Below are 59,029 nucleotides of genomic sequence, written 5' to 3' on the forward strand. Positions count from 1 at the left end.
CAGCATGGGGTAAGTAACTTTCCTTGGGCAGCAGGGGCCACGGAAAGCGCCAAAAGGACGTGAAATTTGCATCTGGCAAGAAGAAAGCCGCTCTCCGTAGACCTCCTTTCCTGGGGTCCAGGGCTGCACCCCGCGCCACCCGTCGGTGACGCCAACGATGTGAGCCTTGGGAGGGGATGAAGTAAGGGCACGCTGGACATCCAGGTGCCGGTCTCTGAGAGCCTCCTAGAGGGGAGAGTTTAGGAGGAGCCCGGGTTGGCTCTGGAGAAGGGAGCGTGTCCAGGCTGGGATCGTGCCAGCAGCAGAGGCAACTAAGTGAAGCCAGCAGGGCCTGAGGCAGAGCCTGGCAATAAAGGGAGGAGGTGAGGGAAAGCCAGTTAAGCTCGAGTAGAGCGAGAGGGAAGAAGTAAAGGCATTGAAGAGGGAGCTGGGAGAGAGAGGGAACCAGCTGGGGGCGGAGACGCTTGAATCCAGTACAAGTGGGGTGTTCCTGGACTGGCAGACATGTACCATCAGAAATGTACTGGGGGAGGAGCGTCGCAGCTTCCAGCACAGTTTCCCCGTCCGTCCATAAAACAGGGATCAGGTGTTCTTCCCAAAGCGCCGCTGGCTGACACCTCCCTTCTGCCTCGACTGTAAAGTCTGGGTCCTGCAGCCCCTGCCGGCGGATCTGCAGGAGCTGGTGGCCCGGAGCCACCTAGGTGGGGGGAGGGAAGTGGCCGGGGCCTGGCCTGTCTCCCAGCTGTGACCCCCATCTGGGGCTTCTGGAAATCTGACCTGAACACTCCCACTCCCACACTCACGCCTACACATTCGTCACCAGGTAAAGGCGCGGATAGGGCACGGGGGAGCAGGGACACACACAAGCACACCACATATTAAAGAGCCCCCAGGGCCATGTAAGGGAGGCGGGGTGTCCTGGGCTGGGAAAGCGGGGAGGCTGGCCACGCCGTCTCCCCTCGATCCTCCTGGGGAACCCGTGCCCCGGCTCCGTCGCTCTGATAATGTGAACGAACCGGAGAGGAGAGAGGAGCGCGCGCGAGCGCGGACAGCGGAGAGGCGCGGAGGGAGAGAAAATCCGGGCCGGGCGAGAGGGAAGAGCGGAGAGCGCACACCCGGCAGGGGCCGAGGCTCGAGGGGCGGCGCCGAGAGGCGCGGGGCGCGGCGGCGGCGGCGGCGGCGGCGACGCGGAGGGCGCGGGGCGGAGGCGCGGGCCGAGCGGGGAGGGCGGGCCGAGAGGGAGGAGCCCCGGTCGCCGCCGCCCGCCCGCCCGGCGGCCCGCGCAGCCCGCACTCGCCGCCGCGCCTCGGAGTTTGAGCCCCGGCGCGGCGCCGCCCCCCGGCCCTCGGCCCCCCCCGGCCCCGGCGCCCCCGGAGCGGCGCGCGGAGGGAGGAGGGCGGGCGGGCGGGCCGGCGGGCGGCGGAGTATGAGGCGCCCACCATGGTGCGATGCGACCGCGGGCTGCAGATGCTGCTGACCACGGCCGGAGCCTTCGCCGCCTTCTCGCTCATGGCCATCGCCATCGGCACCGACTACTGGCTCTACTCCAGCGCGTACATCTGCAACGGCACCAACCTGACCATGGACGACGGGCCCCCGCCCCGCCGCACCCGCGGCGACCTCACCCACTCGGGGCTGTGGCGGGTGTGCTGCATCGAAGGTACGGCCGGCCTCGGCAACCCCCTCGCCACGCGCGCGCGCGCCCAGGCGCACGCACACACACACACACACACACACACGCACACGCACACACCCTGCTTGGGGCGCCGGCCGGGAAGGGGTGGGCGCGGCCCTGGCTCCGCGCGAGACACAAAGGAGCCGGAGCGAGCGGGCGGGTCTCCTCGCGGCCAGCTGTGCAGCACCTGGCGGTCCCTCCCGACTGGGGACGCCCCCCCGCCCCCAACACACCGGCCCTACAAACTCTCCGCTGGCACACGCACACCCCCTCGCACACAGACACAATGAAACACACCGAAACTCACGCGCGCGCGCGCAGCCCGAGACCGGAGCGATCCCGAGGGGCCGCGCCAGCGCCCCCGGGGGAGGCGGAGGCTGGCGAGGGGGCGGGAGGAAGCTAGGGTTGGGGGGAGCGGACGGCCGAGGAGGGAGGGAGCTGGGGGAGAGGTTGCTTGGCAACCGGTGTCTGCGCGATTGCTATGGGAACTGGCCATCCTGGGGCGGGGCCGGCCGGGGGCGGGGAGCGCCGGGGCCGCTCTGCGCTCGCTCGAGGCCTGGCCGAGGGGTGGGAGGGGGGCTGGGCTCCAAGCGGGACTGGGGACCCGGGTCGCCCGAGCCTGAAGCCTGCCGAGACCTTGCTCCGCCACGTACTCCTCCAGGGGCCACCGGCCCACTCCTCCCCGCTCGATGGGGTGGGGAGGGGAGCGTCACCAAGTCTCCCCGCCCCCCCGACTAGAGCAGCGAGCCCGCCGCCGTCGTCCCAAGGCCGGGAATCTTCAGTAGAACTGGGGCGCGCAGGGGCGACCCGCGGACCGCGAACTGCCTGGGAGGGGCGTGGCCGCCGGATCCCGGCAGGAGGGACGCGGCGCTGAGCCCTCCAGGTGCGCGGCCGGGCCCTGCAGTAGGTGTTGTACGGTTGGAATGCCTCTGGGGGCCGGGACTGGGTGTCCCCGGACTGCGGGGACCCCTCCCTCCGGGGGAGGGACCCGGACTCCTCCAGTGGCGACGTGCGCCAGACTTGAGCGCCTCCCGCCCGCCCCGCTGCGGAACTTGGACTAACAGGTGGCTTTGTCCGGGCGGTCTGTTCCCCTCCAGGTTGTGCACGGGTTCGCCGCCTGGTCTTGGCTTTCAGACTGGAAAAGGGGTGGGGGACGTTGGTGGAGGGTTCCTCTCAAAAATCCTTGGACAGAGTTTCCTCCTCCTTTTTCTGTAACCTTTCCGCGCGTGTCAACTCCGCCTTCCGTGGTCGGGGTTCTCCCGCACCCCCAGCCTTCCTGCAGTTCCAGCCCCTGCGAAGAGCTGGGCAGGGTGGCGTCTTCCTGGAGGTTGGTAGGCAGCTCTAGAAGAGATGGTCCTTCTTCTGGCCGTATTTGGGGTCGGGAAAAGGAGGCTCTGTAAAGCAGGGTCGCTCCATTTCTCCCTCACCCCCATGATGCCTGTTCTCATCTGGAATCCTGCCCACCTCTGCCCCCCACTTTCTCTCCCAAACGAAGCTGCTTTGACCTTTGAACTTGGAGCTTATTGCCCGGACTGAGTGGAGTCTTCCAGGAGCAGGAATGTGCGATCAGTAGTTTGGGAAACAGCCACACAAAGGACCGGCGGGCCCACCATCACAGCCTCCTCTTTTCTTTTGAAAAACATCATTTTTCAAAAGGAAAATGGTGTGCGGATGCTCAGATCACGAACACCTACTCCTCTCATCTGGAGGACGTGCCCACGTCACCGCCTGCCACGGCACCTGCGTTAGACACAGAACAAGGGCGGCTGGGCCCCCGTGTTCTACCTCGCAGGCCCCACTGGGTGCTGTGTATGTGGTCCAGTAAGTCGAGCCCCTGTCATCACCCAAGCCCGCGCATCTGGGCCCCAGGCCTTCCAGGTTCCTGGTCGAAATTGGAACCCACTTCTCCATGCCGGCGAGCCTGGCCTCTGCAGAGTGGCTCGAATGCCTCCTTTATTAATTTCTCATCCTAATTAGGATTGATGCCGCACTTAGCATCTTGCCAGCTGCCTTGAGCCGTTTGCACTCGATGTTCATCAGGAGAGCCCCAAGCTGATCTGGGCAGCAGGCTCTGCTGGCGGAGGGAGGGTGGGGAGCCGCCATCTGGGGACTTCACCCCAAGAACTGGGCTGCCTCTGTCATCCCCCAGGAGCTCAGGGGTTCTGGGGGCCAAACCAGGCCACTTCCAAGGGCCAGGACATCCTTGGACCAAGCCAGGGCTGAGAGAGCTGGCTCAGGATCCCTCGGGATGCTCTGGAATCATCCTGGCAGTCCTTCAGCTGGGGCGGAAACTGCGAGCTTATCTCACAAAAGCACATCGCAGAGTCCGACGGCTGTCTGCCATCTATGACATCTCCACCTGCCAGCGAGCGTCCAGGCCGAGACCCGGACGCTCTGTGGGGACATGGTCACCTCAGTATTGGCTTCTGTGTGTAGAATGCATTATTTCCACCTGCTCTCTAGCAAAGTACCCCAAAGCATTTCATGGGAAAAAATGAAAAGCTCAAACCTCTAAGCTGAAACTGAAGACACACTGCAGCAGGCAGCTAATAAGACACCAGTTGTGACAGTGGGGCTCTGAAGGGCTTGCTGGCATCTCACAAACTGCAGATTCCGTTCCCTGGCTGTTTCGCAGGAATGACGTTGTGAGGTCGGGAGAGCCCAGCCCTCTGTGTACTTAAGGTGTCTGTGCAGGCTGGCAGGGCTGCGTGCAGAAGCCTGCTGCTCCCAGACTCACCACGGCCGACATCACCCTTTTCCACCCCCAAAGCCGGGTCTCCCCGCTGCCCCTCTACAAGTGTCACAGTCCTCCAGCGCACAGAGCCTTGTGCACGTTCCGCACGGCGCGCTCACAACAGCCCTGAGAGGGTGCCCTGTTCACCTCCACCTGCAGCGTGGGGAATAGAGGCTCAGAGAGGGCAAGGCACTTGCCCAGAGGCACCCAGGTAGGAGGCTGCAGGGCCAGCATCGAGCCTTTGTCTCACTGCAAAGCTCTCCCCACCGTGTTGTCCTGCCCTTTCCCAAACATCTTCTGGGTTACCATTAAAAATAGAACCAAGTACTTGCCTAGCCAGTGGAGGAGCCCAGCTCTGAGGCTGGCTCGCGGCAGCGTGAAGGCATTTGGAAGTGAGAATGTACAACTGCTACACAAATTGCATAACACACTCTCTTCTCGCTTCTCTCTGTTTCTGTCTTTGTCTCTGTGTGTCTGTCTGTCTCTCTTTTCCTACCACGTTCTGGACTAGCCTGTTCCCACCACAAAGAGCCATCTGCTTCCTCCGTCTCCTAGACCCCCACCTCCTTCTTTCTTTGCATCTTTGGTGACATTCAGCCCAAGGCTGGGGACACAGGAAAGGAGTAACACATCTTTGTGGACTTCTCCACCAAAGCTACCGCCCACCAACCTTTGTTCAGTCTCTAACGCATTCTGGAATCAGGCAAGGTGTAGAAGGTAAACAGACATTCGGAGCATGCACTGTGTGCCAGGGACCGGAGACCTCGTGTAGACACGGGAAGGGAAGGGGAGACTCTGGGCCCCGAGGGCAGCAGCTTATGCGGCAAAGCCCCCATGCCCGCTGGGAGCTCGAGATGCTCACAGGGGCTGCCAGACACCAGGGTCCCCAAGCGAGCCAGTCACTGTGCTCTGGGCCCAGGATACAGGGTCCTGGCAGAGTTCAGCCTCAGCAGTACCACCGCCCAGGTCCCCCATAGACGGAGCTGCCGTCAGCACACTCGCAGCTCGGTCAGAGCCCTGAGATGGCAGTTCCGGTGCCAGGGGTGGCCCCGGGCCTGCTGCTTTGTGTCAGCTCTGTCCTGGGCACCTACTGGGGAGCGGGTAGGGAGACCCTGGCCCCTGCGAGTGAGAGGCTCCTTTGCTCCGTCATGCTCACTCCCACCCCCGCCCCGCCGCGGGCAGCATCTCTCACCAATGAGTGTACCCAAGCTTCATTCACACTACGGCCCCCCGAGGAAGAGAAGGTATTTGCACTGCACCCGGGGGCCGGGGAGGAGAGGACAGCCAGTGGTGACTCCCCCGGGGCACCAGCCACCCCAGGCCCTGCCCAGCTCCTGGGGGCACGCTTCTCTGGCGCATCTGGAGCCCTCTCACGACTGGCCAGCTGGGAAGCTCTGCCTTACCCCACGCTCCGGACACAGGCCCGTTCAGGGAGGTTTGGGTCTGAATTCCGTCCTTTCCCCTCCTGCCCCAGGCCAGGCACTGGGCTGGGCGCTCTTCCTGTCTTTCATTTTCTCTTGCAGTAACTCACAGGCCGCCTGTCCAGTCAGGCCCAGGGGGGTGCGAGCAGAGAGCAGGCTCCCTTCCCGCAGCACCCGGCCCCTCAGCTGGTCCCCTCGTCCGCAGGCCTTCCTTTGCCCTCCAGGGTTGCTCATAACAGCCATCACATCAACCTCCATGCAGGACTTCACATTAGTTCGTATAATTGCCAGCAACTCTGCAAGGTAAATCTTAATTATCTGCCTTTTATAGGTGGAGAAAATGAGGCTTAAGATAGCCACGGCTTCTGGGTGTCAGGGATGCCTGCCACTGTCTGGATAGCGGTTGAGGCTAAGCACATGAGCCCAGCTGTCCCCCAGCCAGGGGATGCCCTTTGTTTGAACCACACAGATTTGGGTAGGGACAGGTAAGGGGGCTGCCTTAGTCAGCTCGGCTGCCATAACAAAATGTGGTAGATTCAATGGCTTAAACCACAGACATTATTTCTTACAGTTCTGGAGGCTGGAAGTCCAAGATCAAGGTGCTGGGCAATTCGGTTCCTGGTGAGAGCTGCTTCCTGGCAAACGGCCACCTTATCCCTGTGTCCTCATGTGACGGAGAGAGCTCTCTGTTCTCTCCTTGTAAGGGCACTAATCCCATCATGAGGACCCCACCCTCATGACCTCATCTCTCTAGTCACCTCCCAAAGCCCCATCTCTGAATACGTCGGGGGTTAGAGCTTCAACATATGGATCTGGGGGGGACGCAAACATTCAGTCAGTGACAGGGCTGCTCTTCCTTCTGTCCCTGCTCTGTAGCTGGTGCCCAGTCTCTCATCGTTCAGGAAGGGGCCCTGGCAGTCCCTTCTCATGTCTACCTTCCCTTAATGTCCTGCTCTGTCTCTTCACCCTCCTCTGTTCTTCACTCTTTTCTTTCGACAAGAAAAACCGAGCTGGAGCCAGCTGACTTAGTGAAGAGAAGCTGGGGATCTTGGTGGACCCCAGCCTGACTTAATGGTCTTGCAGCAGAGCCGGCTTTGGAGGAGCCCCATGTCAGGGGCTTCAGGAAGGCTCAGTAGGAAACCAGCAGCTCTTTAAAGTAAATCTCCTGGTGTCAGTCTGCTCAGACGACCAAGACTCTGGGGATACCTAGGACGTAGTAACAGATGCAGAGTAGGAAGGGGCCTCCGGTCATCAGATCCAGGGTGTCAGGGAGCCTGGTGGGCCTCTGTCTCCTCCTCTGAAAGGGGCCTGGCTGATCTGGAACATTCCTCCCACCTTTGTCTTTCAGCCACACAAGCCCCAGAGGGCCCTGCCCGCAGCCTCCAGGTAGAAGCAGGTTCAGTGTGGCCTTGATGTGGCCCACAGGAAGCCGGGTTCTCCAGCTGGAAGAGCCTTTGAGATTAGTTCAGTGGCCTCAACCTTATTTCTGCTAAGACACACGTGTAAAGGCTATGTCACCTGCCTGCTGGGCACGCCTCATCCGTCCATCCGTCCCTTCATTTATTCCTGCTCACGGAGCACTGCTCTGTGTCGGACGTGTGGGGCTCTGAGTCACAGGGGTGGGCAGGACGGACGTGGCCCCTGCTCTCTTGGAGCCGAAGTTCTAATGGGGTAGCTGACGCTTCCAGGTACTGATGAGTGTTTTGACGGAAACAGAGCCAGGTCGGGGGGCGCTGGGAGAGGCCGGGGAGGGTGGCCACTGGTCAGAGGGCCATGAAGGAGGTGTCAGAGAAGGACCGGAGGGAGCGCTTCCAGGAAGAGGAAGAGGCAGACGAGGCCGCGAGGCAGGAAAGAACCTGGTGGAGGTGGCGGAGCGCGGGGGCGGGGGGGCTCCATCCCTGCGGAGGGGCTGGGAGAGGCTTCGAGGTCAGGGTCAGCACCCTGCTTTATCTGCTTTTTATGACAAGGGATCTGTGCTTGGGGAGGGGAGGGGATGGCATTGGGGTCTGATTTACGTTTTCAGGAAGTCCGCTGGCTACCTGTGGAGAACGGAGATTCTAGGAGGCAGGGAGGCCGCCAGGAGGCCAGTGTGGTAGTTGCTGCAGGTGCCCGGACTGGAAGCCTGGGGCCAAGTGGCAGCAGCAGAGATGTGGGGACGTGGTAGGGGGGGGAGGCTGGGGGGGGGGCTAGATCGAGCATAACTGCCTGGACCGGGAGCTCGGTAGCTGGCAAGACAGCGGTGCTCTGTCCACATGGGGAAGATGGAAGAAGGAGCGGGGTTGGGAGAGGAAGTCAAGTGTGAGCCCGTAGGGGTCCCAGGTTTTCACACTACTGCCCAGCCCCCCACAGCCAAAAGTGTGCCGGAAAGTTCCGTAGAGCACAGCTTAGGGGAACCACGGTAGCTCGTACCCGTCCAGGTGTTGTGGGTTCACCACTGCTGCCCTCACGACAGGGCGGGATTTCTCACCCTCGGTACCTTGGAAATTTTGAACGGGATCCTCTTTTCTGTGGGGCTGCCCTGTGTGTTGTAGAAGGTTAGCAGCGTCTCTGGCCTCTACCCACTAGAAGTCAGCTACAGCCCCGCCTCACCAAGCTGTGACAACCGCAGACGTCTCCAGACTTTGCCAAAGGTCTCCTGGATGGTGGAGGGGCCAGGCAGGAGTGCCCCCCATCGAGAACAGCTGCTCTCAGGGAACTGCCATTTCGGTCAAGGGCAAGGGCTGACCTGATTCCCGGCAACTGAAAGGAACTTCACTTATTTCTCTTTCCTTCGAGAAAACACACGGAACCTCGGGGGGAAGGGGGTGTCGGGGAGCATCTCTATTAAGGGGATGACCTGGCATCTGCTTCAGGTGACCGCAGATGTAACTGGTACCCGGCTCCATTCCTTTCTTAAGAGTCGTGAATTGCAGGTGACCCAGCTCGCCCTGCCTGTGACGCCCCAGCAGGTGTCCACACGGGTGGGCACTGCAGATGTGGCTGGATCCTTCCACTCTGCAAGCAGAGGAAACCAAGGCTGGAGAGGCAGAGGGACTTACTCAAGGTCACACAGCTGGTTAGTGGCAGAGCCGGGAGCAGAAGGAGGTCTGGGGCTGCCTGGTTAGGGCTCTCTGCCCGCCCAGCCTCCCTGTGGGCCGGCACCTGGGTGAAGACCAGGCATCTAGCAACCACTGTAGCACAAGGTGAGCAGCAAGAAATACAGAAGGACGAAGGGACTCCCTCCCCCTGGGCCTTTCTCCAGGGTCTTTGCAAAGCAGATGGTGCCTCCCCTCAGAGGCCCACTGCTCCCAGCTGGCCCGAGGATGTGGGGTGTGACCTCACACTTAGCCATGCCTGGCCTTGGCATCGGGCCTCCTCCACCCCTCCCCCTTCCCCGGAGCCAGGACGGAGGCAGGGGAGCCGCCCTGTTGGGATGCTGGAACCGGAGATGTGCTTGGGTCAGAAGAACCCTCTGACTGCTTCTGCTTCCCAAAACATCAGGACCTCTCCATCACCCCCACGCCTACCCACCCCAAACTTCTATCTGCCCTTCAAGTCAGCGTCCTCCGAAAAGTTAACCCCAGCTCCTTCTTCGGGCTCCTTGCGCATTCTGTCCCCCAGCTGCAAAGGGCCTCACTGCCCACGGGCCTGAAAGGGCTTCTACCTGGAGCTGCTCTCGCCCCTCCCCCGCTCGTCACTCCCCTCCCCCACCTCCGCGATTGCAGACCTAAAGCAAGGTCCCCACTGTCACAGCATCCAACCCTCTGTGCCTCGTACCTCACCAAGCCCACGGAGGCAGAGGTGCCCAGCAGGTGCCGTTTACGTGTCCTCCCCCCACCCCGCTACAACCCCCTGCCCCACCATTGCCCCATTTACAAAAGAGAGTGTGCAGAGGCCCAGGGGAGTTTCTGGACTCAAGCCCAGCTCCAGAGCCTGGAAGGAAAACAAATTATTCAAAATTGTTCGCCTCCCTAGCTCACCTGCCATCAGCCTGTCACCTCCTGGCCCTGGGGAGACAGACAGGGGCCGCGCGCTTGTCTCAGCTCACTTCTTCCAACCTCTGTTACTCCACATGGAAGTGGCAGTGTCAGGTGGCTAGCACTGAAGTCACATGGACCTGGGTTTGAGTCCAGGCTCTGCCATTAGTCAGCTGTGTGTCTTCAGATAAGTTAGCTAACCTCTCTGAACTGCGGTTCCTTCACTGTAAAATAGAGCCATCACTGAATCAACCCCTGGGATTGTTGTAAAGGTTTTATGAGAAAATGCATGTAAAATAACCCTCATGGCGCCTGGCATCTTGTAGATTTTCAAGGTGTGATGGCCTTCCCCTTACTTCCATATTTCCTGAAACTTGGAAGTTTTCCCAGAAAAAATAAGTCACCCAACCTTTGCAGCTGAGCTGAGTGGGGCCCCAGGTCAGCTCACTGGCCTCCAGGGTCTGGGAATGGAGGAAGCTGAGTGTCCCCGGGGATGTTCAGGCCACTGTAGAACATGGTGTTCTTTCATCACCTCTCAGAGGAAAAACCACGCTGAATGGCCTCTGTGAGCCATAAAATCAGAACCAGAGGCTCTCAATTAAGAGTCGAAACAGGGTCTAGCAACAAGGCAGCGCCCAGAGCGCTTCCCCCCTCCCACTTCCTGGCAGGCACCGGGGCTACAGCTGTGACCTCCAGTGTTGTGGGATCAGGGCTGTGATAAAGGAGGAGAGGGTGCCGGGTGTGGAAACACTGCGGCAGGAGTCAGGAGACCTGTGCCTGGTTCTGGTTCTGTGACTAACATCCGGACAGTCTTCTGGGTATCCCTTAACCTCCTAGAGCCTTTGCTTGCTTGGCTGTCAAATGGGCAAATGACACCTGTCTTTCCCTTCATCCGTCTCTCATCCCTCCCTCCAACCTCCCTCCTCTCTACCTCTGTCTCCCTCTTTCCCCCTCTTCCCTCCGTCCTCCTGTCTCCTTGCATCTGTTCTTCCCCCTCTTCCCTCCATCCTCCTGTGCCCTGCCAGGGCTGTGCGAATACCCAATGAGAGGGTACTTGGGAAAGCGCTGTGGAAAGCACGGTGGCTGTGCTGCACAGAGGCGCTGCAGAGGGTACAGGATTTCGGGCTCATTTTCTTGGAAACACTTGGCTTTGCCTCTTTTCACGCTGACGCCTCAGCGAGGACCCGCATGCTGGTGGCAGCCTCACCTGTCGGATGCACTGCTGCTGGCTTGTTCTCACCTCCAGAGAATCAGCCGGTCCCCTCTCCCACCCACTTGATCGTTCGTGCTCAGGACACACTGATGACCTGCTTTGCGCTCATCCCAGAGCTGGCCACCGCAGAGATGAGAAAAAACACCTTTCCTGCGACATCCCCTTGGGATTCCTTACGGACCGCCCAGACCCACCCACAGCTTTCCCTCCACCTGGCTCCCAGCCGCTGTCATGTCTTGCCTGGATGCCGCAAGGAGTGTCCTGACCCTTCTTCCCGCCCGACCCCATGCTAGCCCTTCTTCACACACGGCCAGAAAGAGCTTCGAAAAATGGAAATCAGATCACATCATTCCCTAGCTCGATGGCCGTCAACGGGGCCACATCCCACTTGAGATAAAGTCAGTCTCCTTCCCTGATCTGCGAAGCTCCACAGGTCTAGCCCCACACACCTCTGACACCTCCCACCAGGGGCTTCACTGTACAGAAGAGTCAGGTCAGGTGATCTCTGAACCAAGTCTGCGTGTTGGTTAACGGGACAGGGGCTGGGTGTGTGGCAGCGGAGTCAACGAGACCCGCGTTTGAACACTGCTCTGCCCTGTGTTAGCTCTGTGACCTTGGGCAGAGTCCTTGGCTTCTCTGAGCCTCTGTTTTCTCATCTGTAAAACGGAGATACAGCGGTAGACACCCCCAGCCGATGGAGCCACTCCCCAAGACACAACCAAAGAGGAGTGTCCTGAGGTGGGGGAACAGGAGAGGCTGAGGCCCCCCCTCTGCAGGGTGGAGGCGGGGCTGGCCTGGACACAGGGACGTGGCGGTCACCTGCTTGATGGATGGAAACAGCTCCCCTTGTGATGAGATGTCAGGCTGTGCCTGTTGACCCCAGTGTCTCGGTTCCCTGATGGGACCAATGGCACTGGGGCATTTGTATTGTCTGAACCAAAGTTCTAGACAAAAGAGCAGAGGACAGATTCTCTCATGTTGTTGTATATGATGTAGGAAGTGTTACTGAGATCCTGAAATGTTGGCATTCTTAGATTTGGTGGGGAGATGGTGGAGTAGAAGGGAGAACGATCCAGAACATTTTAAATCAAGACTGTCCTAGAGAAACCCAGACCCTAGCACAGGAATAAAGACACAGACGTAGAGAATGGACTTGAGGACACAGGGAGGGGGAAGGGTAAGCTGGGATGAAGCGAGAGAGTGGCATGGACATACATACACTACCAAGTGTAAGATAGATAGCTAGTGGGAAGCAGGTGCGTAGCACAGGGAGATCAGCTCGGTGCTTTGTGACCACCTAGAGGGGTGGGATGGGGAGGGCGGGAGGGAGGGAGACGCAAGAGGGAGGAGATATGGGGATATACGTATACGAATAGCTGATTCACTTTGTTATAAAGCAGAAACTAACACACCACTGTAAAGCAAATACTCCAATAAAGATGTTAAAAAACAAACAAAAAAACCCAGACCCTAATAATGGGTCACGTGCAAAGGATATAGAATGACTGGTGTCACCAGGGCTGTATTCATGCACCTCTGCGTCACTTCACGCTCTGCTGTCGCCATCTTGAAATTCTTAATGATTTTTGAACGAGAGGACCCCCATTTTCATTTTGCACTGGACCCCCCCAAAATTCTGTAGCCAGGCCTGGGTGTCCTGTTCTGTCCCGAGAGAAGACTTTGATTGGAGGAAGGGTGGGCCGGGGAAGCTGGGACTGGAGGGGGGTGATGCTGGAGGGTCCTGAGTTTGCACAGAAGTTGGCGGCTGGGGTGGGGGGCAGGGGGGTGTTACTGGAACCACCTCTCTCTTGTTTCCTCCAAGGGCCCCCTCAGACAGTACGCAGGGCCGGGGCTGCCTCGGAGATGGGCGAGCACCTTGTTAGCGTTTATGGGCCACCTGCCGAGTGCCTGGCTTCGTGCTGGACACTGTGGGTACAGAAAGGCCTTGGGGAGCTTACTGTCGTGTGCTGGGGAAGCCAAGGGAGAAGAGGCGGCAAAGTGAGGACAGAGCCTCAGAACACATCCGGATGTCAGGGCCTGCTCCCAGGGGTTCCGCTAAGGCCTGTCTCTTAGGGTCGTCCGGAGGATCAAGTGGAAAACACGGCGCTCTGCGGACGCCTGCTTCGCCGTGGGTGCGAAATACACAGCAGTGCTTATGAGTGGCGTCTCGGAGGACGTCTGGTGGGCGTGGGGCGGAGGGCCCGGTGCCCGGGTGCGTCGGGCTTTGAGTCCAGGCTCTACCTCCCAATGGCCTCCGACCGGCCGTTGCACCGTCTCTGAGCCTCAGTTGCTTTCTCAGCAAAATGGGTACGTTAGCAACACGTCTTGTGCAGATTTGCTGGCAGGGGCGGGGGGGCGGGGGGCGCGAGGTGAGCTGTTGGTGCTTGGCCTGGGGCTGGAACACGTGCCCGATGCCCCAGAGGCTGCCCTGCGCCTGGGGCTACGGGAGGGCCCGCCGTGAGGGTGGGTCTCGAGGGGCGTATTAGGCTTATCCGCAGCCCCCAGACCACACCGCGAGCTGAGAGGGGAACGGGACTCCCCGAGGACATCTCAGGACACCCAGGCTTCCTTCCAGGGGCCGGACAGTCCAGCCAAGGCCGTGTCACCAGCTCGTCTGGCCGTGCAGTGTGGGGAGGGTGCCCCAGGCTTGCTTCCGCCGCTGATAACAAGCGCACATTGACGCCGGCTCCCGGGGGCCAGCGTGCTGTTCCCGGCTCGCATCTGAGCCCTCGCCCGAGACATTTGCTCGCTTCAGCAGTTTGGCATATCATACAAAGGGGCTCTGATTTTCCCTGATGTCCAACTCCTCTTGCATGAAAAATAGCTTTTGTTATCTTTCTGCCCACGGATTCCTGCGTGCGCGAGTCAAGGCCAGACGCCTGGGGGGTGGAGAGGCTGCACCGGCTAACCATTGGGAGGGGCTTCCTTCTCCCCCCTCGGCCGCCCCTGTGGCCCGTGGCCGCGGCCCTGGCGATCCGGCTCTCGGGGCGTTGCCTGCGGGCCCCTGGCCTGTTCCCCCCACCCCCCTTCACGCTGGTCAGCCCCTCTTCCCACGCAGTGGCTGTTTGTGATGTGTCCCCAGGGTCCTTGTTTGGGTTGCCTCCTTCCCCACTGTCCCCACCATCACCCCCTCCTCCGAAACCCAGGTCCTTTGTTCCCGCCCATCACCCAGTTCTCCCCGCCCCCCCTTCTGTTTCTTTCTTTCGAACTTGCCTTTCTGATGATTTCTTCCCTTTTCCTTTCTAGTCTGCCGTATTTAAAGCACAGAAGCCTTCTCCTCCTTCCTGTTCAAGGCAGATTTTTGAAAGTTCTTGTGACATTTACTAGATAAAAATGTATTCTTTTAACTCTGCGATTATTAGGAGGGTTATTAAACATGAGGAGAATTCTATTAAATAGCAAATTGAGTGAGTCAGAAACCCACAGATGTGAAACCTCTGAAGGTTATCTGGTACAAATAGATGTGACTATGGCTGTTCTCGAGGCCTGAAAAAAATATTGGGAAAAAATTCACCAAAATGGTTTTCTTAATGATGGTCATGGGAAGTCTGAGTGCTTTATCTTATCTCCTTCTTTCTTTTTCTAATTTTCTACCCTGTTTGGCGGTGGGGGGGGGGGGGAAATACCTGAACCTGATATTTAATTTTAAAAAGCCCCAGGGCCAGTCTCCAGCCCGCAGACAGGTGAATGTCTCAGTATGTTCGTTCAGCATCCTCGGTGTCTGCTCTCTGTCTCCTTAACTGCATCCAGGAACATGCCCCAGGCATCACGCCCAGTCACCTTTTGTCAGTGTTTTATTTCGGGTCGCCCCTGACTTATAACCAAATTGGTTGCTGGATGAAAGCCTTTTCGAGCCATCCACCATCCAATCTTTATTTCCCGTAAGCACAATTTACACATTGGGTTTCCGTTCTTAGACGTCCATCTCACGTAATAAAAGTGCCCGAAGTGACTGCAACAGTAAGTGAAAAGCAAATAAAACCCAGATATATGCTCTCACAAACTTTTATCACATATGTAAAACCAAGTACTTAATATAAAAGCTTGGCCGTGAAATCTTCCTTTGGGGGAATTTTTCTGCCTGAGCCAGACTGGCCAAGGTTTCTTAAAATATGAATCCAATGAAGTTTGAACAGAAGATGCTTGCTTTTTTTTTCCCCCTGAAAAATCACCCTGTGGCAAGTTTAAGCACGCTCCGTTGCACCAAAAAATCCTCAAATGCTTTAAAATAAAGGATTCTCCCGTCTCCGAATTTTTCCGTCTCAGAATTTTTCCATTGCCAATTCCGTTTGTGTAAATTCTTTAGAAAAGATCTGTGCCTGGTGGATATTGGAGGAAAGGCAGTTTCCACTGTGACCTGTACCTGTACTGCTGCTGTAACCACACCCTGCTCTTTGTGCCAGTGAGTCAGGTGACAGGTCACATGCCAGTGGGCGCTGGGCTATCAGCTTCCCGGAGTCCTCATTGCCAGGTTAATGGTCCCTGTTGCTCATTAATGCTGCTTTTAGCCATTAGCGGCAGTTGTGGTTAAGATAAAAGCGCCAGCGAGGTCCACATCTGGCGTCTGTGGCTGAGATGGCCAATACTTGAACCAGAAAGTTGTTTCTTGAATCTCATCAGAATCTCTGTGCCTCTAATGGTGATGTCTGTTCCTTCTTGTTCAATCTTTCCTTCTGAAAACAAAGCACTCATCTTCAGCCTTGAAAGCCCTTCATCTTCTCGGAAGTGGTGTTTATGCCCACCTTTGGTCTCCCCTTCTCCGGAGGATCGGGAAGGAAATCTACCTGGTTTTCTTGCTTTTTGCTTTTAAACCTGGGTGCTTTCTCTAGCTCATTTCTGGCTTTCAGTCAACAAGCCTTTGGGGCGTGCCTGCCGGTGCAAAGGGCTCTGGGAGGGGCTGGGGTCCAGAGACCCGGAGGAGACCCTCTCCTTACCAGAGGTGGGGCGTCGAGTTGCCCACGAGCAGAAGGTGGCCGGGCCAGCCCTGCTCAGCCCTCACGGCGCCCTGTTCCCCCGACCCGGTTACCTGTTCGTCCATCCCACACCCTCCCGCCCACTGTTCCATGTAGGACCGAAGCACGAAGGGTCATCTGGTGAGCACTCATCGTGTACCAAGCATGACATGTATTATCTCAGGAGCTTTCCACATGTCATGTCACGCTAATAACAGCCATGATTGAATACTATTTAATTATTTGTTGACCTATTCGTTATAGTTTGAGCTGTTACCTGCATGGCCTTTACTATGTGCCAGGAACTGTCCCAGGCACCAGGTAGCTAGATAGACGGCTAGACAGCTAGAGGGACTGACTTAGTTAATCCTCAGCCCCCCAGGAGTGAGGTGCTATCACTACTTCCGTTGTATACACGGGGAAACTGAGGCACGGAGAGGTTAAGCAACCTGCCCGAGGCCCCAGAGCCCGCACGTGTTGAGATCAGGGTTCAGACCCACGCAGTCTAGCTCCAGGTTCACCCTCCTCGTGCCTGGGCTGCAGCAGCTGCAGCTGTTACATCTGAATATCTCTTACATGCAGACGCTTTGCACAGTTTGTTTCATCCGTGCGCCGTAGCGAGGGTAACACTTCCTGTGTGGGCAGTGGGGAGACTGGGGCAGGCTTACCCGCCTGGGACACAGCCAGCAGCTGAGCCCCAGTCTCTGACTCCAAAACCCGCCCCCAGCTTTTTCTGCAGCCCGCTGCTGACACCTCCCGTGCCCGCTGCACGCTGGGGAGAGAGGCAGCCTCAGGCTCCCTGAGGAGAGGCTGTGGGGTAGCGCAGGGTCCGGAGCCCAGGGGCCACACGGACGCTGGGGGCGGGGGTGACGGGGGCGGAGGGCTGGGTGTGAAGACAGAGCAATACCCACCCCACAGGCGCAGCCCAGGGGTTGCCAGACGCTGGCTGTGGGCCGGGCTGGCACGGCAGGCTTCTGGGAAGAGGTGGGCACAGCATCGTGACCAGAACAGAGCACGCTGCTGGGCCCTGGGGCTGACTCATGCAGCCTGGAAAGGAAAGATTCAGCTGTCAGACCGAGGGCGGCTCTTAAGACCGGGTGCTCTCAGCAAAGAAGGTGAAAATTGTTCTGCTCAAGACAGCTCCTTTACGGAGGCAGTAAGTGTGCACTTCAAGCCCCCGGAACCCACGTCTTGCAGGGGATGCCACCTGTCAGCAGGCTTTCACACCCAGACTGCGATCGTTGGCGTTCACGTGGTGACTCCCGGCTCACAAAAGGCAGATAGAAAAGCGGAGTCTGATCCTACTGTATGCCTCCATTCATACCAAGTTCAAATGCAGGCAGAACTGATCTAGGATGACGGAGGTCAGCCGCGTGGCTCCCTGTGTGAGGGGTGGCTGCCGGGGCGTGGGGCGAGGGGGAACCTCCAGGAGGGCGAGCACGGTGTCTGCACCTTGGTCTGGGTGGTAGTTACACGGATGTGGACACACCGCCATCAAGCCGCACCCTTAGTATTTCTCCCTGTGTGTTTAGCCTCAGTAAAAATTGAAAACAGACAAATACAGGTCTGGGGTGACAAAGACCCCTCAGGTGGCCTTCCACCAGCCCTCACCTGCCCCCAGGGCTCCTCACCTACTGGCCTGTGTTTCCTTCAATTCTTGTCAACGCAGCAAATACTCGTTGGGAATGTGTGTGCTTACCCGTGCTAAGTTCTGAGGACTCAAGGATTCATTCATTCATTCATTCCGCTATTATTTTGGTGCCTGGCCTCTTGGAAATGCTGCTTGACCTGCTAAAGGAAAAAGTCTTCCTGTTTCAGCGAGTTCCGTGGTTCAGAGCTGCTCGGAATGACAAGAACCTGCCACTTGGACCTGTCATGATCTATAGCCTCTCTGGGAACCTTCAAGACCCCTAGGGAGACCTTCTCTCCTGGCCCAGCCGCTGTGATTTTGAGAGACTGTTTGGTACCCTGCCCTGGGGGACTCGGCCACCAGCCCTCGTCCTGCCCCATCGGCCCCCGGAGCTCCGCCAGTATATGTTTTAAGTTTCTATTCAAATCCAGCAAATATTCATTGGGAATTTAAAAACCAGACCCCAGACTGAGTCATGGGCACCCAAAGATTCATTCATTTATTCATTCAACAAACATTTATTGAGTGCCTGCTACTTACCAGGCAGCCTTCCAGGTGGGGACATTTTCTTCCACAGCAGTAAATAAATAAAACAGACAACAATACGCGGAATGATTGCATTGTCGCAGGGGGGAGACACAGTAATCGAGAAAAACCAGGAGCGTCAGCGTGAAGGTTGTGACGACAGAGTGGCTGGGGGGGCCTCGGAGGGAGAGCCCTCGGGGACCATCGTGTCAGGCAGAGGGACAGCAGGTGTCACGGCCCTTCCAGAGCCTGTCCCAGGCCTGAGGGCTGAGCAGGGAGCAGGAGACGTGGGTCAGAGAGGGGACAGTGGCCGCTGGCGAGCACTTGGCCATTTACTCTGAGGGAGGAGCCATGGAGGGCTGGAGCTGAGGCCTGGGGGGCTTCCACCCGGATTCCAAAAGGATCCCTCTGGCTATCATGTTGAATAGGGTGGGGCCTGCCCTTGGGTGTCTCTTAAGTGGGTGGGGCTCTTCTGGGATCCTTAATTAAGAGAAACTTGTCATGGGCCTCTCGATTCCACAGAGAAGTCAGGGAAGGCTTCCCAGAGGCGGTGACATTTGGTCTGTGTCTTGCAGAACATGCACAAGTCTGCAGGCAGGGGGAGCTGAACATGCAGAGTCATGCGTCTTCGTTCGTTCACAAGTTCATTCACTCATCTATTCGTCCTTTATTCATTCAGAGGACATTTTATTGAGCACCTGGGTAAAAAGTAGAATCCAGCCCTGTTCCTCGAAGAAGTCAGTGTCCAGTAAGGAGTGGGAAGACAGAGGGACAGCCAGATCCGTAACACACCCACGAGGAAACGCGGCAGGGAGCTGCAGCCGCACAGAGCGGGCGGGGGGCAGCCTCCGTGGCACGGGGTGCGGTCACAGGAGTCTTTCTGGACCACGGGTCACCTGAGCCAGTTTTGAAAGATGAGCACGAATCCACTGAGAAACAGGAAGGAGGAGAATTTCCAGGCAGAGCACCAGCATGGGCACAGGCCTCCCACGTCCCAGGTCCCAAGTGGGCACTGCAGAGGCGCGGGACACAGTGTGTTCTAGAAAGCCAGAGAACTTTGGGTCTGCTGAAACCAAAGGCCAATATGGGAAGAGGCCCAGGAACCAGCGTTAGGAGGAAGGCGGGGCCCGAAGCTGGAGTCCTTCGCGCGTGTCAGGGGCCTGCATTCGGCCCTCGGGCACCCAGATCCTGTGGCTCTACGACAGAAGACGGGGAGGAGGGACCCAGGCTGGAGGCGGGGAGACCTGTTAGGAAAATGCGGGGAGAGTCCAGCCCAGGGGTGATGAGCCCTGAAGGAGGACAACGGGATGGCGAAGAGGATGCATGTGAGTTCCGTCTTGGAGATGGACGGGTGAGCGGGGGGAGAGCCCATCACGGGTGACCGTGGACGGTGTGTCACCAAGCAAGACGGGACACCTGGGAGGAAAGAGGACCTAATGAGCTGGACCTTATGAAAAGTCCAGCTCCAGGGTGAAAGCACAGGGCACACGAGGGGAACAGCGGGGCCCCTTACGGCAGCTGGTCCATACGAGACCGTACAAGGCTCTCGTGTCTTAACTAATTTCTCCACTCTTTAACTATCCCCATTTCACAGATGGGGAAACTGAGGCACAGCGGCTGACAGTAACTCTCCCAAGTGGCAGAGCATGTAAACGGCAGGGCTGGCCCTGGGCTTTGAGCCCAAGCTCCTGACCACCAATCACACTGTGAGGCAAGCCTGGGGAGGCCCCCGCCCCCGGGATGGAGGGTGAGAGCTGGAAGCTTCTCTGGGGCAGTGAGAGGAGCCGTGCGTGCGGGCTGGGAGCTGTGTCTCAGCAGGACAGGGGTAGCTCTGCCCCGAGGCCCCCGTAGGCGTGGCTTCTCACGGAGGTCTCCAGCCTGCCTCCCGACACTGGTCACGCCTCTGTCCCGCAGTGCTCGCTGGGACGGACTGTGGCGCTCAACACTCGAGAACGAAACCCCAGAGGACCTGGAACCCAGTGACAAGAAACGCTGCAGCACGCATGGGCGCGTAAACAACATCCCGAGTGCAAGAAGCCAGGCGCGAAGCTGGGGCTGCGGTAACGAAGATACGCACTCGTGGCTTGAACAGCAGAAATGTATCGTCTCTGTCCTGGAGGCCGCGAGCCCAAGATCAAGGTGTCGGCAGGCTTGGTTCCTTCTGAGGCGCGGAGGGAGCGTCTCTCCGTGTCTCTGCCTGAGCTGCAGGGGCCGCCGGCGATCGTAGGTGTCCCCTGGCTTTTTGACCTCCGCCTTCATCTTCACAGGACATTCGCCCTGTGTGCGTGTGTCTGCGTATAAACGCTTCCTTTTTATAAAGACATCAGTCATGTGGATTAGGGCCCATCCGAATGGGCGTCTTAACTGTCTTGGCAATGACCCTATGTCCAGATAAGGCCGCATTCTGAGGTCCTGGGAGTTAGGACTACAACAGGAATTTGGAAGGAAAGGGACACAATCCAACCCTCAACACTCACATACCGTGTTATTCCTTTTATACAAAATGCCCGACGTATTCGTAGAAACAGGAAGCAGATTAGTGGTTGCCAGGGGCTGGGAGGAGAAGGGAGTGGCGGTAACTGTTTAATGGGTGCGGGGTTTCTATTTGGGGTGATGGACACGTCTGGAACTAGGAACAGGGGCTTGGAGAGATTAGGCAGCTCGCCTGCAGACAGACAGCTGCTAAGTGAGTAAGATGAGATTTGCCCCGTGCCTCGTGTTCTTTCCACTACAACTGGGTTCAAGCGGACATTTCTCTGGGGCAAGCTGTTTGACTCATCCGAGCCTCATCTTCCTCGTCTGCAAAATGGAATCCATATATCAACCCCGCCTCTACCCACGTGCCAACGCAAGGAGACAGTGCACGTAAGAGCCGCTGGTACCGCCTAAGTGCTTCGCCGTTTTCATTCCTCTTTCAGTCGAGCTTCATCCAGGACGACAGAAGCCACTCTGTGTTTAGACAGAGGAAATGTAACGGAGGGAGAGACGACCCAGGTGATGCAAGAGCTGAGAAGCGACGCGGGCACCGTGGGGCGCCCGGACGTGAGTCACTACAGTCGGCTCTGCCGGCCCGACAGTGGAGAGACGGCAGGAGGAGGTGTCTTCGCCAGAGGCCAGGCCATTCAGCAAGCGTCTGGGTCTTGGGAAGCAGGGCCCAGGGAGGGAGGGACTTCCCGGGCGGGGCTGGATCTCCAGAAGTGGTGCAGCGGCTGCCGCAGACCCTGTCCGAGGCAGCGGGGAGGGGCGCGCCGACCCCTCACTTCCTTCCCTCACGTCCCAGGCTCCCCGGCCCCCCACCCCGGGCAGAGTCACAGGGCGAGGGGCCTGGGCGCGCGGTTCCCAGAGGCGCGGGCCTGCTGCGGGTAGGCTCTGCAGCTGGGACGCGGCCGCCGGCGCCCCAGCCGCAGCCCGCCGGCGCGCAGCCTGACCGCACGAGTGCCGCGGGCCGGCGTGAGGACGGCGCCCGCCTGCAGCCCACCCGCGCCGTCGGGAGGAGCCGGCTGGGGCGCGAGCGCCCGGGCTCAGGGCTTCCTCTGTCCCCCGGGCCCCGCGACCTCGCCGGGCTGCTCAGCTGAGCCACTGGACGGACGGGCGCGTCTTCCCGCTGTAACCCCCGCGCGCGCGAGAGAGGGGCAGGCCTCTGAAGAGAGGAAGCAGCTTCCCTGTTGCCCTCAGAGATCCAGCTCCACCCCTGGAGGCTTTGCCCCCTCTGCCTGTCGACTTTGCAGCTCGGGCCGGGCCTCCCGCGGGGCCTGCCACCCGGCACGGCACCGGGGCCCTCGTCTCCCGTCGCCTCCGTGATTCGTTTGGCCCCTGCAGCTGTCGGGCAGCGGCAGACAGCTCACGGTCTCCACTGCTCTTCAGAGGGTCCCCAGCGACACGGGACCTCATGGGACGCCTCACGGCTCCAGGACAGAGTGTCCTACAAAGGCCTGGGTGGAAGCTCCCCACTTCTGGGTCTATCACGTGAAAGGCACTGAAGAGGCAGGAGAGGAAAGAGAACAGGAGGATGCCGAGGGACGTACACTCCCAGCATCTTTAGCACTGGGGTGCGGTATGAGTTGAATTGTGTCCCCAGAAAGAGAGATTGAAGTCCTAATCCTGGTAGCTGTAAATGAGGCCTTATTTGGAAACAGGGTCCTTTCGGATGTGCTCAGGTTAAGATGAGGTCATAACCAGGATGGGCTAGAGTGCCACAGACTGGATCCTTAGAGGAAGAGGAGGGACACACAGAGGGAGAAGGCCCGAGGAGACGGAGGCAGAGCTGGGAGTGATGCACCTCAAGCCATGGGGCACCGAAGACGGCTAGCAAACGCCGGAAGCTGGGGAAGGGCGTGGCGCAGATTCTTCCCGGGTTTTTCAGAGAGGGCAGGGCCCCCGCCAACACTCTGATCTTGGATTTGTAGCCTGGTAAGGGAAGAGAAGACGTTTCTGTTGTTTTAATTCCGGTTTGTGGTGCTTTGTTACGCAGCCCTAGGAAGCGAATACAGGGAAGTTAGTTCAACCGTGCAAATGGCTACCCGATTAAGCAGCCTCCCAGAGTGTTGCCCAGGTCACTCTCCAGGAGTGGGAACCTTGAACAAAAGGAACGCAGTCTCGTGAGCAATGGCGTGTTGAGAACTCGCGCTGCGGGCTGAGAAGGGATATGGGTCGTCTCGTTGAACCTTCCCACCAGCCCTGCGATGTAGGTACCAGTATTATCCCGTTGACAGTTGAGGAAACTGAGTCTCAGAGAGACGAAATACTTCTCCCAAGGCGACAGGAATATTTTTATTCCTTCCTGGCTCTGTGGCTATCTTGAAGGCTGGACTGGGCAAAGTGGACTTGTTTGCTTGAGAGAGATGTTTGTTTCCTGTGCCTCTTAACAAGTTACCGCGAGCTTCGTGACTTAAAGCAACAGGTGGATTGTCTCACAGTGGCCCCGGGCCGGGAGTGTGCACCGGCTTGGCTGGAGCCTCTGCTCCGGTGCCCCAAGGTTGTCGTCAGAGTGTCTGCGGGCTGCGTCCCTTCCTGGGCCGGGCTCCTCTCCCCAGCTCACTGGTTGCTGGCAGAATTCGTTTCTTGTGGCTGCATGACGGAGGCCCCGTTCTCTTGCTAGCCATCAGCTAGGGGCCTCTCGCCTTCTAGGGGTGCCCAGAGCTCGTTGTCACACGGCCCCCTGGCAGCTCACAAGCTGAGCGTCTGCTTCCTTCCAGGCCACCAGGAGTGTCCCCCTGACTTCCCCTCCCCTCCAGCCTGCCCGAGTGGAGCCTTACGTAACACAACCCAATCACCCTGCTCACAGAGGCCGCCCACACTTGAGGGGAGCACACCAAGGGGTGGGGTTCTGGGAACTATGTTAGGATTCTGCCTACCAAGCTCAGATGAACTTGACTTGGAGACCAAGACGAACTTGAGCCCTGGCTCTGTCCCTGACTTGGGGTGTGACCTTGGAGAATTTTCCCCACACCCTTTAAGTCTGACTCTCCTTGTTTACAACAGCGGGATGACAATACTAGACTCCAGGGGGTGTCATGAGGATGAGATCAGTGAAACCATCAAGCACTGGAAGTTGCTAGGAGCTCGGCAGCTCCCTCCCCTCCCTTTGCAAGGGTGTCTCCTTCACAAAGGAAAACATGGGCCGGGCAGAGCACGTGGAAGGCACCTGGCCCCAGAGCCAGAAGGCCTGGCTGGGCTCCAGCCTGATCTCAGGCCTGAGTGTCTCTGAGTTTCTGCTGCCCCTTCCCCTGCTCCCAGACAGTAAGACTCACTGCAGCTTTGTCTGGAAAAGTGAGGCTGAAATGAGATCCCGGAACAGAACAGACACATTGGAAAGGCTTTCCTCCCTGTGCAGTGTGCAGCCTGGTTCCCCTCTTCCCAGAGGCCTGACCCCACAGGGGGACGGGCGCTGTCCCCTCCAGGCGCCGAGCCAGGCAGTGGCAGCGGGGAGGTGGTGGCAGGTGTCTTTCCTCCTGCGTGATCACTCGTTGTGCATTTGCCTGACGTAGAGACCACCGGTCTAGTGGGGGCTTCCTGAACAGGTGACAGCTGGGAGGGGGCAGTGGTGTTTGCATTGCTTTCTCTCGACAAGATCAGCGCGAAGTGGGCTTACCCTGAGGCTTCAGAAGCCAAAGCTTCGGTCCTCCCTTGCAGGCCCCCCCAGTCCCGGATTCTGTGTATTTGTAATTGTGTGTCCGGTCCTCCCTTGCAGGGCCCCCCCCAGTCCCGGATTCTGTGTATTTGGAATTGTGTGTTCTTTTTCTTTAAGAGCGCCTGTCTGATTACACAAACTTCAGGTCCCAACGAAATCTGGTTCTGTCTCAGTTGGGCCATAGTGGAAACGTGACCCACGCAGGACCCTCCGGAAGACGGGGTCCTTGTCTGTGGAGACACCAGGAGGCCTTTTATGAAAGAAGGTTCAGGGGTCCGGAAAGTTACATGCGCCCCGCTGGGCAGAGACCTCCTGTCCCCCAGGAGGTCTTCCTAAATCCAGTTACACGGGGACAGGGATGGGGGCTTGTGGCACTGAAACAGGGCCGGGCTCTCTGGATGGAATCGGGGGTGCTCCTGGCCGAAGCCAGCCTGCTGGCCCTGTAACCTCACTGCCCCCAGACCCCAGGCCAGGTAGGGTCTCCCAGCAAGGACTGTGGGTCTTCCCTCTCCTTTCTCTGTTCTCTGGCTCCCCAGACATCTGGAAAGCATGCTGGCTGACCTTTCCGGCCGCAGCCGCAGTCCTGACCCCATCAGCAAATGGAGCCCTCGGAACCTGGCTGCCTCTAACTTCCGCAGGGAGACCCCCGAGGGGATGCCCACCCCCGCGTCCAGCAGCCCCACGTGTCAGCAGCTGGCCTGGGGTCGCCGGCCCGGGTGTGGCCTGGTCAGGAGAGGTCTCGCGCCGGCCTCACAGCCCAGAGGCTGCCTGGCTGGGTTCATGGGGGCCGCACTGCACCGCTTCCGGGCTCGGCCTTTGCTGAGTGGTTTTCCATCATTTATTAATGAGCGTTGGCAGCAGCCTGTGAGTTAGGGCTCGTGGCATTCGTGGCTCTGACAGGCTGGGCAGGCCAGGCCGCCTGCTCCCGGGGCCTTGTCATCTGCCCCGTCTGCTCCTGCCTGCAGGTCACGCCCGAAGTACCTGTCCACGCAGAGCAAAGCGCATGCACGTGGAGAAGAAGGCAGCTTCTCTCTCCCGCTGGGGCTGGTCTGGGCCCTGGGCGGTGCACGCCTGTCCGTCCACCACCCCCGCGATGGTCGTCCAGCTGGAGTTTCCGGGCACCCACTCACCCATACACCTGTCCACACACAGGCAGCTGGGCACGTCCGGTCCGTCGAGGACAAAAGCCTTTTAAGGTTGGGGCTAACGTTACAAAGTGCTTTCCCTCTCGGGGCAGGCGCACGTGGAGAAGCCAGATCAGGCCCTGTGCGGATGTCCTCCCGTGCCTCACCTCATCCTCACCCACGGAGGCGGGGCCTGGGGTTATCCAGGCCGTTTGGGGCAGGAAAACAAAGCACAGAGGAGTTAAGCCACTTGCTGAGTACGAACAGTAATAGACTCAGCTGACTGCCAAATTGGCTCCCCCAGTGGCCCGGTCCTGGTGAGCCCTGAGCTGGGCGTCATGTCAGTAGAAAGCATGCACCTTGGAACCAGATTTGACCTGAAGTCCTGGCTCTCTCCACTTGCTCTTCATAGCACTTCCTGGCGCCTCAGTCTCCTCCTCTGTAAAATGGGGACAGTAAGTAGAACAGCAGCGTGTCCAGGGCCGCACGCCCAGCTCTCGGCTTCCCTTCCTTCTCAGAGGCCGACAGGGGGCGGAGGGTGAGTGAAGAAGTGGTATTTCCAGGATGGGGGGTGGTGAGGAATGGGGGAGTCGGGGCATCGATACGAGGGGGGCGGGAATAGTCCCCCCCCCACCGCCCCCGCCAGATTATCCGGAGATTCATGGCCTCGTGAGCGCCGGTGGCAAGAGCGACTTTGCAAAGTACCTTAGGCTCCATCTAACATCTTTACTTCTCTTTAACAAATTTCCCCTGAGGCCGATTTCAAATCAAGTTTATTCTGGTATCTAAAGGTATAAAGCCCGCAACTCAGAGGCATTAGATCTAAAATATTCAGGCCTCCACGGCTGTGCTGCCCTGGGTCGAGGCACCTGAATGAGCTTCATTTTCCGGCTGTTACTTGAAGCCTGGGAGTGGGTGTCGCGGGCTTCTGTCCACAGACAGGAGCGGTCCTGCCAGGCGCCGAGGGATGTGCTGTTCCTGCTTCTGGATCCGGGTCTCAACGGGACGGGGGGGGGGGGGCGGTAAACGGCTCCCTGAGTGACCCGCGCCCTGCCATCCCGGGGCGGCTTCTCACGGTGCCGGCTGAGGAAGGGGAGGCATGGGGACGGCAGGGTGGGAGGACCAGACCCTTCCAGACCTGCCAGGGTCGGGATTTGAGTCCACGCCTCTCCGTGGGGGCCAGTGTTTCTTCTGAAACATCAAGACTCTAGGATTTAGGACAGTGTGTGTTGTGTTGAAAATGGGATCCAGATAGACCTCGGAGTTTTTCCTTTTTCCTGCAGCTCTCACTTCAACCTTTGGTTTTGGAGTGGATTAAAATGGAGCTTGTCTGACAGCCGGTCATGCTGGATCCCAGCTGTGGTTCTCAGAGGACGGATCTCCAGGGATCCTCCTCTAGAACAGTCGTATCCATCATGTTACCCTGGGCTCGCGCTTCCTGCGGTGAAGTCTCGGCCCAGGAGGGTCGATGACAGCAGCTCTTTCACTGGCGTCTCATGAGCAGACACTGCACACGTCCCCCCACTGCTTCTCAGGACTTGTTATGGGGCATTCTGGGGGCTTCGCTGGAGGGGAAGACAGAAGGCAGTGCAGCATGGGTGCTCTCTCCACCTTCCCACGTTGACCTGGAACCAGGGGGGCAGGAGAGAGCAGTGCTCCCCGAGTTCTCCAGCCCCATGGAAGACCCTTTTGGCGGCAGAAGTTCAGTGCCATTTCGCAGACATGAATCAGGCACCTGGGAGCTGATTCAGGCACCAGGAGCTGGAGGTTCAAAGACAGATAAGTCTCAGACCTTCTGGCCTTCTGGCTCGGGGGAGACACAATTTCAATACAATGCAGAAAACCGCAGTGATAGGGGAGCGCGCGGAGCATTATGACTGCACAACAGGGAAGGGAAGCAGGTCCAGGAGGGCTTCGGGGAAGGGACGGTGCTGGCTCTGATGACCTGGGGAGTGTACAAGGTGGAAGGGGGGATGGGGGAGACTCCAGGCCAGGGAGAGCCGGAAGCGGAGCAGGGCTCGACGGAGCGTGACGGGAGCGAGGACCCCTGTGCAGTTGCCGGAGGGTGCGGCCAGCAGGGGACGCAGGGCCCAGAGGCAGCTGCCCAAGGTGGCGGCCGTGCCCGAACCCCATCCCAGGGGCGCCGAAAGCCGCCGACAGCGCTGGGGCCAGAGTCCCCGTGGCAGGAAGTTTCGAGGGAAGCTGTACAAGGGTGCCCGTTAGGGGGGGCGTGGGGGTGCAGGCGGGGAGGCATCTTCGGAGGTGAAACTGCTGTAAGACTGGCTGACGGATGAAACGCAGGCAGGAAGAAGGAGGGGCCCCCCAGCGGGCGGGGGCAGGAAGACGGGGAGGACGAGGGTCGCCCAGGGCAGGGCGATGGTCTGGCACGAGCCAGGCCAGGTCTGGTCCCTGTTGGACGTCTGGGTGGCAGTGTCCACCTGCTGCTGCAGGCTGGGTCTGAAGTTCGAGAAGCTGTGGATGGATGGGGGACCAGAGCCCCCAGAGCGGTGGAAGGTCGCCTGGGGCCTGTGAGCATGGGAAGTGAGGGCAGCAGAGAAACTCCAGCCGCCACCCCCAAGGGAGGAGCCCGAGAAAGAGCCCGAGGAGGACCATCTGGAGGAAGTCAAGAGAGCGCGGGAGAGGGGGGCCACGGAGGCCAGGAAGGGAGCCGCATCCGGGAGGAGCCGCCAGGGTCAGGGGTGTTGAGCCCCACCCCTGACTGGTCAGGGCCCAGGACACTCGAGGGCTCCTCTGGACAGAGTGTCCCGGGGGGCGGGGGGCTCGTCCATCCCGAGGCCCCTGCGTTGGGCGTCCCCAGGGTCAGGTCTCAGAGGCACGTTTCCGTGCTTTCCTGAGCCCCGATGGGTTCTGGTCCTTCCGGTCTGTGCCTCCTGAGGGTCCCCCCAGGCAGGCAGCTCCTTTCCAGCAGCAGCATGGGCTGGGCTCACCTGGGGCCCGGCCTGGGGACCCACGCGGTCCCCTCTGTGCGTCCTGCTCCAAGTCTCCAGATCCCTTTCGTTTGCATCCTTTTCCCCCTGGGGCTTTGCTTCCCCCAGGACCCTCCTGCACACATTCCCAAGAGACACACCCATCACCTCGGTCCACTCGGTGCCTGCCTGAAACGGAAGCCAGTGAGAGGCAGCCCTCCTGCGATGGCCCGGGGCCGGCCGCGCCTCCCTCAGCCCCTGCCGGCCCAGCTGGTGCCTGTGTGTAAGTATTCTCTAGCACCGCGGTCCCCAACCTTTTTTGGCACCAGGGACCGGTTGCATGGAAGACAGTTTTTCCACGGACTGGGGCGGGGGATGGTTTTGATATGAGTCTGCAAGCAATTGGTATATGGTCTCTGTGCAGTCAAACCTCTCTCTCTGCTAATGAGAATCCCTCCCCAGCGCTAGCATCACTGCCTCAGCTCCACCTCGGAGCACCCGGCATCAGATTCTCACAAGGAGCGCGCAACCTAGATCCCTCGCGTGCGCGGTTCACAGTAGGGTTCGCGCTCCTCTGAGAATCTAATGCCGCCGCTGATCTCACAGGAGGCGGAGCTCAGGCGGTAACGCGAGCGAAGGGGAGCGGCTGTGAATGGAGATGAAGCTTCGCTCACTCGCCCGCCGCTCACCTCCTGCTGTGCGGCCCGGGTCCTAACAGGCCGCGGACCGGTACTGGGGGGTTGGGGACCCCTGATATAAAGTGTGTGTGGATGGCGGTAGGGCTGAGTGGTTTCAGGACTTGAGGGATGGCTGCCTGCGTCCTAATGCCAGCTCTGGGCAGCACTGGGCAAGTCACTTAACCTCTTGGGGCCTCAGTTTTTTCATCTGTAAAATGGAGTCGATGATAATCGCAGCCCCCACAGCAGAGGGTTGTAGTGAGGACTAAGCTACTGGGGCTGGTGGTAGTTGTCCTGGTAACGGGGGTAGTTAGCATGGGAGCAGCTGCTTGACCCCCGAGGGTCCTCTCTGCAGACTTCTGTCCCGTGTCAAAACCAGAGCACCTGCAAACTGTTAGGCTGGGGGAGGCTCCAGGTTCAGGCTGTCTGACAGGGCGCCCTCTGGGGAGCAGGGCTTTCCGTAGATGATGTAGGGAGAGGGCCGCCCCCGCCCCCCGACTTTCAGTGGGCCTGGGACGGAGTGGTGAGTAATAGATTGAGAAGCCCCTGGAGATGAGATAGAATTGAGTTATGTCCAAACACTGACTGCTTCCTAATGAGGCGACGGCTGGGACTGCTCCCCAGCCTGACCCCGGGCTCCCTCTGAGCAGAATCCCGCTGCATTCCCAGCCTCTCCTCCTTTTCTTCGGGTCTCTCGACAGCATTTCTCTTGCTGCACTACGGCTTCCTGTTAACTTGTATCCTCCGCATCAATGGACTGCTTGACTCACACAATTGTTCCGCTCTGTTTCTGGGGCTTTCTGTGTCATCCTGCCGCTCCCAGCTGGCCTGTACCTGCTGTGTCCTGGCCCACCAGCGCCCCACGCCAGCCCTGCTGGGCCCTGGAGGGAGGGAAGCTGGCTTTTACAGTTAGTTTACTTTCATGCAAGCAAAAGCCCCAGGCCTCAGCTCCAAGCCTCCTGGAGGAATGGGAGGGAAGGTGAGCGGTGCCTGGGAATGAAAGGGCCTGGGGCCGGGGCGGGGCACCTGCTCTGGAAACCGAGCCTGCAACAGAGACAGGGTGTGGGCGTGGCCTCTGGGACCCGCTGGGAGGGGCACAGGACAAGTGAGGGCTGGTGGCCAAGTCCTCCAGGCCCTGAGTCTGGGCACAGCCCGGGGGGAAGGGGGCACAGCAGCCTGGGAAGGCCACTGCGAGAGGGCGCCAGTGTCCCTGAGCCAAGGCTGCTTTCCCCGGGGGGCGGGGGGGGGTGTGACTCTGAAGATGGGCGGGGCATCCCCCCTCTCTGCCCCAGACCAGCGGGTAACCTCGAGTGAGACTTTGTCCCAGAGCCTGGATTCCAGCTGCCTCCCTGTCCCCCTTCCTGGGGAGGGACAGACCTTCTGAGGATCCCACCTGATGGCTGGTCTAACACTCCCCAAGTCTCCCTCTGACCCCAAGGACCCGCCGCCTCCCATCTCTTCCCCGGCCTCCGCCTCCAGGCACCGCTTGGCCTCCTCTTACCTCCTCAGACGCACCCCGACCTCCTGACCTCTCGCCTCTGGGCCTTGGCAGTGCCGTTCCCTCTGCCTGGAGCGTCCACGCTGCCTTCGCGGTGTCAACTCCAGCTCACCCTTCAGGGCTCAGCTCGAGTGCCAGCTCCTTGGGCAGCTTTCCTGACCCCGTTACAGGCTTCCCAGCACACTGGTGCCAAGTCAGGGAATCTGGCCGACGCCCCGCCGTAGCCCAGCTCCGCCGGGGGCCTGGCACGTGCAGGCCCCAGAGCGGGGGTGCAGAGTTGAATTGAGGGGGGCTGGGGGCCTGGGCATCCACAGCTGCTCTGCCCGCATCGGGGGTCCTCGTGGGGGGGCGGGAATGGGATGGACATGCTCCCTCTGGCTCCAAAGAGAACGGAAGGAACAGGGTCCAAAATCATGACGCCTTCCCTGGGAAGCCGCCGACAGTGGACCGGGCACAGGCCGGACGGTGGGCGCTCTGGGGGTTGGCGACAAAGGGACGGGCGCTGGGTGTGGCTCATCAGCCCAGGTACTGCGAGTCCGGTCTAAGCCCATGACTCGGTGTCTCTGACCAAGTGCCCCGGCAGCCCCATTCCAGCAGGTGAGGGAAGATTTGAACCTGGCACTCTGGACTGCATGTGCCGGTCTTGAAAACTGGGTTTGAACCCAGTCTCTGGCTGCCCAGGAGGAGCTCTTTGCAACCTGGGGAGACTCAGGAAGCGGATATGCACCCCCTGCAGCCCCTAGCCCCGCCCAGCCTGTCAGAAAATGCTGGTGGTCGGCAGGTGTGCGCCTTCAGGACATGGCGCTGGGGCCCCGGTTCCGGAGTCAGCCCGGGGCAGGTGAGAATCCGGCTCAGCTGCTTGGGGCTGTGCTACCTCGGGGAAGTTACCTGCTCTCTCAGAGCCTCAGCTTCCTTGTGTGTAAAATAGGTTCCTAGCAGCTCCTATTTCATGGGTTATTTTGAGGCGTAAATGAGAAAATGGAAAGAGCTTAGCACGGTGCTTAGCAGGGAGTCGGTGCCCAGGGGAAGCCAGCCCTTGTCTGTCGGTCCATTGGCCACGGGCCTAGGGGGCAGCAGTCATCTTGCTGGGCCTTCTAAGGGTCGGGGGGCTTTGCACATTCTGAGCTGCAACGTCAGGGGCATGTGAGGACAAAGAAGAGAACTGGCCTGCTCCCCTGTGATAGGACCAGCTGCCTCTTTGTCCCTAGAGCAGGGCTGATTATCATAATAACAGCTTACATGTTGTCCCAGGCGCGGTGACATTTACAGACTGCATTAACTTGTTTAATCTGCCAAACAGCCCTCTGAAGTTTTCCCGTCGATGATCCCCATTTCACAGATGGGGAAAACGAGGCACGGAGAGATTAATTAGGACCCAAGATTACACAGCTAGCAGGTGACGTCAGAGCCAGGACTCAGCCCAGCGGAATGACTTCAGAACCTACCGTCTCCATGGTATCTAGCCTTGGGATGATCGAAAGGTATCGTCTCGACTCGTGGCCCCTGCATGGAACCCTGCATTGAGAAGACTTGAGACCGTGATTAAGGAGAAAACTACCGTTATGGATCAGCAGTGCCTGCCGTGGGCTTGGGAAGGGAGGATTCAGCCCTGTGCCGGCCACCCGCACATCATGAACCACAGCACTACCGACGTTCTGGGCGGCATCGTCCCTTGTTGGCTGGGGCGGCCGTCCTGTGTGCACTGTGGGGTGTTGAGCAGCGCCCCTGGCCTCCACCCACTAGTGGCCAGTAGCACCAGTCCTCCCTCCCCGCTAAGTTCTGACAATCAAAACTGTCTCTAGACATTGTCTCCTGAAAGGCAAAGTCTTCCCTGGTTGTGAACCCTTGCACCAGAGCAGGCAGTGGGGGCTATGGGCATTGAACTTGGAGTCCAGAGACCAGGGCTCTAGGCTTGACTGGCACCAACCAGCCTGTCGCCATAGAAGCGGCCCTTCGTCTCTGCAGGCATCAGGTTCTTTATGTGTAAAGTGAACAAGGTGAAGTAGATGGTCCCAAGGGTTCCTTCCAGAAGTTTATAATTCCACACTGTGATTCTCCTTCCCTCACCCAAGCCCTTCAGTTAAAACTCTCAGGTTATTGGAACGTAACTTTCCAGAGCTCCACAGAGCCAAACCCGCAGAAAAGCCTGCAACCTGCAGCGAGCTGCTTTGCCCCTCGGAGCTTCATATTTGCTCATTAAAGGGAAGAAACAAGAAGAAAAAACCCTGAACCTTGGTACTGAGATGTCATCCAAGCAGACTCAAGTAGAAAAATCCCAGAGACAATAGGCGCACACCCATTTCCCTGTGTTAGGAGAGAGACCGACCTCTCGGGGAAATCTCCCCGGCTCCATTCAATTAGGAATCTCGGCAGGAAGCCTGGAAAATCCTGGCAGCCCCGGAGCGAAGGGTTGAAGGAGGTATGAGGCTGGAGAGTGAGACAAGGGACACGGATGGTGAGGGAGGGAGGCCGGGGTCCCGCCTGCGGCCGAGCGCCAGGGAGCTGGGCTGTGAGGTGGGGCTCTGGGGTCCTCACAGCAGGCGTTCCTTGAAAAAGCAGAACGTATGTGGGAGGAGACTTGGGTCGAGGGCTTGGTTCGTGGACCACCAGCAGGTAGGAAGGCTCTGCTTTATAGAGATGGGGAGAAGCCACCACGAATGGGAACGTTGTCCGTGCTGGTCACACATTCTCCCCTTATTCCTCAAGGCAATGGCGCCAGGTCTGTGGGGATCCCACTTCACAGACGAGGAGGAAGGAAACGACCAACTGACCGGCCCAGCGAGCGTTTTCCCAGGCGACGGTGATCTCAACAGGCTGAAGTTCACAGGCCACGTGCTTCCACGTGGGAACCTGAGGGCTGACGCGGCATTGCTGTCCCCCGGCATCCTCTACCCTCCCTCCCCGGGGTTGCGTGGTCGCCCAGAGACCTGCAGTCATTTTCACGTCTCGTAAAAATATCACAGACCTGCCCTGAGGGATGAAGTATGACCTGGGCCCGCGAGCACTGGGCTGGAATCTCTGATGACGGTGTGGCTTGTTGTGGGTCAAGCTCTCCTTCCAGCAAAAAACCAACTTCTTCTGACTTAATCCCAAAGGAAGACTTTACTGGGAGTGTGTGGAGGGTCCCAAGGGATTAAACGAGATTAACAGCCAGACTGAAAAGGGGAGAATCTTCCGTAGCTGGCCTCGTGCACCACCAAGAACTCCCCATTCGTGAGCACCCCAAAGTCTCTTTGCCCTTGGGTCTCTCTGCTTCTGACCCAAAATCCAAACCCCCGAGAGTACATCTGACTGGTCCAGCTCGGGCTGGGTGTGTGCCCAGGATCCCTGGGGCAGGGCCATGCGATGCAGCCTCTGGTAGGTGCGGGGGGCACTCTGTGAGAGACCCATTCCCAGAGCAAGGGGCTCCACGGGCATACCCCAGGATGGGCTGAGCGCCAGGCCATGGCCCGCCCTTCCCTCCCCATCTCCTGCCCCAGCCCACCTGTCTCAGCACAAGATCCGTAGAGCCTAGGACCTCGGGAGATGCCTCTGTTTACCAGACTGTCATCTCTAGGTTCCAGGTTTAAAGAGGCGGAATTTGGGGGCGGAAATCGTCTCTGTGTGAACCCCACCGCCTGGGGGCGCGAGCTTGCACCACAGAGCCCAGTCCCCTGGTGGACACTAAGCCGGGGTCCAGCCCCGCGGAAACGGGCGCCATGTCGGTCGTGTTGCCGATGACAAGGCTGGCGTCTCTCCCAAACCCTCCGCCAGCCCCACTCCGACTGTCCCGTTGGGGGAAACGCCCTTTGGACCTAGTGGCTCTCCTAGACTGCTGGGGAAGCTAGGAAGGATCTTGGAGAGGGAGCCCCTGTGTGCCACCTGCTTACAGACGGGAGCTGAGGGTGGGCCCGGGCGTCTGCGGAATCCGTTCTCCCCTGCTGGGGCTGACACAGTGCAAGTTGAGACGTTCTCTCCTCGTGACTGACGGTGAGTGAGGGGTGAGGCGGGCTGACCCGAGGTCCCCCGGCCCACGCTCCTGCCTGTGCGGGTCCTGAGGCTGCCACGGTCGGTCTGGCAGCTGCAGGAAGCTGCCGGCTCTGAGCCAAAGTCTACATGTGTCCCTCCTCCCAGGCACGGCAACGCGAGGGGGGCGATGAAGGGAGCGCTTGTTAATCCCGGGGGGAGCTGAGCCTGCGTCTCCCAGGCAGCCTGGCTCCTCTGGGACTAAAATAAGACACCCAAGAGGCCCCAGGCTGGGGCCCTCCAAGGTAACAGGTCGCATTTCCACCAAGTCGGGCTGGGAATAGAATTAGAGACATGCCAGGCTGTGAGGGCCAAGGGGTCCCTGCGTTAGTCATGGGGACACTTTTCCAGCTTCGGGAAAGGCACGGCGGCACCTCGGAGCCTACGGCGTTGAATCCAGGACCCTCGCAGGGTGATCCAGGCCACGCCGTGATGGCTGCCCGCCTGCTCCTGCAGCCTCAGCCCACCCACCCTGCGCCTACGCTCTCTTCCGGAAGCTCACTCCCCAAACATGCCTCTGGGCCCCCCCTCTCTGCCACCCCCAGCTGCCACGTTCCGTCCTCAGCTCTGTCCCCCGAGCTGCCCCAGACACCCGTCCAGCACCAACCCTCGTTCCTGAAGGCCCCTGAACCTGCGGCTTCCCCTGTAGCATGTGTCACTAGCTCCCTGTTCTGAGGTGGTGTGGACACTTCACCTCCCCAACCAGGCGATGCGTTCTTGCTGGCCGGACCCGTGCCTCTGGGCCCCCACAGGGCCTGGCATCAGTAGGTGGATACTGAATTAAATGAAAGAGTGGGCAAAGGGTTGAACGGATAAACGAGGTCTACAGGGGCTTCCCTGGTGGTGCAGTGGTTAAGAATCCGCCTGCCGATGCAGGGGACCCGGGTTCTAGCCCTGGTCCAGGAAGATCCCACATGCTGCGGAGCAACTAAGCCCATGCGTCACAACTACTGAGCCTGCGCTCTAGAGCCCACGAGCCACAACTACTGAGCCCACGTGCCACAACTACTGAAGCCTGCGCACCTAGAGCTCGTGCTCCACAGCAAGAGAAGCCACTGCAGTGAGAAGCCTGCGCACCGCAACGACGAATAGCCCCTGCTCACCGCAACTAGAGAAAGTCCCTGTGCAGCAATGAAGACCCAACGCAGCCAAAAATAAATAAATTTATTGAAAAAAAAACCGAGGTCTATGGCCAAACAAAGACCCCAAACAGATGCTAGAGGGGCAGCGAGGCCCTTCAGTGACCTATGAGCTCACTTTAGAAAGGAGAAAAGAGCACGAGGGAAACCTGTCCCAGGCACTGGGGCTCGAAGCAGCTGCGCAGGCTGTGAACCCCAAGCCCTTGGCCGTGTAGGGGACACGGGGCCTCCTCCCCAAACTCCACAGTCTGGTCCGAAGGCAGCTCCGAGAAATGAGAAGTTTAAAAGTATAGACTTACCCTTCACATCACCACAATGGATCTTCTCAAAGTGCTCTGACCAGCATGGGCTAGGGTTAGGGTTAGGCCCCGCTTCCGCTCTCAAAGGTGGTAAAGACATTTCCCATCCTCCCGATGAGGAGAAGCTCTCCTGACCTCTCCTCTGCGGCCTCGGATGGCGTGCTCTCTGAAACTCTGGCCTCCTCCTTCAGACCCCGTCCTCAGGCGTCACTGGATGACTGTGTACCTGGAAAGCTCCAGGACGGCAGAGACCACGCCTGTCTTGTCTCTTCTCCTTGATTATCGATGAAACAGAAACACGCCAAAATGCAGAATGTCTGAGACGAAATCGAAGTGGATTACTGCCCTTGATGCAAGGTGGGTCATCCTTTGGGGATGGCTCTCCTCCACAAAGGATTCAGGGACCCAGGCTGTGCCCGTCTTGTGGCTCCACCATCCCCTGAGCTGGCGGGGGAGGCCGTGGAGAGGGAGAGGTGCACCCACCTGTCCAGGAAGGACGCCTATCACTTCCGCCCACTTCCCATTGGCCAGCTGGGTCCCATGGCCCATCTACCTGCAAAGGAGGCTGAGAGATCCAGTGTAGCCCTGAGTCCAGGAAGAAGAGGGGTGGGCAGGTCCTCTGCCACATCTGGGTCCCCAGCATCTAGCGCAGGAGGTGCTGGACGGAGGAATGTAAGCTGGACGGAGGAACTTCAAAATGCACAAGGTCATAATGCTTAACAGGGTCTCACAGGGTCACTTGCAAGCCAGGGAGCTAAGGCTCCCCCAGGAAAGTCCAGCCCAGCCCTGGCTGCCACTCCAAGCCTGGCAGTTCTCTGCAGGAGCCCGGGGGAGAGGCTTCCCACAGCCTGCCGCCTTACAGCTGGAGAGAGGCCAGCCCTCCGGAGAACACCCGCGTGTGCCAGCCGGGAAATCACAGTTATTAGGAGGTTCTTTGGAGATAAGCATGGAAGTGGAGAGATGATGAGGGCGTGTTCAGAGGGGGAATTACAGGGAGCTGGAGGTGGGGCGGGGCCGGGGAGGCACGGGGCCTGGCTTTGTGGTGGCAGCCGGGGGCACGGACGCCTGGCCAGTCGCGTCTGCTCGGAGCCGGTGTCACGGGCCGAGTTGCGCCCCTCCAAATTCGTATGTGGCAGTCCTAACCCCAGTACCTCGGGGTGTGACTGTGTTGGGAAGTAGGGTCTTTACAGAGGCTAATCAAGTTAAAATGAGGTCATGAGCATGGGTCCTGGTCATATGTGAGTGGTGTCCTTGTGAAAAGGGGGAACGTGGAGACAGACAGGCGTGCAGGGGGAACACTGTGTGCAGGTGAAGGCAGAGATCGAGGTGGTGCTTCTACAAGCCCAGGGGTGCCAGCAGTAGACAGCGAGCGCCTAGGAGCTCAGGACGGGCAGGGGTGCAGAGGATGCCCCAGAGAGCCCTGGGAAGGCACCGCCTCTGCCCGCGCCTCCTCCTAGGACTTCTGGCCTCCAGAACCGCGAGGCACCCTGCCTGTCTGTGCTGGAACGGTCGAGGTCACTTCCATCCCGGGCTCCGGTCCCTCGTCTGCGGACACATCTAAGACCAGGAGCCAGGGTCTCCCCCAGACAGCGCACGGCTCGCCGGTGTCCCGGGCTGCCCTTTCCTCTCGCGCCTGCCTGCCGCCCTCACCCAGGCAGCTCCCTTCAAGGCTGCCCCTCAAGCCTTCCCACCCCGTCGCCCTCGTGGCGGCTGTGCAGTTAGGTCCCATCTCCACGGCCTCCCTGCGGGACCTCCACCTCACCCCAGCCTCTTCTGCTGCTGCATCCCCTTGGCCGCTGTCCCCCCAGGCCAGGCCACCCAGGGCTCCAGAACACGAGGCCGGCCTGCCTGCCCACTTCTGCCCTTTTGCATATACGGAGCCCAGTAGCGCCCCTCTGTACACATCAGCTCCTCTGGAAAGCCCTGAGCTGCCACCATAGCCACGCTGAGCCCTCGCACCCTCCTCCGCCTCTGCCTGACCTCTGCCCGACCGGAGGGGGCCCGCCCTGGAGAACCGCCACTTCCAGTGCAGGGTAGCCCAGCCTCGAACCTGAGCAAGTGCCCTTAGCCCAAGGCTCTGGAAGAACAGGTTTCCCACCAATGAAGAGTGTCGAGGACCCACGTTTCCCAGTCACGCTGCAGCCAATCAGAACTACCTGTAGCCCTGAGGCCACGCCATGCCCTTCTGCCTCCCGAGTGTGGGAGGGTCAGGGCCCGGACTCTGGAGCTGGGCGGGCGGCCCCGGTTCGAATCCTGGCTCGGGCACTTGGTAGCAAATGGTGTCAGTAATCGTCTCTGCGTCGCAGGGTTAGTATGAAGACGAAGTGAGTTAACAGATGTCAGGTGCTTAAACAGTGCCTGGCCATACAGGTGCTAAGTGAACTCTTGATGTTATTCTTACCCTGAGGATAACACTGTCCCTTCCCCTCCTCTCCCGTCAGCCCAGCCCTGTACCCCTCAGCCCCTCACCTCCTCCACAGAGCCCTGGGTCCTTCCTGGAAGGCCTGTGCCCTCCTGGAGACACACAGGCCTCCAGGCCTGCCGGGCTGTCCCCGTGGGGGCTTAGGGTCAGGGGCCGGGCAGCTTTGGGGAAACATGGGAGGAGTGCAGGCCCAGGCGGGCTCTGAGCTCCTCCCACGGCCCACCTGAGACACGGACTTGGTCCGTCTGGCCTTGGACCAGGGCTGCGGCTGGTACGAACAGTCTGACTCGGGTCCAGGGAGACCTCCCTGATCTGGACCAGTTAGGGCACGGCCACCTCGAATTATTCTAAAGTCCAATTGATAGCTATTTAGAACACAATGTAGTCTGATTATTTTCCCACACATAAGATGATTCGAACAAGGCTGCTGGAACGCTTGGTCCACACGGGGTTCTCACCCTCACCTCCTTCTCCGGTCTGGGTGGCCTTCACCAGCAGCCGGGCCTCGTCTGGGCTTTCCCATTGCTCTGTTGACCGGGGATGACAGGGATGTTCTGAGGTCACGAGTTGAGCACTCCCCACACCCCATGCTGCAGAAGCATCTGTTCCCGGACGCGGGCCTCACACCGGAGCCCCGACCTCGGCTTTGAGCTCGGCCTCAACTCCGGGACAAGAGCCCAGGATGGAAAATGCCTCACATCCCTCCCCTGCTGTCCGACCGTATCTCCCCCTGAAACGGCACAGCTGGAAAGCCACACAGGGGGCCAACTCGACTCACGTTCACCCGTCCTGGAGCCCAAAGGGGCCTTGCAGACCAGGCCTCTGCTGCCCTGCCGCCCAGAGCTGCCTCTTCCAAAGTCTGGGGACGCCAGTTGCCTCCTGCTTCACCGTCGGGGAAGCGGTTGCCTTAAAGCTAACCCAGCACTCGCGGTTGTTACCTGGCTTCACTCCCTGATGTGTCTGGGGAGGACCCACACTGCATCAGAGCCCCTTCTGGCACTCGCGAGGATTCCCGAAGGGCGTGGGCATCGGGCGCTTGGGAAGAACACGTGGTGAGACGTCAGGAGCCGGATTCCAGCGGCTGCTCTGCCCTGGGCGCCCCGAGCCGCCTCTTCTCTAAGACGAGGCAGAGACGTCTCCTTTACGGCCTAAGGTAGGGCCTAGTGCTCAGAGCTGGGCCTCTGCCCCGGGGCTTGGGAAAGCAGGGCTTGTGACGTCTCTACACCTCTTTCTTGCATCGTCAAAGCTGTGTTTTTACAAAGATGAGATGGGCCGATGGGCCAGCTTTCATCGAAGCCCAAGCCAGGGCCGGTGTGCAGGCAGGGTGTCCCGGGTGGCCATCCTGGGGAGCGGGCCTGTGGGAGGGTGGGAGAGGGAACCCAGGTAGAGGGAAAGGCAGTGCAAGGGGCAGCCCTGAGCTGACCATCACTGGTTTGGTCCTGCTGGGACCCACCCCCAGAAGCAGGTAGAACGGGAACACCTATCCACCGGCCGCCATCCTCCTGCGCCAAGGTCACCCCGGGGCCGGGGGGCCCCCCAAACCCCCAGCTCCACAAGCGAGTGAGTGTGTGTGCAGTTGCCCCCGGGCGACCTACCCAGTGCCGCGGGCCAAAAAGGAAGAAGCAACTGGAGCGGCTGAATCGAGGTTCCGGCAGGCGACACCCCAGGGAGCTGGTTGCTGCCCTGAGGGGCTGGCGTAAAGGCGGGCAGAGACGTGAGGGGTGGGCCCCAGGGGGCCCGTGCACGCTCAGCCGGTGCCAGCGCTGCTTCAGCGTCTGTGAGGAACAGGTGAGGTCGTGCCTGTGGAAGCGCTCTGCCAGCCGCCGTAAGGGACTACACAGAGACACCATTATTAGCAAGTCACCGTCTAACATCCTTTGCTCCAGCGCTCCCCTAGTGGCGACCGACCTCTGAGATGGCCTGTTAGGGAGGCTTATGTCACACCCTGACATGACTCGCAGGGTAACCAACTCGTCCCGGTTTGCCTGCGACTCTCCTGGGTTCAGCACTGAAAGTCCTACATGCCCGTCACCGCCTGAGTCCTGGGGGTCGGTCACCCTCGCGGGGGGGTGATTCACCCACGGGGGCCAAAGGTCACCCACACACATGTCCCCCCGACGGGTCACCCGCCACTCACCAGCCTCCACATCTGGGCGGCCCTGCGGTCACTTCAGACACAGCGCCACGTTTTCCCTGGAGTCAAAGATCCGGTTTCTTTTCTTTCTTTCGATAAACCTCATGGGTTCATTTTCAGACACTGTAGAAAATTTAGAAATTACAGAGAAAATGTAAAGAGGAAAATCTGAATTCACCGAGAAAGGAAACAGTGGACACCTTTTAGGATGTTTCTTTCCAGATGTTTCCTAGGCTTAGAGAAATACCTCTAGTATGATGTATGTAGATGAATGGATATGTTAACATCTGCGCACAAAATGGTCCTAGAATCTTAGAGCAGGAGGGACTCCTTTGGACCCAGTTCCCGAGCTTTAACAGATGAAGAAGTAACGCGTCTGGGGCCATGTGTCTCGAGAAGTCTCTTCACACGGTGGTTCCCTGACCCGCAAAGGGAGAGGACCGCCGTGTCCCCGGGAGCGCAGGCCACGACCCCGGGAGCGCTGCGGTATTCCCGCGGTGTGGTCCATCTGGGATCTCGCAATTAGCCAGCGAAGCTCATCACTTAGCAGATAACGCAGCAAGTGGCCCAATTACCGAGAGCGCACGTGTGCAATGGATTGGAAATGGCGCTCTCTCACTGCTCACATCAGCCATTAATTTTCTCCCCTATTAAATGCCTTGAGGCCAACACTCACAAAATTAAATTTGACAGGGATAGATGTGAAGTCCTTCGGACTAAACACTCCACTCGACAAAAACAGGTTGGGGGAGGTGAGGCCGCTCTCGTGAAAAAATCCTGGGCGGCTGAGTCCAGCAAGAGCAGGTCCCGAGAACAGAAGCACAGGATCCCGAGAAGAGGAGAGGCAGGGCTGTGCTCCTAGGCGGACCCAGGGCAGGGGGCGGGGCTGGACAAGGGTCTTGGAAGCATCAATAAAGAAACGACTGAAGTAAATGGGGAGGCCTTCCCTGGTGGTGCAGTGGTTGGGAGTTCGCCTGCCGATGCAGGGGACACGGGTTCGTGCCCCGGTCCGGGAAGATCCCACGTGCCGCTGGGCCCGTGAGCCGTGGCCGCTGAGCCTGCGCGTCCGGAGTCTGTGCTCCGCAACGGGAGAGGCCACAACAGTGAGAGGCCCGCGTACTGCAATAACTAAATAAATAAATAAAGTAAATGGGGATAGTTGACCTAGAGAGGATGCTCGTTTAGGGGACATACCCACGTTCTCTACTCGAGGTGCCCCACTCCTCCGCAGACCCCACTTGTTCAGACTGGGGCCGGGGGACGCGTCTGGTCCCGACCGTTGGCAGCTTGCCAGCCTCCTCTCGTCCTCGACCTTGGGCCTCCCTTTTTGTGCAAACCCTGGATGGCTGGAAAACTAGCTTGTCCTTCATCCTGTTGGATACAGTTCCTCTCTTCAGTGGCTTGACGCACGACAGAGGATGGGTTCTTTTATTCCCAGGGATTATAAGTAATACCCGTGGATAGGGTTTTGTGGAGGCGGACAACCTCTCAGGAACTTGAAGTTAAAGCTGTTTGGAAACAGAATATGCCTCGGGAGGTGGCGAGGTCCCTGTCGCTAGCTGGAGGGTACAGGGAGAGGATGCGAGTCCCTGGTGGGGAACCTGCTCCAGGGGCTTTGGAAGCGTGAGCCTGAGCGACTGCACGAGTCTCGTTGCAACAGGAGGATGCTTCTGCGGATGCAGTGCATGCAGCTTCCCACACGTTGCGTGTGGGCCCCTGCCGCTGACAGAGGAGCAGGAAGGGCCAACACGTCTGCCTTCCTGCAAGGCTGGCGCCCAGTGAGCGGACGAGGCGTGTTGCGTTTCCTCTCACACAGCAGCGCTCCTGTGTCAGCGTCCTGGGGCTGCTGGAACAGACCATCACGAACCAGGAGGTTTGGAACACAGTTGTTGCACAGTTCTGGAGGCCCGAAGTCCGAAATCAGGGTGTCGGCAGGGCCCTGCCCTCTCTGAGACTCTGGGTACGTTGTTCCTTCCTTGCCTCTTCCTAGCTCTGGCTGGTTGCCCGCGATCCCTGCCACCCCCCGGCGTGTAGACGCAACACTCCAACCTCTGCCTCTGTCTTCCCACGCCTTTTCCCTTGGGTCCAGGTTTCCCTCTTCCTATAGGGACACCAGTCGTTGGATTTAGGGCCACCCTAAGTTAGCGTGGCCTCATCTTAACTGGAGTCCATCTTCAAGATCCTGTCTCCAAATGAGGTCCCGTTCACAGGGACCAGGGGTCAGGACTCCAACATGAGCTTTCTGGGGGCGGGGGGTTGCAGGGGGTGTGTGCAGGGGGGACACAGTTTAACCCAAGACAATGCTTGTTCCTTCAGTCTGTGCACAGGAGCTTGGTGTGGAGAAGGGTGGAGAGAAGTTAGGAGAGGAGAGGAGGGGTGGGGGGGACGCGGGAGAGCGCGCTGTCAGCACGCTCGGAGCAGAACGCCCTGCGGTGGGATCCGTCGTGTGTACACACGGCCCCAAGAAAGGGAAATGTCTCTTCCTATCGTATAGTTGGACTGATGAACCATAACTGCGCATCGTCACGCAGCCACTGAAAAGAATGTGTCAGAAAATCTGTTAATATGTTGGGCAGTGTGATCCCTATTTACAGTTTCTATCAAATAGAAACTATCACCCTAAATGCAGAGTGGAGGTTCGCAAAATACATTGGAAGGGCATTTGGAACTAACATGTCTACATGCAAGCTAGTTTCAAAACCTGCTTTCTTTTCCAATCGAATATGTAAACATGTGGTTTCCTGGCGAAGCATAGTTTTAGCATCATCAGTGGTGCAGCAAAAGCTTTACTGCCCTAGTCCCCGTGCTATTGCCTTCGAAGACTGTCAGCAACTTTTGGAGTAGCATCAACTTATTATTTTTGTTATTAAAAACAAACAAGTTTTTAAAATCTATAGGTGTTGGCCTAGAGAAGTGTGTATACATTATTACATGAAAAAAGCAGTTTGCAGAGTAAAGTGTATTGTATTATTCCTTTTGCAAAATAAGGGATGTAACCGTCCTGGAAACCAGCTTGGCTGTCCCTTATAACAAACACGCAGCTGTCACGTCACCCAGCAATTACTCTCCTGGGCATTTAGCCCAGAGAAATGAAGAGTTAGGTTCATCCCCAAACCTGTTCATAGCAGCGTTATTGGAAATAGCTGGAAACCACAGGTGCAATCGCTGGGCGCAAATCCAGCCGTCAGGAGCTGCAGTACATCCGTGCCGTGGAACATCGCTCAGCAGCCAAAAGGGGCCAACTGTCGATACCGCAACTCGGTGACTCTCGAGAGAATCACGCTGAGTGAGAGAGCCAGGCCCGACAGGTCACACGCCGTAAGAGTCCATTTACAGAACCTTCTGGAAATGACAAAGCTGTGCAAAAGGAGATCATCTTAGTGGTTGCCCTGCGTCGGGGTCAGAGCCTGGGGGCCGGGACGAGGTGGGTGTGGCTATAAAAGGGCAACACGAGGGGTCCTCCAGGTGGCAGAATGTTCCCGACTGTAGCAATGTCAGGATCCTGGTTGGGATGTTCTCACTGGGGAAACCGGGTGAAAGGTACCTGGGGTCTCCCTGCAGTGCTTCTCACAACTGCGTGTGAGTCTACAGTTACCTCCAAGTAAAAAGATTAATTTTTAAAAAACACGTGCACACGTGGGAAGACGCACAGCCGACCGTTGACCCCTGGAGACCGACTCTGCAGAGAGATTATTTACTTCTTGTTCAGCCTCTTAATGTCTGACTGTTCCCACAAGCGTGGGGGACTTGGTGACTTTGTTTAGGCCCATAAAGTAGCCCCAACAGTGTGCAGGGGGAGAGGGAAGGAGGGCAGAGGGCACTACCTCGCCCACCCACACCCGGAAGACGCTTGCTCGGCCTCCCACGCGCCTCCTGAAGCTGGGTGCGGCCCGCGCTGGCCGTCCTGACACCAGCCTGCCCTGGGGCTCCTTCCTCTCGCTCCACCACAGAGTAAGAGCCACGGAGCAAAGGGTGGGTGATGTCTGGGTCCCAAAGCAGCAAATGTCCCCTGAGCCGTCGGCGCAGGCCGAGAATCGTTGAAGTGCCTTTCAGGGTCGCCTCCCGTGACGCTCCTGAGGTCCCTAGACGAGGCCTGTGGCTGTCCCCATTCTCCAGAGCAGGAGACTGAGGCAGGTAGCTAAAACGCTCACGCTTGACCCGGCTCAGACGACACTGTGGAAGCGTACCCCACTCAAGGCGCCGCCTCTGGCACCCTCAGACTGTCCCCCACTGTCCCTGACGAAACCCAGCCTGCCCAGCAGTGGCCTGGACACCAGCCCCTGAGCTCTCTGAAGGCAGCAGCTCATGGGCCCAGCTGAGGGGAGGCTGGGGGGCAGCTGACTGGTAAATGGGAGGCGCTGAAGGTGCCCCCAAGCTCGTCGAGGCCCTTCTCCATGGAAAGGACGGGGACGGAGGCCGGCCTGGCGCGGGCCCTGCTGCCTGCACCGTGCGCCCGACCAGGAGGTCTGGCCGGGACATGGGAGGGTCAGCGAGCCGCTCAGCAGCAGCTGCAAAACGAGAACCGCCTCCAGCTGAAAGCAGGCGGCCCGTGTGGGGGCCAGGACGAGCTCCTTGTAGGGCCAGCGGCCCGGCCTGGGCGTGCGGGGGGCTGGCAGGACAGAGCCCGGCACCCTGTGTCCCCCGACCTGCGTCCGCTTCTGCACTGCGCACGCCCACACTGCAGGGGAGCAGGCGCTGGGAGAGCTGGCGGAAGATTCCAGAAGGGAGGGCTGGGCGGTCCTCCTGCCGTCACTAAACTACTCAGGGTGTCCTGCGAAGGCTACTTCTCCGAGTGGGGAGGGAGACCAGGCAGGAGAGGGTCTGGGCCTTTCCGGGAGTCTCTCTTCCTTCTATCACACCGAGTGAGGGGATTACAGTCACGTTGCCGACCGTGCGCAGATTCGGCCTGTAACGTAGGAGGGATTCACCGTAACTGTGTGCTCGAGGGGAGAGGGGAAGACAGACAGACAGACAGACACTGCTGCAGGGAGGTGGGCGGCAGATCTCATCCCGGCCCACAGCCCCTCTCCCTGCACGGGTCCTTCTCACCTCTGGCCGCACTGGACTTCCCACCCTCCCCAGACACACCGCCGGCCCCAGCCCTGGCTCTTCACAGCCCCGCCTCTGCCTGGCTGGCCCCTCCCCCATCCCACTGGGAAGGTCTTTGTCACCTTTCAAGCCTTGGCTCCGCAGTCCCCTTGGGCCCTGCTGGCCCAGGATGCTCTGCTTGAGGCCTCTTGTCCCTGTGTCCTGGTGCCCCTCCCTCTCGCGGGTGTCCTGACGTGGACCGTAATGACGCGGTCAGCCTGGGGCGCGTCCCCCGCTGGGCGGTCCTTCTCTGTGCCCCACGCCCATCGGAGCGGCCCTTCTGCGCCCTCCACGCCCAGAGCCAGGCACACCCGGCCAGCGAGTCTGGGGAGAAAGGACGTGGAGCCCACGGAACATTTACACCGCTCTTCCCCTCGCTCCCTGCAGGGGTCTATAAAGGGCACTGCTTCCGCATCAACCACTTCCCAGAGGACAACGGTTACGACCACGACAGCTCCGAGTACCTCCTGCGTGAGTGCCGAGGGTCCTTCGCTTCCTCTGTGGGTGGAGCGGGGGCCGGTGGTGGGCAGCCGGCGGCGGGGGAGGAAGGTGGGCCCCGTGGGGGCGGAGGGGGCTGGTCCCTGGGTGCTGCCCTCACTCCCTTTCTGATTCTGAATCGTTAGTTCGGAGGATGGAGTGTCGTTCAAGGTTGCCATGACGTGCTGGGTGTCCCGGCAGAGTTGCCTGGCTGATAGGACCATGCCCGGGTGCGGCCCGGGAAGATGGAGCAGGGTGGGGGAATCCCTGCTCCCCAGGGCCGCTGTCTTCAGAGGAACTGATTGCTGTGTCCGGTCCAGAGGTCAGGACGTAGGCTTGCCCGGGCCCGGCATCCTGGGGGCTGTGCCAGGCACACGGCCCGGCCAGCCCTGGACCTGCCCACCCCTCCCCTCCCCCACCCAGCATTCTAGTCTTGAAAAATCAGATTAAGTCACGCGCTGAAACAGCCATTGGGTGCCAGGCAGCCTGTGGGAGAACGTGCGGACGGTGGTGGGACCAGCCTCGGGTATGTGGCCCTGAGTGTCTCTGGCACAGACTGGTAGAGCCCATGAGCTGCCCCTGCCCGGGTCCTGCAGTGGGGCTGGCCCCCGGACTGGAACCCGGAACTCGAAGGACAAACCCCGTCCCACACCCTAAATCCAGATCTCGTCCGTGGGCACCTCCCTGGGAGAAAGGATGGAGCCTCAGCCTGGGGAGGAACCTGGAAATGGAAAAAACAGCACCGTTTTGAAGTCATTTTCCCCTTTTGCATTAGCCAAGACGCAAGCAGAGCTGCTCCCAGCGGCTCCCCTAGGGGCTCAGGCCAGCTTCATTTATGGAGAATCGATACAAGTGTACTCAGAGGGAGCACGCTTCACTCTGCACCTGCTTATGGACCATTCTTTTCTAAGAGAAAGGATTTTGGTTCTGAGTCATCTAGTGAAATAGAACAGCGTGCGGTTCCCCTGCAGCCTGGGGCAGCCTCAGGCCCGGAACCTGGAATAATGTAGCCAGATCTGCCTCCCATCCCTCCTCCCTCACCTTCTCCCCTTCCTCACGCCTGTACTCTCTGCTTTCTGCGGGCCACCCCTGAACCCAGCAAATGATAGTCCATAGGGCCGCCACAGACGGGTGTGCGGGTTGCACACTGCACAACTCAAGGGATGTCATTTGCATAGACTAGCGTATACATTACACTCTGTGAGTTGCATGGTGCGTGGCCTGCACAGCCATCTGGGGCGGCTGCTGGTGAAAGCCAGCCCTGACACAGGACCTCCCCTGTTTGCCGGCCCGGGGCAGTCAGATGGTCCCTGAGGCTCTGAGGGCAGATTTACTAACCTGGCCACCTTGGGACTGTGCGGAAGCAGCTCCTGGAGAAACACGCCATTCCCTCCCCACTTCCCACATGAACTTGCCTGAGGTTAATCGGTGCGGGCTCTGCCTCTTTACTCCCCTGCCCTTCCCCTCATGGTCCCCAGGGTGCTGGGATCTCCTTCTGGATGGGCCTCGTGGCACATCAGCCCAGAGGTCAGACGATGCGGCTTCCTGGGGTCCCAGCAGGAAGCAGAGGGGACGCTCGCTCCGATGGGATGAAGGAAGGGCATTTAGTGAAGGACTAATTACAGAGCTGTGGGCGGGGCTAAGGGAAGCTTACAACGGGCAGTGAACACACCGCGGCTAGCAACAGAAGGACCCCTTACAGCCCTCGGCCTGAACAGGTGGGAGAGGCAGGTATGGACGCTTGCACCAGGGGAGCTGCAAGGACAGGCCTCCTGGCAGGGGCTGTGGCCTTTATGACAGAGCGCAGCCACCTTATCCTCGTCCTCATTTGCAGGAAGGAAGCCAGGGGAATAACCGTCTCCCCTGCACTCTCCTCCCAAAGCCGGAGTCGAGGGACCCCGATGACCCGGTCCCTGGCGTCAGCCTCCCAGGGCCCAGAGCAGGACCGAGAGAGGTGGTCCGAGGGCCGGGAGGGGCACACTCACCAATCCAGCTTCAGGCTCCTGCTGTCCTCAAGCCCCACCAGCGGTGCCCCGGGGCAGGGCGTGAGGGCTGGGAGGCCCAGCAGCGATTTTCCCGAATAACATGATGGCAACTGTACATCAGCCATCAAAGCGCATTTGGGAAGGAAACGTCTCCTCATTGGGGCACCGTGGGGAGCCAGGGGTTCATTCAGAGCCCAAGGAGGAGAAGGGGTGATGGCTTTGGGGCCCGTGATCGCGGCTGCTGGGGGGAGGGCAGAGCTGACTCCCCATCAGGGAAGTGGTTTTCCACTCAGGGGCTGCAGAAACAGCGAGAATTGGCCCTGAACTCAGCCCCAGAGTGCAGGTGCCTGTGAGCTGGGAGCCAGAGGCAGTGGGCAACATTCCAGGACAGAACAAGGCCGCGGTCGCCACGGCCATCCGGCCTGAGTTTCCCTGATTCCCTGCCGTTTCTCTCTGTTGAGCCCGCTGGCCTCAGGGCTTCCCGCCCCTCTCGCCCTGGCCTGGCGCCCCTTCTCCAGGCTCCGCATTTCGGGTTGGGCGCGTGGTTTCTGTGCTAACCCCAGCGTGCTGGTGTCAGGGCTGCTGAGAGCCCACGGCGAGCCTGAGGGCGAGTGAGGCGGAGAAAACACAGATCCTTGCCGGAGCTCGAGGTAGCCACAGGGCCGTGGGCTGGACATCGGCCCTGCTCTGTGCAAGACCCAGCCTGCACCGCGGTCGGTGCCCGCACGTCTAGAGCTCCGGGTGAGCCCACGTGGCAAAGGACGGTGCTCACATGACTTACGCGGGCGGGGTGGACGGCTCTGGCCAGGCCCGAACTCGGAGATGTTAGAGGCTCCAGGCTTCCCTCGCTGCATGCAACCCCTCTGACCCACCTGCAGAACGAGGGTATCGAGGGGGACCCGGTCCTCCTTTGCCGGCCCCGCACGGATCAGAGGCGCATTTCAAAAGCCCACAGGAAACCTCCTCCCGAAACCTGCGGCTGTGAGAAGGCAGAGGAAGGAGGGGGAGGCGGAGAGAAGAGCTTCATTTACTGCCCCAGACAAGCCGCTCTCTGTGCAGCAGGGCACACACTGGCAGGCTTACAAGCAGGGAGACAAACGCTGCCTTCAGAGGCTGAAAGGCCGCAAACGAGCTCAGCTGGCTCAGGAGGGGGGCCTGCCGGTGCCCCCAGCTCACTGTCCCCTGGCGGCCCCCAGGTCCACGGAGCCGGGATTTCTCCTGGGCTGGGAGGCCGAGCTCGGGGTTCTGCTCACGTCCCCCTTGCCTTCCTCCCGCCTCCTCTCCCAGCCAGATGCTCAGGGAGGGGGACCCGCCTCCCCCAGGGCCCTACTACGCGCCTGATGTACCTTATTCCATCAGAGTCTCATCACAGCACTTGCAGGTGGTGTGTCCCTTTCCTAAGGCCACTGTAATAAATTACCACAAACTGGGGGGCTTAGAACAGCAGAAAGGCACCCTCACACGGAGTGGAGGCCAGACGTCTTCACTCAGGCGTTGCCAGGGCTGTGCTCCTCCAAAGCCTCTAGCAGAGAATCCTTCCCGCCTTTTCCGGCTCTGGCAGCCCCGGCATCCTTGTCTTGAGCTGTGTCATCCTTTCCTCCGCCTCCGTCCTCACATGGCTTCTCCCCATGGGCTCTTCTGCTGTGTCGCTTCCTGTTCATGTTAGGGCGCCTGTCACTAGACTTGGGGCCCAGCGTGATCTAGGACGGTGTCATCTCAAGAGCCTTAACTTACTCACAGCTGCAAAGACTTTTCTCCAAACCTGGTCACACTCATAGGTACCAGCAGTTAGAATGTGGACATAGATTTTGGGAGGCCACAATTCAACCCCTACAGGTAGGTATTACTACTCTCCCCAGGTTGTAAAAGAGGGGAGTGAAGTGGTCTGAAGCTAGCTGCCCTGGTCGCCCCGCTGGGCAGTGCACAGCTGCAGATCTAGCTCCGTGGGGCCCCGCAGGCCATGGACATGCTCCCCTGTCCAGCCACCCCCTCCTCGGTGACCTCACGAGGTCCGGAGCTTCCCGGGGTGATGACGCTGCTGTTGACGGAGATGGGAGATCAAGGCTGTCACTTGAGGAGTGTGTGCTATGGGCAGGGCCTTTGCTAAATAAGCCATTAGATGTGCAGAACCCACCTGCACGTAGGCCTGTTACGAACTGCATCCCACACTAGGGTAACCCAGTGTCAGGGAGGCCCCACCTTGGCCAAGGCCACACAGCCAGCGTGCCACAAAGCAGGGTACCCGGGCCCGCCGAAGGCAAAGCCCGTGCCCTCGGCCGCCCATCCGGATCCACTCTTCAGCATCCCGGAGGCTTCACGGAGACGATGTCCATGAGCTGTGACGGGCTCTCTGACAGTGTTCTCGTGCCTGTTGCTGTGGCCTCCCTGGTGGCGCAGAGGGGATCCCCGCTGGCAGAAGTGGGACCCACATCCAGGGAGAGCCTGAGACGGGGGCAGATGTGATTCCAGGCCACGTGGCGTCCAGGGGGAGTGACCAGCAGGCCGGCGCCATCACTTGGTGGCCTCCACCCTGCCCCCACCCACCCAGCTCCCTACCCACCTGGGGTCTCCAGGGCGGGATGGGAATCTTCAAAGTCAGCGGAAGGGCCTTGAGAGCCTCGGGGCCGACGCCCGTGGCCGGGCCGGGAGGATGGCCAGCCCCACGGCCCTCTCTGTGTCTCCCGCCGGCCAGGCCTCGTGCGCGCCTCCAGCGCCTTCCCCATCCTCAGCGCCGCCCTCCTGCTGCTCGGCGGGCTCTGCCTTGGCGCCGGGAGACTCCACAGCCGCAAGAACAACATCGTCCTCAGCGCCGGCATCCTCTTTGTGGCTGCAGGTGAGCCGTCCGCTCTGGTCCCCGCTGCACAGAGCGCTCGTCTGCGGCGTGCGGTGGGGAGGACGGGGGGCAGGTCATAACATCGCCGTGGGTGACGCAGGTCCAAAGTGTGGGGCGCCCGGCAGGGAGTGGGGAGCAGCTGCTTAACAGGTGTGGGGTCTCCTTCTGGGCGATGAGAATGTTCTGGAACGAGCACAGGGGGGTGGTTGCACAACACTGAATGAGCTGAACGCCACTAAACTGTGCACTTTAAAGGGTTAATTTTACGTTACGGGAATTTCACCTCAATTAAAAATAAGAATAACTAGTCCAGGTATGCAGAAGGCCACAGGGGCAGCGCTGGTGTCCTACAAGCCCCTCCTGGGGAGCCTGGCGGAGTTGGGGGGCGGGGCGGGCCTCAGAGGCGCTCAGAAGCCAAGGCCTGAAGGGGTTGAGCCGGGAAGACAAGGGGAGGCGCACAGGGCCGGCAAGGGGGCAGGAGCCCAGCGTGCCGGGGGCGGGGTGAGCGAGGGGGGCGCGGGGCGGAGCCCCACCCGCCCACCCTGACTGTCCGAGTCTCCCGGCTCCGAGACGGGCAACAGCACCTCTGCGCCCCCAGAGCTGTGGGTGAGAGCAACCCACTCCCTGCCCAGTGGGTCCGAAATGGCCTAACGTGGTCGCTCCTCTGAGCCTAGCCGCAGACGGCGCGCTGCAGGCTGGAGGGGGGGTCAGTGCTCACGCCTGGTCCAGGGGAGAATCCAGTGGCCTGAGTCGCTGGGGCTGGGGGCTTGGCGGGGCGTCTGAGGGGCAAAGCTCGGCCAGTGGCGTCCTCAAGACTCCGGGCAGCCCGGCGGGATGGAGATGACGGTGCAGCAGGGCCGGAGCAGCTGACTTCCCAGGCCTCGTTCCAGTGAATCCGCGTGAGAAATGTCACAGAGCTCCGCCCGCGGCCCTTTCCTGAATCGTCATCAGAGCTCCTTGCACCGTCCTAACGGCGTTCTCGCTTTCAAAGAGCCCTTTTCTCACACCGGACCTGTGAGGCTGAGCGGAGCGAGGGTCCCTGCGCCTGGGCTCTGAACCCTGAATCAGCCCAGTGGCACCGTGAGGGTGACAGTGAGGCTCCCAGTCACCGGGCCGGGCTTCCTTCACTGGCCCAGGAAGGGGCCTGCGAGGTGCGCGGCCCACGTAAGTCCCCAGAGGCCATCTCATCCCCATCTCTTCTCACGGCTCCTCTTGGAGAAGGAAGGTGACTGCCGTGTGCATCGCGGAACTGCGGGCCACAGCTACCCAGGGACGGGCTCAGAACCTCAGGGCTCCTGGCCGCCATTCTTGCGCCTGTTCTCCCGCCCCACTTCAGTCTTTGTCTCCTTCCAGTGCAGTAAATATATGTGTGTGTGCATCTGCGGGGGATGTAGTGAGTGAGGAGTGTGTGTGTGAGTGTGAGCGTGTGAGTGTGTGTGCGTGCGAGTGTGAGTGTGTGTGTGTGTGAGCGTGTGTGTGTGAGCGTGTGTGTGTGAGCGTGTGTGTGTGAGCGTGTGAGCGTGTGCTGGAAAGGAGGATCTCCTTAGGAAGAAGCAGGACGCTCCTTCCTGGCCAGGTCCCTGTCCTGTCCCTTGTCCTCACCTTAGCCCAGAACGGGGGCAAGGCAGGAAGACCGGGACACACGCCATTCTCTCTCCTCCTCCAAGCAGGCAGATTGCTCAGGGTGTGGACTTGAATCCTGCTGTGGCGTTTGAATCCTGTCCCCTTTCCTTTCCCGAGGAAGGAAAGAAGACTTCCACTAACACCAGTGCCAATGCCGCACGAGTGCACCCCCATCACCCCAGCTCCTGAGGAGGTGGTCACGTGGCCCAGGCGGTTTCCCTGAAGTCACCCAGCGGCAACGACAGGCTGAGCCCAGGGCTGTCAGCCTCTAAAGCACGCTGCCCCCTGCACTGCCTGCTCCCCCCGGAGGAACCTTCTCAAAGGCATCTCCAGATGCCCTGGGTCTCCAGAGGGGCTGTGGAGCCCGGGGCGCAGAGACACTCAGCTGAAAGCACAGGTCTAGCCACAGAGGAGAGGATGTGGCAGCGAGGAAACACAATGGCCATGCAGGCAAGCAAGGGGCTGTTCGCTGGTCCCCGTTTATTCCCTGGATCAAGGAGCCCTGATCGTGGGCCAAGGCAGCACAGACCCAGAGTCACGCGCAGGGCCCGGCAGTGAGGTGAGACAGGCCGTGAATAATTCTAGGTGCAAAATGATTGGAGCCTCAGAAGTATGGTCTAAAAGCTGGGAGAGTCAGAAGAGGACGCCGGTAACTTCTTTGGGCACGTGGAATCAGCTGGGATGTGATATACATTCTTATGGCTTGTGCAGAATAGGGGAAGGAGAGACAAAGCCAGCAGGCAGGGGAGGAGGGGCGGAAGGACGCAAACCGTGATTGTGAAAACCCGTGTCAGTGGGGGCTCTTCTGGAGCACAGCGGAAGGGGTGAGGAGTCCAGACCTACAGCTGGATCGCTGAGCCCTTAGCAGGAAATACGCTAACCCATCCACGCTGGGACTGGTGCAGTAGGAAGATGGACAGAGGACCCGGGCAGGGCACAGATGATACAACACATTACGATAAAACACAATAGACTGTACTAGAACTCAAAGCATGCTCTCGGTGTGCTGGGCGCAGTGCTTTGCATGCATTAGCTCGTTGAATCCACACACCCACCCAGTGTAGTGCGTGCCACTGGCATTCCCACTTTGCACGTGAGGACCCTGAGAGGTAAGTAATTTGCATAAAGTTCCAGAGATGAGAGTTGGTAGAACCAGGATTCAAACCCAGGCAGCTCGGCTCTGCTCAGCCTCACTTATAACGAGAGAAAATCACATAAACACACGAGTGGGTTTCACCTCCCAGACTGGCAAGTGCATTATAGGCTGATGAGGCATTTTGTGCCTCCATGGAGGGTGCTTGAGCTGGGACTCTGGATTCAACACAACTACACACAACTCGAGATCGTGGGACAGAAAAAGGACATTAGTGGAGACCCCAGTGAGATCCGAGGAAAGTCTGGAAGGTAAATGGATAGTAGCACACCAGGTGGGCTTCCTGGTTGTAACACACGTACATGGTAACATAGGACGTTAATGGGGGAAAACGGAACGGGGAGCTGGAAAGGGGCTCTCTCTGTACTGACTTCACACCTTTTCAATAAATCTAAAATTACCCCCAAATAAAAGTTTGTTTTTAAATGCACACACCCAGTGAGGCAGAAGTTTCACTTCAAGGAATTCATCACATTTTTACTCACGTGTGTGTGGAATGATGTAGACATAAGGCTGTCTCATAGCCGAGGGCTGGAAGCCACCTGCGTGTCCAGAGCAGAGGCCTGGGTAGATGCCCCTGCGGCGGTGTTGGTCCCATGAGCAGTTAGAGAGACAGAGACAGCTCCTCCCGTCCTGATAGGGAACTGTCTCTCGGGTGGAGACAGCTGAGTGAAAAGGCAAGGGGCCAAAGAGTATTGTGCAAAGAAAAAAATGGAAGAGAGAGAGAGAGAGAGATGGAGGGAGGGAGAGAGACTGGATATGGATCTGAGAAGGATATACGAGAGAAGATCACAGTAGCTGCCTGAGGAGGGGAACTGGGTAGTAAGAGCCTGTGTCTTATTATATACTCACCCAAACCCTGTACTTCATTACCCATTCAAAATCAACTACTTTTACTTAAAATTAGCAACCAGAACAAAGACATACCCACCAAAAAGGGGAGTGGCCACCATCCCCTGCCCCACCCATCTGCCCCCTACTCCACCAACTGCCTTCTACTCCACCCATCTGCCCCCCCCCCCCAGCAGCCCCTGCTCCACCCACCTGTCCTCTGCCCGACCCAGTAGCCCCTGCCCCGCCCAGCAGCCCCTGCCCCGCCCACCAGCCCCTTCCCCGCCCACCTGCCCCTGCCCCGCCCACCTGCCCTTGCCCAGCTGTGGGTCTAACCTCTCTCTGCCTTTGTTCGCCCCGCCCCCCACCCCCCCCACCCCCGCTTCCCTTTCAGGCCTCAGTAACATCATCGGCATCATCGTCTACATTTCCAGCAACACGGGAGACCCCAGCGACAAGCGCGACGAAGACAAAAAAAACCATTACAACTACGGCTGGTCTTTTTACTTCGGAGCCCTGTCTTTCATTGTGGCTGAGACCGTGGGCGTCCTGGCCGTAAACATTTACATTGAGAAAAACAAAGAGTTGAGATTTAAGACCAAACGGGAGTTCCTTAAGGCTCCCTCCTCATCACCCTACGCCAGGATGCCGAGCTACCGGTACCGGCGGCGGCGCTCGCGGTCCAGCTCCAGGTCCACCGAGGCCTCTCCGTCCAGGGACACATCTCCAGTGGGGCTGAAGATCGCCGGGGCCATTCCCATGGGCGAGCTGTCCATGTACACGCTGTCCAGGGAGCCCCTCAAGGTGACCACGGCTGCCAGCTACAGCCCCGACCAGGAGGCCGGCTTCCTGCAGGTGCACGACTTCTTCCAGCAGGACCTGAAGGGAGGCGTGCACATCAGCGTGCTCAACCGGCGGACCACCCCTGTGTGAGCTGCCCCGTCCTCTCGGCACCGGCCTCTCCCCAGATGGGCGGCTTGGACCCCACAGGGGGCATCTGACCCTTAAGACAGACCAACAACAGACTGAGGCCAACCCCCACCCTCCCGGGTCTCCAGAATGGGTCGCGGGCTGGCTTGGAGCGAAGCCCCGGAGACGGGAATCAGAAGCAAGAAGGCTGATTTTATCCCCCAGGAGGGCGTTTGGATGCCCCGGGGTTCCGAAATCTCCCAGGAGGCCCCAGAGCTCTCCTGAGGCTGCACAGCCTTGCCCCACCCGGGAAAACAAAATCGAGCCATTATCTCCTCTTGGAAACACATCTTCCGCCGGAAGAACAGGCTTTCGGGGCCTCCCATCCCTGCCCGGCTCACCGGGCCCGCAGGGGCCTTCGGATGCTGGTCAGCTGCTTTGAACCCAAGGTTCTGGTCTGTGAGCCGCAGGCGAGGAAGCCGAAGTTTGCCCCTTTTCCCTCTGTCTGTCTGGCTCCGGCAGTGGCTGCTTGTTGAGGTAACACCAATGCTGAGGAGAGAGCCTGTGACCACCTGGTGCTCTGGCCTTCGTGCTGTCCGGGGCCGCTTCCCTCAGCCTGGGGACATCGAGGCCTGCGGAGGAATCCGTGGGGTTTGGGGGCGTCTTTGCTGGCCTGGGCGTGAGGTAAAGGCTCCTCCTCTCTGCTTCTGGAATGTTCTGCCTCACATGGAAAGGGCAGAACTCACTGACTGTACTTGAGAGTCAGGAAGATCCCACGGGTCAGAGGAAGGGTGGCCTCTTACTTTGTCCCCCCACCTCTGCCCACTGGCCTGAGGAGCAGCTCTGCCCCTCCTCGGGGGTCATAGGGACAGACCTTCCCCCCAGGTGTTTGGCAACAAGAGCCCGAACCTTGTGCAAGAAAGGGAGACCCGAGGGTGAGCAGAGACCAAAAGATCAGAACAAACCCCCGCTTCCGGGGTGGTCACTCATCCTGATTTCTTGCAGAAGCGCCAGGAGAGCAGTTACATTCATTCTCTCTTCAAAAGTGGCAGCAGCCCCTGCCCCAAGCCCCGTTACTGTCACTTCTTCTGCTCTCGCCCTGCCCCCGAAAGCACTCAGCGAGGAAGTTTGGATGAAAGGGCCGAGCACCTGGGAACGGAGGCGGCAGGTTCCAAGCTTGACGTTTTTCCAACCGTTTCTCGCCTCCGGAGGCAAGCAGAGAATGTGGAAGCGTGTCCGGGCTCAGGGGGACAGCTTTCTGGAACACGGAGCTGAGCCTCTTTTATATAAACACGTGCTTTCTGAAGACAGATCCTTTCTTACTTTTTGAGACCTGGTAACCCCTCTGAAGCAGTTGTCTGCGATCCCGGTAGCTGTCGTACTTAGAAGTGACAAGAAAATTCTTACCTCAGCCACCTGCTCGTGGACCCCCTGGGCGGACTCGGCCCCAGGAGTTCAGATCCGGGTCATGGTCGTCGCCATCCTCCGCCGCCCGCAGAGGGGACCTCCACACGTCCCGCCCCCAGTGACCGCGTGCCGGGGCCCCTCCGCGCTGCTCGAAACCCTTCCCTCCCGTCGAGGTTGGCTTTGTGTGGCTTGTCCAAGCATGTACAGCAGTGAGCGCTGGAGTGTCCGGGCTCGTGGCCTGCCCCTGCCCGCCCTCCCCCTCCCCAGGCCATGACACCATTGCACCAGGCTAGAAGGATGGGGGCGGGATCCGGGGACTCATCCCCCAGCAAGGTCACTTCCAAAAACAGGCAGCCTTGTCCTTTCTTCCACGTAAGCCACCTTCCCACCTGCTGCCCTGGAAGTTTCCGTCATTTCATGGAGAAAGCTGCGTTCCGATGAATCCTACCTCTTGCCCAGTCCCAGGAAGAGAGCGCAGGGCCCACTTTCGGGACCAAGAAAGTAGAAAGAAGCGACAGGAGGGACAGAAGAGCAGGGAGCGAGCTCCCTCAGCGCCGTGGTCTTCACAGCCTTTCTCCCGCCGTTGCCCCAGGTTCTGGTCACCCCCTCCCCGCCTGCCCTCGCTCTGAGACCTGCGCCCACGGGGGCCCCGGGTGGCCTGTGGCCCTCACACTCCCCCGACCCCACGCCCTCTCCATCCCGCCCCTGTGTGTCTCGCCAGTTAAGCCCCTGTGAATCCCGTACCAACTACTGGTTTTGGGTTGTTAGTTCTGTCTTTTTTTTAATTAAATAAAAACATTTTTAAAACGTTCTCTTCTCGATGTGGGAAGGGGGAGGGGGGAGGTCCCTGCAAGTCTTCGTGGGCACTTAGTGTCCTCAGGTCTAGGAGATGCTGGGGACCCTCCAGGAGAAGGGGAGGGGAGAGCGGACCCGGTGCTGGTCAAGTCCAGCTTCTCTGGGTTTTGTCCGGGTCACTGGCCGCCTCCCCAGCACCGCCAGCTGGCTTTACGCTCCTGGGTGATGCCATGGAGGTGGCTTTTCACAGAGGAGCCAGAAGAGGGACAGGCCACCCCCGGTGTGGGGGAAGCATCTGGGCAGCTGAGCAAGCCAGGCCTGTCTTTAGAGTTTGCAGGGCAGGCGCTGGCTGGACAGAGCTGCAGCCTCAGGGGCGCCAAGCTGCCTGGTGGGTTCCTAAAAATTCCCATAAGCAGCCTCCTTCCCCTCCCAATTCCAAAATGAATGAGAAGCAGATAGAGGATTCCTGTCCCAGAGTGTGAGCTTCTGTGCCTGGAGGAACTGGACGGGAGAATGCGGCTCCAACCAGAGGTCAAATGGCACGGAGTCACCCAATCCCAGGCACGGCAGCTGGCTGCCCCTGCTCCCAGCCACCGGGAGGAGAGAAATCAGGGATGGGGAGGGGGACCAGAGAGACCCCTCCGATCAAGATACTGCACAGACCCCCGCCAGTCATGGTGCAACCCTCCAGGCTCACGCTGGCAGGTGGGCACTGGCCGTACGTCCACCCACCCCTTGGACAGCCCTTGAGGCTGGATAATCAACATCCTTCCCTGGTCCCACGGGAGCCGCAGCCCAGGGCACCTTCACATGCAGTGAGTGACGTGTTCCGCTCTCTTTCAGGACCGAGACGGTGAGTTTTCTTCCTGAGAGCCGTGGCCTTCTCTGGTCTTCTTGGAGCCAAGATGCACTGGACTCTCGCGCTTCCTTCAGGAGAACGCTGGTGTCACGGAGGCCTTTCCAGGGCTTTGGGAGCGAGGCTGAGGGCCCAGTGTCCCCACATCCCGGCCCTTGTGGCTGCAGGAACCGGCTTGTCTGAACTTTCAGCCCTGGCTTTTTAACCCCCTTTCTTCCTTCCTGAGACAGGCACCCGGGGAAACTGACGTTCCCAGGGGCGCCGAGCCACCCGGTGCTGGGGCAGGGGACCCCTGCCAAGCTCCGGGCTCACGGCTCTGCCAGCCCAGAGCCACGACACTCGGCGTTGGCACCAGGGGCCAGAACTGGTTATTTTTAGCCCTGAGGAGACTGGCTCAGCACACGCTCTGCAGCGGTCCTGGGCGGACTCCCGTGCAGCCTGCGTTCAGCGCCACGCTCCGGCCTCCGTCCGACGCGGGGCTCACGCGGTCACGCATTTCAGTTCAACGGAAAACTCTGTCTCCATAACCGGCAGAGTTAGGGCCGCGGGAACCGACTCGGAAGTGGGTGGTCTAGGGCGCAGAGCCCCCTCCGGCACTCACTTTACCCTTT

The 59,029-nt window shown here is 59.5% G+C and overlaps 1 protein-coding gene across 3 annotated transcripts; it reads left to right on the top strand.

Annotated features, from left to right (window-relative positions):
- Positions 1 to 1,187: 1,187 nt before the first annotated feature.
- CACNG4 (calcium voltage-gated channel auxiliary subunit gamma 4) lies at positions 1,188 to 58,771 on the top strand. Of its 3 annotated transcripts, XR_013824996.1 has the most exons (5): positions 1,188 to 1,660; positions 45,937 to 46,020; positions 50,704 to 50,844; positions 54,846 to 57,359; positions 58,406 to 58,771. XR_013824996.1 is itself a non-coding variant. In XM_079904104.1 (4 exons), exons 1-4 carry the CDS (start codon positions 1,441 to 1,443, stop codon positions 55,382 to 55,384), a joined length of 984 nt encoding a protein of 327 aa, XP_079760230.1. In that variant the 5' UTR covers positions 1,188 to 1,440; the 3' UTR covers positions 55,385 to 57,739. The 3 variants fall into 3 exon arrangements, 1 of the variants encoding a protein (XP_079760230.1); XR_013824997.1 differs by lacking the exon at positions 50,704 to 50,844; XM_079904104.1 differs by lacking the exon at positions 58,406 to 58,771 and having other exon boundaries at positions 54,846 to 57,739.
- Positions 58,772 to 59,029: the final 258 nt, after the last annotated feature.

This window comes from Stenella coeruleoalba (assembly GCF_951394435.1).
Source record: "Stenella coeruleoalba genome assembly, chromosome: 19".
Lineage (NCBI taxonomy): Eukaryota > Metazoa > Chordata > Mammalia > Artiodactyla > Delphinidae > Stenella > Stenella coeruleoalba.

Coding starts and splice junctions, on each gene's coding strand:
- CACNG4 (XM_079904104.1), top strand. CDS start 1,441: ATGGTGCGATGCGACCGCGGGCTGCAGATGCTGCTGACCACGGCCGGA. Junction 1,661..45,936: donor GCGGGTGTGCTGCATCGAAG/GTACGGCCGGCC, acceptor CGCTCCCTGCAG/GGGTCTATAAAGGGCACTGC. Junction 46,021..50,703: donor CAGCTCCGAGTACCTCCTGC/GTGAGTGCCGAG, acceptor CCCGCCGGCCAG/GCCTCGTGCGCGCCTCCAGC.